Raw genomic sequence first — 72,089 nt, forward strand, 5'->3', positions numbered from 1 at the left:
TAAACGTGCATTTAAATGCGAGAGGTCTCGTTGTAAACAGCATAGAAACAACTTTGATATAGCGCATAGCGAATAAACAAGTGCAAGACATGTCAAGGGTATAAGGCTCTAATGATCAGGGCCGTAAATTGATTACTGCAATTTTCTTGTAAATGACGGAATTCGACTTTCTGTAAAAGAAAATACAATAATGCCTAATTAAAAGGCAGGCCAAAGAAAACTATACACAGACCAGTATTATAAACACGACAATGTAATATAAGGAGAGCACATTTAATAAAGTATTTACGAAATATATGAGTGAAAGTTCTGGCGGGCTAGGAATTGGACACTTGCAAATTCCTAGAACATGCTCTGATATGATATATGTATATATAATGTGAACAATTATTTTTATAACCCCTTACCGAAACACATTTTAGTAATCGTTTTACTTAATGGCGAAAAACAGATAAATAGTCTTCTTTTGGTATCTGTTTGAGACACTGTTAATGGCGCTGCCAAGGGAACTTCTGGACTACTTTTTCTTTCCAGAAAACATTTTCTTAAGCCTTAGAAATGAAACAAATTGTCACAGGGTCCCAGGTCAGGTGAATAAAGCGATGGATTACAACCTCCAACTTTTCAGAAGCCAAAAAAAAGAGACTTAACAACCTCGCGCTTGTGAAGAGAGGCCTTGTCGTGGATAAGATAGACTCCTGACCATCCTTTGCTTGGACATTTCTTATTGTACAACGTTTTCACTTTCTTCAGTACAGAGTTCTTGTAGCATTGTCCAGTGACTGTCTGACCAAACGGTCAAAGTACTTGACTGGCCTACTAGAATTAAAGAAAATTGCGTACAACATTTTTCGAACTTACGCGCTCTTGGCAATACAGGGGCGTTTTTTTTATCTTTTTGCTTCCATTGCTTATTGTGGCTAAAACATGTACACTCAGGTTTTTGTCACCTTTTAGCAAGTTAGAAATAACCCGATTATCACAGCTTTTGTATATTTTCTAAAGTTCCCGTGCACATTTTAGGCGTTGTTTCTTTTGCTCATCAACGGGCAAATGAGGTACCCGCCTAGCGCAAACCTTTCCCAGGTCCAGGCACTTTTTCAGAATTGTTTGCAAACGACCTTCTGATATGCCAGTATATCTGACTATATCTTCCACCGACAATCGCGCATTCTGTTCGACAATAGCTTTCACAGCAGCGATGTTTGCCTTGGAAACAGATGTTTTAGACCTACCATAACGGTTATCATCTTCAACAGATAATTTCCCAGCTTTAAAAGCTTTAAGTCGCCTAAAAACTGCGCACATTTAAATGGCCTAAGGTCCATATATACCACACAATTCATCAAATATCTGCTTTAAATCTACATCAAACCTAATGTGACATTTAATATAGCTACGAATTTCAGTTTTTTGACAAATAAATTAGTCAGTGTATATGACTGCATATATTTCAATTTAAAATAATTCGGTCATTCGAAAAGCGTATTGAAAAATACCTGAGATAAAACTACGGAAGCCCAATAGTGACAAAATTATTTGCTGGAACCTCTTGTATCATAATTTTAGATGTCTTCAGCTGAGTGAAATCGCACATTGACCACCAGATGCACATTTTCATATGCTATATGGCAATCTCTAAATGTTTAATGACTCTAAATCAAATACTTTTTTGAAATTCTTGCAACGCCAACTTGCATACCTTTTATGCATTTTTTTTACTTACTCAAGCGCCAAATTCTGTTCTAATCGAAAGAAATCCCAAACAAAACCTCAGATACACTATTCCACATGCTAAATAATATTCCTGTGATGTTTCATAATCCTAGGTCAAATGTTTTGTTTGTTTCTGTTTTATTTAGATACAAGCGACAGAAACTTTTAGGCCCTTTTTATGCATATTTTTGAATAAGCCAAGGGCCGTACCTTTGGCCTGGAGGTTTGAAATACCAATGAAAACACTAGCTGGACAACTTCATAGTATTACACTGAAATACAGCCCTTTGAGATTTGATGACTCTGGGTCAAATACTTTTTGAGATATGCATGACGGAAATTTGGATAGAGGGACAGACTGATGGACAAGGGCTTCTCTGAACGCCTCTCCTCCACCACCAGCTAGGAACTGTTGAACAGTAAAATGCAAAAACACCTGTTGAAAAATGTTTAAATCAAGCTGTAAGATTTTCATCACCAACATTTTAAAACAGAATTTCAGATCTAGACATAAAATTTAATTTAATTTTCATAAATTAATACTAGATTTACTATAATAGACGCTTATGGGTCATTTCCTTTTACGTTTTATACAGCTTTTTCTTTACACCTGGTTTCCAAGTTAACAGATAATGCAAGATTCAGGTTATTGTATGTTGGAAATGGAGCTTCATAAACAACCTGTTTCATATAACTTACATTCTGAACTGTGATCAGAGCCTTCGTTCCGTTTCAATTTGAATTTATTCCTCCAGAAGTTTGAATGAATACAATTATTATAGTAACATAAGGGGCCGAGCATTTGATATTCTTGTGCGGAGAGGGGTTTCGATTTGCTTGAAAAATATTTGTGACATTACGATATCAAAAACAACTTTGTCTTCGCAATAACTTAAATATTTTAAGTTATTAGATTTTTGAAATTTCCAACCCTTTCCCCAGAGTGCATCTTATACAGCCTAAAGCAAATTCCGGCCAAAAATAACGGTCCATTTTTTTACAAGTAGAACATCGCTTCCGTTGTGATATATGTGACAAATATAGTTTCCATTTAAAATGCTCTATTGGAAAAACCTGGTCACATGTAACACCACAAGCCTCTTAGTCCAGTAAAGCTAGAGAAAGGTTGGAACTAATTGCAAAAGTTTGGTTTTTGATGCTGCATGAAAGTACATACTTATAGCTATTTCCAGAAAAAGATCGCCGTCCGTAGGTGCTAAGGGATTTTCTCTAAGGCCGTTAAACTTTACGTAAAAATTTTCATTGTTACATAGAATTCGGAATTTTTAACGGCGCTAACTGTACACCTTAGTGACGTCATTGGGTACATGTCAACAAGTTACAGCCGCCATTTTTTTAAAACTCGGTGCAACCTTTGGTTTGAATTGCCATTTCCCAAAAGAATTATCGAGATGTGAACAAAGGTAAGTGTGTTTCTGACGTATTTATAAATAACTGACATGTGTGTAGCAGGATATCTGGCTCACTTTGTATTTTGTCCCGATTAGGCATTGTGTTTGCTGGCCGGCTCCCGGCAAATGATACGATGGTAAAATTGAATATGTGTCTCTTAAATCCTACCGGAATAAAGTTTTATTGAGTTGCTGACTAAAAATATACACCAGAAAGTTCAAATATAGCAGTTTTTCCGAAAAATGTTAAAAATATAAGTTGCTCCTCTGTTTGATTTTTTATTCTACGGAAGCGGATAGGGACCATGAATGCGCCAATTTCCCGATTTTTTTGTAACGTTATTTTTAAATCGAAACCAGAGCATTATTGTCAATTTAAACAGTTTTGTTTAGTTCTGTTAAATGTTTTTGATCAAAATAATATTTTATGATCACGTTGAGATGTCTATCATTCTAATTCGGTATACGTCTTTTTTTCAATTCAGATTCTAGTTTCATGGTATGTGCCTACAGGATGGATTGGTGGTTGGAAACAAGTACATTCATGTTGCTGAAGATCTTTTCAAGGTATGGATTAAGTTTGATATATCTCTTCATTCTGCTCAGACTAGACAAAACTATAACTATGATATTAAAACAAAAATGTAGGGAAAATTTATGTCCATGAAGTGGAGCTTGAATGATAGATCTACTATGTATAAAAAATGCAACCTAAGTACAAGATTTAGGAGAACAGTTTGTATAGATTTAATACTTTTATATAATTCCGTTATTTATTTTACAGTTTGATTACAATGTAGACCTATGGTGTGTGAATGAATTCCAGTTCACTGACAGTGTTTGTTTGGACCCTGCTATTTATATCATCTGGTAATTGGTCTTAAATAGATCACATTAAGCTTGATTTCACTTTTCAAATATTTCTATTTCATGTTATTCTTTATTGCATTATTTATACAGAACCTTAAATAAATCTTTTATCTTAGATCGAACCATTAGTCGGTTATTATTGAAAACAAAAGACAATATTGTGACAATAACAAGTCTTGTTGTATATCACACAGTATCAAATACGCTACTTGAAATAGAAACTCATAGTAACCCAAGGTATTGAGATTTATTAAACAGATGCTTGGGTCATAAGAAATGATGGGATGATAGACATAATCAAGCGTCTTTTATTTTATTATTAATGAATTATATATTAAAGTTGCTATACTTTATACTGGAATATATGAATTAATTTTACTGAAAAATGCATCAGCCAAGTAAGACCTATTTTCATTTTTTAAGGATAAAAGCTGTCCTATCTGCGACGAACTTTTAAAGAATGGATCGCCCACAGTTGTGATACGTGAAAAGGGAGCAATTAACATCAACAGAGCCAGTGCACTGAGAAATTCGAATATAACCGTGAAATCTGGTGATTCAGTTCACAGAGACTGTAGAAGGGATTTTATAGACTTGAGAAATGTAAAGACAGATAATAGTGGATATGCATGTGACTCTTTGACAACAAGATCCAGTTGTACAACTTTCGATTTTAAATCTAAGTGTTTCTTCTGCACTCACAAATGTAATAAAATATGTAGCGAAGTCCACAGAGTCGAACAATTTAATTTTACTGCAACTATAAAAGAGTTATGTAATATAAGAAATGACTCGTGGGGTAATGAGGTTCATGCTAGGTTGGTATCAGTCCTTGATTTGCAGGCTGCTGAAGCAATTTACCATCAAGTGTGCAATGTAAACTTTCGTACTTTTAAGCAGGTGCCTGACAGGTTTGCAAAAGATGAGAAAAGCAAGAAATCACCAGGAAGACCACAGTGTACAGAATTGCTGGAAGGATTTAAAGATGTCATTAACTATATCGAAAGCAATGAAGGGGCAGCACTATCAGTCAAAGAATTAGTTCAAGTCATGGAACAGACCTGTGGAGAGAGAGCCTACTCAAGTAAATATTTGAACATTTTGGTGATACAATTACATTTGTTTCTACGCAAGGCCAAGAAGATAAAATCATTATGAAACATACCGCATCTGATATCTTAAGCAAATTCACAAAAGAAAACTTTGGACTCTCAGAGGCAGAACAAAAACGTAAAATTATTTCAACAGCTGCAAAACTTATTAAGTCCGATATTGCTGCTGTAGATGCATCAAAAACATTTTATCCTTCTGTTGGTACTGTCCAGTCTGCAGAAAGGAACAGAAAGTTACTACCAGACACATTAGATTTTCTCCTGTGTTCAATGTTTTCAGGAAAGGACACTGAGATAAAGATTGCAGCGATTGGCCAGTCAATTATGCAAGCTTGTAGACCAAAGTCCTTAATCGCACCATTACAACTTGGTCTAGCAGTTCAGGTTCACCATTTATATTCTTCAAGATTTCTGGTAGATGAACTATACCAGATGGGATTTTCATCTTCCTATTCTGAGGTGCAACGTTTCCAATCCAATGCCGCTATGTCATTAAATGCTGTAGTCGCAGGATTTTTTCCAGATCAGTTTCTTCAATACGTTGCAGATAATGCAGACCACAATGTATGTACCTTAGATGGCCATGGAACATTCCACGGTATTGGTATGGTTGCTTGCTCGTCACCAGGATCAGATGTTGAGTTACCAATTCCGAGAGCAGATATGTCACTTACAGATTTATCTAGAATATCAAACATTAATATCAAATACTTCAAGGATCCAGATTATTAATGGTATGTCCGACGAATTTTATTTTCGGGACATAGGATTTGGACTTGAAATCTCAGATACATTGGTATGCAGTCAGAATCCATTTGACACATTCTTCAAATTGATTTGGCCTTTGAAAACATCTAGACCAAACTGGTCAGGATTTATGCAGCTTTATACAGAATCTCATGCTCATCCAGGTAAAGCAAATATCAAAATACTTCCCATGATAGACATGAATCCAAGTGATTTATCTTGTATCAATTCAACGCTCCACTTTGTAAATGACCAGTGTAAGAAGTACGGTGTCACTCCTGTATTGACATTTGATCAGCCATTATTCCAAAAGGCAACATTTATCATCAGATGTGATCCTCTGTTGAAAAACATAGTTTTACGGCTAGGAGGCTTTCATACAGAGATGAGTTTCCTGGCCAGCATAGGACACATCATGTCATCCACTGGACTGCAAGAGGTACTTGAGACGATTTATGCTTCAAACGCGGTAAGACATATGTTAGCAGGTAAGGCTGTTCACAGAGCTATACAAGGCCATTTTCTAGTCGATACCGCCCTGCACACTTTGCTGCTTTCAGATGCCCTTGAGGTACCATTGCCACTGAAGGAACCAAATACCTCTGAAAACGAATACAGAACCTCTACCAAAGAAGAGTCTAGTGTGGAACTTGAAGATGCGCCAGAGATGCTTAAGCAGTTAAAGGAAATGTACGAAAATCTAGAAAAGAACAAGGTTTCCGTCAGTGACGTTTGTAGCTCTGAACTTCTCCAAGAAGTGTCACAAGTCCTAAATTTGGAGAAAACAAAATTAAAAAATAACCGCACAGCAAGCCTATGGCTGCAATACATGGATATGGTTTCTGTTCTTCAGCAGTTTATACGAGCAGAGAGAGTAAGTGATTGGATTGGACATCTCCAGGCAACAAAACGCATGCTGCCATACTTTGCAGCTTCCGGTCATTATTTGTATCTAAAGTCTGCCTATATCTATCTCCAAAACATGATCAATCTCGAGAGAGAACATCCCGATGTCTTCCGCCAATTCATGGATGGAAAGCACACGGTCAGAAGAAGCGACAGATATTGGGCAGGCCTGTCTACTGATCTAGTTATAGAGCAGGTGCTAATGCGATCACTAAAAAGCAACGGTGGATTGAGAGAGGTAGGGGTATATCTGAACATCAGAGGGTGCTATGGTCATTGGCTATGCCTGCCACTGCAGAGATGAATGCTGCAATGCAGCTCTTTACAGGACAAGAATACCAAACCAGTGACCAGCATAAAGAAATTGGTCATTCCAGACGTGCAAGAGATGGTAGCGATACAAAGTTGCTGTTAAACTTCCTCAGAGATCACTCTCCGTTTGAAAAGACCGATGGATCATTGAGAAATATTGAGACAGGGGACACTGCAGACGAAAAGGTGAACGCAGATAAAGCTGTTGAAATTGGATGTAAAATTATACAAAATATGACGGACAAGTCAGTTGATCAATACGCATATAAGAAATCTGATCAAATTGTCGTCATGAATGAAAAGAATTCTATCAAAGTAACCGGTGAGACCTTGACAATTGATCCACAGCTACTGTTCCAAAGGCTGATAAGTACTGCAGACCGATATACTGATGATATAGCTTCCATTTTCAGCTATGAGCTTTGCAGTTTACCATCTTCCATGTTCGAAAACAGCGGGCTCCCAAGGATTTCACAGAAATCTGTATTAGCAGATGCCATATGGAAAGTAGGTGACTGTGGCGTTGCAGATACTGAAGAAGATATAGCTCTGCAAAGTTCATCTTTGTACGTCATCGACGGTGGGTCTTTAATACAAAAAATTCCATGGACTAGAAATATGACATTCAACACAATCTGTAGCCAGTACCTGTCTTACCTGAGGGGACGATATGACAATACAGTCGTTGTGTTCGATGGATATGACCAGGGGCCGTCTACGAAAGACATAACACACTACAGAAGAAGTAACGGAGGTGTTGGTACAAAAGTCAAATTTGAATATAGCACACCTTTTAGGTCTAAGAAAGAAATATTTTTGAGAAATCAAGAAACAAACAAGCGTTCGTGAAACTTCTGGGTGAATTCCTTAGGCAAGAAGGAATAACAGTTATGTATGCACCGGGAGATGCAGACGCATTGATTGCTGAAACAGTTATAACGTCAGCCGATACTAATGTTACATACGTGATTGGAGAAGACACTGATTTATTGGTTCTTCTTATAAACAGGGCAGCAGATCATCATACAATTTACTTCAAGTCTGATACAAGACAATCCGTAACACATTTAAGAAAAATATGGAACATTAAAAAAACAAGGAAGGTCTTGGGTAACAATACGTGTCGTCTATTACCTTTCCTGCATGCTCTGACAGGATGTGACACGACGTCTCGAATTTTTGGTATTAGGAAAGCTGTTGCACTACGTGTACTCAGAACAAACACCAAGTTTCAAGAGACCGGAATACAGTTCCTAAGCAGCAGTTCAAAAGATGATATCGTGGAGTTAGGCGAAAGAGCCCTTGCTATATTGATCGACGGTGATCCGTATGTCCGTTTAGACGCTTTGCGGTTTCGGAAGTTTGCTGCAAAAGTTATGACAAGCACAGCCTTTGTTCAAGTTCACATGTTACCACCAACATCAGCTGCTGCCGCGTATCACAGTCTGCGTGTTTATTTGCAATGCAGGCAATGGATGGGTGACTCTAGTCTTAGACCTGAAGATTTTGGATGGGAACTGAAGGATGGAACATACATACCAATAAAGACAGATCTTCCTCCAGCCCCGGAAAATTTGCTGAACATAATTCGGTGTAACTGCAAGGTCAATTGTGATACTAGAAGATGCACCTGTAGAAAACACGGTCTTGAATGTTCAGTTGGTTGTGGAGCATGCAGAGGTGTCAGTTGTTCGAACTCAATGACGCTTGCAGAGGTAGAAGCTGAAGAAAGTACTGAATAGAAGTTGATCTTACCTGTGATGTATCGCGTTCAATTTGGAGTCCATGTTTAACTTGGTGACACACATTATTTATGTAATGAGACAGACTGAAAATCATAACATAACACCATAAAATGAAATAATTTGCTTTGAATAATAATGCCTGTCTAAGCGGTAATAGTCTTGAATTACTTTGGTATATTCCCATTTAGTAGATGAATTAATAGTCTTAGAACACGACTAGATATATTATACTTTATAAAGTTCAGTATGTTACGCCTGATGTATTCTTACATATTATTTAAATTATTTGCACGTTATCATAGAATAACGAGTCGATGGCTTAATCAGGTGTCAAAGATAACTGCTTTTTAATTTTGTTACAAATGCATTTTGCATTTAAGAAGTAGTTAAAGTTCTAATGATTTATGCACTTGACTATTTGCTATTTTTTAATGCTCTGAAATTGAAAAATATGTCTTTATATATAATTATATTTAAATGTACTTCAGGTAGTTAGGTACAGTTCTAAATACTTGATGTAAGGTTTATCTTCAAGTAAATGTGTATCATTTTCTTTCATCAAATTGTTATATGTCATGATTTATTGTGACTACATTTCCATGGCAACATATACTTGAAATGATGTGTGCAACTATTTTATGTCCTAATAAAATAAAGATAAACTCACATAATAATAATGAATTACATTTGTTGTCATAAGTAAGAAAATAATGATTATTTTCAAAATATTAATGTATAGAAGTATAATTGTCAATTTGTCTTTATTTTTATTGATTGAAGAATGTTTTCAATGCAGTTTTGATACTTATAAAATTAAATCTAATTAATTTCATTTGAAAACAATTGTATTAAATGTTTAAATGTATTTTCTGGACATAATAAATACTAAGTCTTTATAATTTATGCGAGTTTTGTACTTTGTTCCGAAATATAACTATTTGTTCGAAAGTGGGTGGGGTAATTTTACCCCTAAAATACAACAATATGCAAAATTATATCTCAGAGTGACACAAAACTGTGCCAGTTACTGATTACAGGTAATGTTTTATGTAAAAGCAATCGTCCCGACACAAAATAAACAAGAAAACACCATCAAACTGGTAACAGTTACTATTTAATGTTATTATAGCGTATTTTCAATATTCTGACATACACTCTCATAAAGCCCCGCAAAATGTCATTTTCCATTGACCTGAGAGATGGAGATTTTTTACACAAGAAACTATAAATATTTCCCTACCATAATATGTAGAAAATGAGACTTTTGCAATTAGTTCTAGGTTAGGTGCATTTTCCAGCTAGATTTACTGGACTATCTTTGCATAGACTATGAAAGTCAGATTTTTTAACACAAACGAGTTTATTTACAATATAATAAAAATGAGAATCTGGTAAGGTATAAACACATCAGCTTTTTAAAAGATTTTGTCCAACTTTTAAGTAATTTATGATAGCCACAATTTCTATGATGCATAAACCTATCCACGCTACCAATTCCAAATCTTCTACAGTCTTTAAGGTAATTCTGCACGTTTGGATTGAAATCTTCAACGTAAAATTTGATTTCAACCTTTTCTTAATTTCATATTAGTATCATTTCGCAAATATAAAAGAAAGAGTCATTTGCTTTATTTTTTGCTAGACTGGTTTGAAAATTTTTGTCCTCACAAGAGTTTTCGTAATAAGCGTCTATGGTAAAATCACAATTTTGATAACATTTTCGTTAAATACATTTTTCCTTTGGAATTATTTCATGTGCATAAACGTTTTATCATCGGAAAGATAGTAAAGAAGCCGTTTTAAAAAAAAAATTATCAAGGGTTGCAATCAATTTTTCTGTATATCGAGTCTAGGTTTTGTTCTACGTTATTCGGATAAATGGCGTTACACCATTACTTCCGATTTATCAAACGTGCAGAACTACCTTAACTCTCCTACACCCTTTCTCTCTATCTCGATCTCTTTTTTTTTGTTCGGTGATGTTCCTATGACCTATACATTTTCCCTCTTCCCGCAAATCCTAATCTAAGTTTTCGATTATTCTCATCTCGCACAACTTTCTGTACTCCTCACGTTTTCCTCACTTCGCTCACCAGCACGTTTTTTTTTCTAAGCATTTTTCTGAGTAAGTATACCTTTTTCAAAACTACGTTGCAATATCATATTTAAATGTTTTGTTGTTGTTCTATTTTTCAAAATACTCACAGCAAAGTCAAAATCATGTCAAGCAAAATATCTATAAAGTACAAATATAAGCGTAAACAACAATTACAACAAATATAGTAGCAATATCTAGTTATTTTTTTTATTTTTGTTTTATGTTTTTTAAGGCTAAACGATCTACTGCGATTAATTTTGTTAAAAGTTGCTAACCAGATAAACAGTGTCACAGAAATAACACTTCTGAACAATTAATGAAAATCCAAAAAGAAGACTGATGAGATAATTGAGCCTCGCCATGAGAAAACCAACATAGTGGCTTTGCGACCAGCATGGATCCAGACCAGCCTGCGCATCCGCGCAGTCTGGTCAGGATCCATGTTGTTCGCTAACAGTTTCTCCAATTCCAATAGGCTTTAAAAGCGAACAGCATGGAGCCTGACCAGACTGCGCGGATGCGCAGGCTGGTCTGGATCCATGCTGGTCGCAAACCCACTATGTTGGTTTTCCCATGGCACGGCTCATATGTTTTTAAGATTGAACTTCCCAATGTCTAACCAGTTACAAAAGTAAACAAAGAAATTTAAGATTACTCCCAAAAAAAAATGACAGATAAAATGTAATGTAAATAAGCACACTGATTATCCAATAATTAAATGAAACTTAAGGCAGATTTGTGCGAAATGATTGTACAAAAGGTGTATGAATTGAAGAGACGGCCGAGTTTTAACATTAATTCATTACGTTTTAAAGTTGACTTAGATTCCATAGAGATAAATATTCTGAAAAAGGTTTATGCAGATAAAGTAGAAAATGTGGCCTCTATAATGTTAACAAAGATTTCATATTTTTTTACCTTAGGCTTGTGACCTACATGTGGTTTCTGCCCAAGGTGACCGAGTAACGAACTGGTGATTTTATTGAGATTCATATTTCGGCGAAGTTTTGTGAGACAAAATTATAACCTCTAGCATTTGCAAAGAAATGACAACGGACGATGCAAGATGGACGAAGATCACAGGTCGATTAAAATAGCTCACCCTGAGCACTTTGCGCTAAGTTGAGCCAACAGAGCAACTACACCAATTCTAGGTATTTTTACAACAATCTTAACAATGTAAGCGCTTCGATGCGCTTTCGTTATATTTCAAAAGATAAATAAACACTAACGAAATCTTATAATATACGCAAACAGACATATGTTTATATAATTACTGTGGGTTTATTTGTTCTTGTTGATAACTGCAAAATGGTCACTTGCAGGATAAAGTAATTCTTTGCTCTATCGCTCTTTATTTTAAAGCTGGTATATGATATAGCATTTGAAACTTTAAATGTTCAGTTATCATATTCGGGAAACATAACACTTTATCATAACGTAACTTGTACATTTTACCTTAACATTTTGAAATTTTCCATTTATTGCCCTTCCGTACATAAATCTCATTCAAAGTTTTAAAATATTTAGTTGATGTAATACACCTTTGATTAAAAGTTTTGAAATTTTCAATGGGTATGTAATGTATAGACACGTTCAATACCTCCAAACTGTTATCTCGACTAACTTGTGTTCATGTGGCTTTAAATAAGAAACATTTTGATTTGCAAATGTCTACTTTCAATCACTGCGAAATTAACATAAATGTAAAACTAAATTTGCTTAGTTATTATCATACTATTTTTCGAATCCTTTTATTTCAGGACTGACACAGTTCTGAAAATTGTAATTTTTACCTATCGCGTGTTATGCAATCCGCTTTTCAGGAGATGTTATTAACATTGATATCTTACAAAACTCAATAAATTTCCTTAATGCTTTTAAATATTGAATTTTATCATTAAATATGGTATTGACCGATTATAAAATTAAATTTGCTGAGTGCACAAACATGTATTCATAATACATCTGCTCATTTACTAAAACTCAAACATTATTACCCTTATATGTTATGTCATGAAACTCAAAGCAAAACAACAATATTCAGAAATAACATAAAATTTACATTCAATCAGTCAAAGCAACTTTTTAAGAAAAACACTAATTCGCAAAAAGGCAGTGGATCGCAGCTATACACATTTTTAAACTGAAATGAAATTAATCATTCTTTTCACATTCAGAAACACAATTTCCTCCATCAATGTATAAACCATAAAGCGAAAATATTCAGAAAAATAACAAATAAACAACGTCACTTAGTTACTAAAATCGATCACTTTCTTAATAAAACAATTTGTAAAGTCACACATTTTATAACTTCCTTGTCGACTCGTTATCATCTGTTTGGTCTATTGCAGATATACTCCTGCTACAGCAGACGACAATGCCGTCTTCCTTTAGCGCATTTCTTAGCGCCCTGAAAGCAAATTTTTGTTCTTTATTTTTTTGTTTCGCCAAAACACGTGAAACAAAACAATATATGTCTCAATGCTATATAAAGGCACAGGGTTAATAACTGTTGTATTTTTTAAAGAACTAAATGTTCCCTTATTCTTTATTTTTATGTTATTGCACTTAACAATGTAGTCACGTTTGTATAGAAAGCACAAAACAATATTTTATCTGCTGGTGGTTATATCGAGGATCGAACCCGAGGAGATATTCATTAGCTGAAGCATTTTTCAATGTGACTAAAATGTATAGTATGAAGTGCTTTCGACAAATATATAACATATACCCATTTTTCTTCCAAAAGTTGTTTTCTAACTTTATTTGCTAACTCGAATCCAGAAATATAAACCTTTTTAATTAAAATAATAATCATTTTATCATTTTACAATCGAGTATATCGTTGCACCATTACACTATTTATACCTTTTTCACAAATGCAAGGTCCAACGTCACCGATGCAGTTCCAGTGCGAATTCCATAACCAGCCACCTGCCTCAAGAAAATCCAAATAATCAACGCAGCCTTTCGATGTTCCCGGTTCTCCAGCAGGCCAACCATTGAACGATATTTCAGTGCCATCAATCCAGCGATGTTCCCCAGCTGATTCATTATAGCGTGCTCCGATCCAGGAGAACCCGCTTGAATAACCTTTCATAGAATGAAACACCTTTTACATAATTCAAAGTAAAAACATGTTTTACTTTTTCCGCTTGAATATACCATTTAGAAGACGCCCAGCGCAAAGAAATGGAAGTCACAAAACCATCATTAGTTTCATTTAAGACTGAAATATTTGAAATATATATTTAATTTCAACTTAATTAAAATATTCTACATTGATGACCACATTTTTGCTATCTCATGTGCGGGTCTTTGTCCTAAGGAATGCCTCAGAAGGTCGTAATTCTATGGAACGCCGCAGCTTTCTTATGTCGGCAAATTTCATATCAAATTATAATGTCAGAGTGTGGTGTTAACTTGTCAAGACAAAGTCTTCTTATGTTAAAACATTTTGTTATTATGTCAAAACAGTGTCTTCTGTGTTAACTAGTCATATTAGCTTTTCAATGCGTGGTGTTAACCGCACAGCAATAATGTAGCATTTCGAAGATCGAACTAAATGCATGAATTGCTTCAGCTTACAGCTCTACCCAGATAAGGCTTGATACTTACCTATTATTTGTAACTTGTGTCGAATAAACTGATGTTCGTCGTCACTTTCAACCTTTACCAGGCTAGTACCTAGGGACTCGCAGTATGACTGTTATAAAATACAGAGACATAGAGAATGAGAAAGATTTAGATTTAATTGAAAATAAAACTTGTCAGTGAAAAGAAAGCTATGGTTTTTTAAGCATGTCTTGAAAAGTGGCTTACCGTGTCTCACACTTTTACTCATTTTAAAGCAAATGTGGAATTATAATAAGGCGAGAATAAGAAACTGGGAAAAAAGACATTATTAAAAAAAGAAACCTCTGGCCTTCCATACAAGTAATGTTTACGCTATGGTACATAGGAGATCAAAACTTGGAGAGAAGGTTTTTATTGTTCAGAGATCGATTATTTCTAAATAGTTTGCAAAATGTATATAAAACTGATTTTTTTAAATAGGACCAAACCTTAGAAGATTCCCAAGTGAGCGACGTATATGAGAACAAATAGCACTTGCGTTTGTAAACGTCCCAACCTTCTTCGCATCCTGAAATTATATTCCAGCATAACATAATTTAATGGGATTATTGTGAATAGATCTAGACTTGATATTGTATAGACTTAAGGACAAAATGGCTACCCACACATGAATATAAAACGGCATTGAAATTATAATGTATGGAAACTGTGAACTAAAAGAGTAATGTAATTAAGGAGACGAGTTTTTTTCCTGGTTTATCTGTTTCCTTTGTCATCATAATTTTCGGAAATAATTAGAAATCGCAATTCATATAATTTAAAAACGTTTCCAATTTTTGTTATAAAGGAAACCTTAAACATTTTAAAGTGACCTTTAGATCAATCTTATTTGCATGTAAATTGTTTCAAAGTACACATAAAGGAAAAAGCAATAGTTCAAATGTAGTCAAATGTGTGCAAACTTCCAACAAAAATATAGATATGGCTTTTAAAAACAGTTTTATTTCTAATATGTCATGACAAAAGATTGCTTACCTTTAAGATGATACAAAGTGCTTCCATTACTTGCTACAACTTCCACTGGTGCCATCATTGGATCTTTATCACTCAACTGACATATTTCAGTTGCGTTATTATAACTAAACGAGACACATTCATCATTTTCTTCGCACACGACTCCACAAGACAATTTAGAGGGAACAGACATTGTTGCGACTGATGACAACATTTCTGACACTGCGATGTATTTTACATTTTGCATAGTTACGACATATTCGCGAATATGTACATATGTCATTAAAGTAAAACACACGTATAGCCACTTAGGCATTCCCATCATGATTTTATTTCATCATACAAGTGATGTTTCAGGTAAACCTCAAAGAATTTTTAGATTTACTATCACTAAATTTGTCAAGAATCATTCGTTATAAATTAAGCGACAATTGTCTTGATAAATGCGTAAAAGATTCAGAAAAAGACTTCACAAATGTTCTCAAAACTAGCATTTAAGTTCAGATAAATTTGTCTCTATGTATAAGATTTAAGCAATTTCACAGACAATTTTAATGACCAATTCAACATCACAGATACTTGCATAAATTATATTCTTTAATGAACTGCTTATATGTGACAAATGGAATTTCCGATTCAAAATAACAAATACTTGCACGAATAACTTAACACATACAAATCATCTAATTTAAAAATAAAATTCCTTTAGTTTCTGCTAACTAAGCCCACAAATAATTACTACATTCAGATCGAATATATTTAATTTCTACATTCCGCGCCCTTTACCCATGTCTTCTTTAATGCAACACTGGCACTTCTTCCACTTCAGCTTGATATTTATAAGTTTTGATATTGTAATTCTGAAACTAAAGTTTGCTTAACTAACCAATGATCTGTATATACGTCACGCGCACCTGCTGTGTGGATCATGTTTTCATCGATTTTATACCACTACGAACTCCAGTTGGTCGTTTATTGAGTTATTTGACCATCTTCTTTGAAATACTCTAGCTCACATTACACTAGAGCAATGTTTCAAGGAATGTCTGTTTGCCCTGCAATACGCATAAGTATCGAGGTTACCTCTGCACAGTAACTTTTCCTGCATAGGGCAGGTACTGTTTACATGCTACATGAAAATGTTAAAGAAATTATCAATTTCTTCTCTTTATCGCATTACTCAGCAAGTGATAAATGAAGGAAAAGAGAAGATCTTTGAAATAGAATTCTCATGCCTTATCGATACAATACAAAACTTAAGAAGACACAAAAAGTAAGATTTTTTAGGGAAATCATATTCCAAAGTCTTAAAATCGAAACCCTATATATTGATTTATTATTGTATGATACGTTTTCATAGACAAAATACATGTTATTCCTCTCTCACTTTATTAATTTTAAGCGATAAATGAAATAATAATGATTAAAGCACCTTATAACACCAAAATACATCCTAAAAATTGTTTATGCGTTTTGTTGGTACATTTATTTGTTTTACTTAATTTTCTTTCTGTTGTGAGATACAATACGACAACAGATAATTGTACTGATATCTGATCTGTTCTTGCTGTTGTTTTAAAAATTGTATTTATTGAAAACCTTACAAGTAGATGTGTATCAAAGCTTCCCTGTGGCCGAGAAGTTAACCCTTATCGTGCTGGACACGAATGACTCTGCCTTTGCGATCAGTGCAGATCAAGATCAGCCTGTATATCCGTGCAGTTTGATCATGATCTGCACTCTTAGCCATTCGGTCAGTATCTTTATGGTATGCACTCCTTTTACCAGTTAACGGTACTGTCCATATTGAAAGATGGACAAGTCCATTATAGAAATTTAGCAAGGTAAGGGTTAAGGTTTATTCTCAAGTTTCTAGGTTCCAACTTATCATTTAAATGATATTCAAAGTTTAATCGTTCAATTTATTAACAGACTCTTTCAAAGTGAGATATTATCTTGTTTGTCTGCGTTCTCTGTTTCCATCATAATAGTAGTCTTTACGTGCCGTGTGATTGTCGTAACAGCCCCCACCCCCACCCCTCCCCTACTTGGACACAGTGTTATTGCATTTTTGGTTCGTTGGGACCATATGTACTTTTAATATATATGCCATCGAACTATAGTTAGGTCAGTGCTAGGGGCTGAGGAATGTTGCACTTTTCATTACCTCTCATGAATAAACTCCGATTCTGTTTTTATTCGGTTTGTTTACGTTCTACAATGAAAACTCTGATAGATAAGAATAATAAATTCATGGATAAATATGTAAATATATAAGTCTTGACAAACCTATTGTGATTGCAGTGACTGCGTAAAAGTAAAACAAATATGACAACAAAATTGCGTACAACATTTGTTTAAAGCTTATTTTTCCAAATACAGATAAAATGTGCCGAAATATGAATGAGCAATATGCAAATGCGCCCTGTCAGAATTAAAATACGAGTTTATTTTAGGACCTTCATGAACAATTTTCAATTCGCTCAACATTCTTTTATAAATCAGACGATAAAGACATGGATGTAAAATTATCAATACGAGGGATGTTCAATAAATACCCGGAAAAGTGCTTTCATTTCCTCATGTACTTTCATCAATGATGTTGTGGCGACATGACGTATTGCGTACTGCGTAGTTTTGTCATTTATACTAAAAGAAAAAAAAACTCGAAACAATGAATAAATAGATCTGGCCATTTGGCAAAAAAAAAAGTTATTTTCAGTCGTAAGCATTCAGTTACGATATTACGCTGAAACAAACACTTTCCATTTAACTGTCTTTGATAAAATGACGCCGTGCCATGAGAAAACAACATACGAGGGTATGACCAGCATGATCAGACACCGGCATCCGCAGTTCTGGTCAGCTCCATGATGTTCGCTCTTTGTAGCCTATTTTGGAATAAGGAAAAAATCGAAAGCATGAAAACTGACCAGATCGGCGGACGCCTGGCTGGTCGTGATCATGCTGGTGAATACCCACTAATTGGTTTCCTGCAGTAAAATATGTACTGATTGTATGGCTATTTTGTGTAACAACATGTGCAGAAGCCCGAGTGATTGGTCGGTGCACGAGCTCGTCCACCAACATAGCCCGAGGAATTCTTCAGATATTATTTCACGAAACAAGCGTGTACTATCGCTTTTCTTATATATAACACCATTAAATTGCCGGAAATATAGAATAAAAAAATACAAGACTATTCACTGACAGTTGATATTAACCGACCGAAGTCGGCTGTTACACATGTTTTATTTATGCTTTCCGGGCCATACAGAATATATGGCCTACAGTAAAGTCCTACTATAAACTGATATTTTATACATGTCAAGCGGACATTGACAAGTGTATCATTTCTTGACATGTGGTAATTTTTAATATTGAATATTGTGTATAAGCGTAACTCGCCCATTCTTCGATATACATGTGCAATGAAAATTTAAGCCTTACACGGCACCCTGTCTTTACACAACATGCAAGTGTAGTGAGGTGCCGACAGAACACAATTCTGCCTGCTTCACTCAGTCTCTTACACTTTTTTTCTAAAATTGCGAACACTATGATCATGAAATCGATACCCGATATCCTTTATACAGATGAAATGTCAAGGCCTATTCATTTTGTAACGTGCTTTGCACCCCGTCTTACCGCGATCAATGTCTAGGACCTTTAAAACTGATTAAAATTAATTTTTTTATGCAAGGATGAAAGACTTAGTACAATAAGTCTGTACTATAACATGCTTATATAATCACTCGGTAATTAAGTCAGTTGAAACGTCAATATTTTTCCATATTGATTTTAAAATTTCATGTCGGGTATGTGACGACATTTGTAACGTCAGTTTCATGAGTTCTTTAACGACGATATATTCAATGTCACTGAGGCTAAGTAACACATTTGTATCATGTATATACCAATCTTAAGACTAGAGGCCTATGTAATAAAACATACTAGATTAACTTAGAGAAATATGTATGAGTTCTTTCGCGGAATAGTATTACTACACTAATGATGTGTAAAACATATCTAGAGGTGTGTTTACATGGATTCAATGTTGCCAAGTTTGGCATTTATAGTGGTCTGAATCAACAAAATCGTTACCTTGCGGCGGTTAGTGCAATAGTAAACGTTGCGACGTCATGTCAAAAAGAACACATCCCATGTGTAAAGTCTTGTACCAGACACGTGGGGTAAAATTTGTCAACAAACAGACAATATTTATAGAAAAGTTAAAGCCCTCAGAATTTCACATGGTAAAATATATTGAGAAAGCTATTGCTGGAAAGAGAACAATTCTGCTATCCATAAAAATCCATCAAAATGCTGGAAAATACGAGTATCTAGAAATACAAGAAAATCAAAGAACATAATTTCAGGACTGTTAGATGCATATCTCTGTTATCCTGTATAGCAAGAAAAAATAGATAGCTTGCTTTTGCATTGCATTGATATATCATGGACAGGATAAGGATTGGCGAACGGTGTTCATTCAACAACTTCCCTCTATAAACAGATTTTTCTCCTTTGGGAAAAGAGAGCTTAGGGTAGGTTTCTACATGAGATACAGATATGAACATCTAAGGAAGTTCTAGCTTTGTTGTTAATTACCAAGCCTAATCACTCATCTTGAACAGGAACTTCCGCTTCGAAAATAAACAGAAGTATAAAATATAAATTATCGTCTGTGACACTATAGATTACAAACCGGATGCAGCCTTTTGTCCATATCTCAGAACGGAAATAAGCAGCACCAATTATGTGCAATAAATGAAGCATCTCTCCGGGAAGATTGTTAAAATTTAATTGTCGTCAGATGCCATTTAAAGTCTGAACTTTAAATCGATATGATTCAATAACACGCTCGATTTTTGTCTTTTACATGAGACTGTTTTGTATTTTTCTTCTTCTTGTTAGTGTTTGTATTGTTATTTTTCTTTCCTTTATTTGAAAACAGTGTACAGATTATGATACAATAACCATTTGAATAATTTTAATAAATAAGTCCCAACGAAACATTTTGTCTGAAACTGTCAGCGATAAAGTAACAATGCGTTGCTCTACATAATCTTGATGTTTCATTACTCATTAATAAAGTAGTTAATAGAAGGAAATTTGGGTTTATACGTTGCTAAAATTTAAAATGCCAATGAACAATGACGTCATTAAATAATTTGTACTAGCTTTCATAGTTGACTGATTCGGCTATTTCATATCCAAACGTTACCTCCTGACTTTGTTCTTTAAGGAATAAAGTATCTTATGCCTTTACTAATTTTTGCAAGGTTTGACTACATTTTAAGACTTACATGCCAAGCGCAAAGGTTATTTAATATTTTTGCGAGCCTCAAGTTGATTGTCCTTTCAGTGTTTATCTGTGCATAACTTTGCTTTCTGTTTTTGCGCGATATTCATTTTACTTTAAATTTTATAGCCTTGAAGTTTCAATATCCAGCATAAGACTTTTGTACGATACTCACCGCACTGACAGCCAAATATTGATGTGCTACCACTGTATATATCTATAATTAAAACCAATATATGGTATGTTTGCTTTAAGTCTCTCATTTCCGTTCATAAAATGAAGATATATCTCGTCAACATAAAAATACGAGTTACGTTGCATTTAGTTATATAAACACATATCTAGCACATCATTTGCTAAAATGAGCATAAATTTGTTAATCTGAGTTTGAAATATAAATCTTTTGCTTCTGGCCGTTGGTTAGTAATCTATAGACAAATGTCATAAATAGTGATTGAACTCATTGAAGTTTGCATACGTATACAATATCACGAGGAGTAAAAACTTGCTCAGAGGTGAAGGTTGTTACTGTGTATTTTTTCAAAAATGAGTTTATTCAAATGGAAAGTTAAACTCGAAATACCGTATTATAAGTTTACAGAATACTGAAACGTTTAATTTAATTCAATAAATCGGGTATCTTATAAAATATACATGGCACACGTTGGTTGATGATGTATATCTTTCGGCGGACTGTTAAAACTGTTTGTTTATTTCAACCATGTACAAATGATGCTGCTTTTGAAAATGTATTTGTCATAGGAAAACTTTCCACCGAAACAAGATGACTCGAATGATGAAAGTATTCGATCTAATGTTCATACACAAAGTACTTCGAAAATTCTTGTAACTTACTAAGCTCAAAAGTTAATGTAGTTTTTAAATACTACACGAAAAAGGAAATATTATCAGAGACGACCATAATTGTCTTAAATTTGTCAATGTCTTTTTTTTCCGATACGAACTCAAAATATTGTTTAAATACAAAAAAATATTAAATGACTTGTCCACACAAAGGTAATCGGATATGTTCGGCGCAGGGTGATATGTTCGGCGCAAGATTGATATACTGATTTCAAAAAATTAGAGGGGCTAATATTCTCCCCATTTCGGAAAACAAATTACCAGTAAATTCACCTCACTAGACCTATCGCGTAAGAATATCCTTTGGAAACACAGTACGCAACAAAAGGAAATAATAGCCGTGGCGTAACAAAGAAACATCTTTGAAGAATTTGCAAGTAGCAAAAAAAGATAGATTCAAATATTGCCAAACGATAGTGGTATTGATGCTCATATCATTAATTCAAAATCAGCTTGGAACCGAAACCATCCACGCTGGAGCGAGATTATGCCTTCGGTCTATCATAATGTTATATTGTTAAAAAGGCAGCCCGGGGAATCACGTTATGCCAATTGACTTATTACATTATAACTTCAACATCTACAATTATGTCACATTATCACTTTTGTTTCAATATTTCTATTTCTAAACGTTCCGCGAGTATTTTCGTAAATATTTTGTGTGTTTCAGATTATATTGTTATATTTCGCTAGAAAAGTCCATAAGAAATTATAAGATTTAATCTTTTAAATGTGTGTCTCGGATATCAAATGTTTATAAACCAAACATGACGAAAGAAGCTATGAACATTTTATTTTGGACAACGCATTTTTAAATCTGTTATCAAATCAATATTTTCGTATTGAGGAAGGGGATTAAATTGCCCCAGAAATTGTACCGTTACACCTTTTATTGTTATTTATTGTTAAATTCATTGTCCTGTTCTTTTTTTGTTGTTTCTTTTTTTTTTTGTTTTTGTTTTTTTTTGTTATTTTTCTGTAAACGCACATTTTTTACGATTGATTTTTTGTATAAACTAATGACGTAGATTGTACGTATACAGATGTGTAAATGTATTTAAAAACTCCTCTGGCCAGTTAGAAATTTAGTGGAGAGCATATCTGTTTAACTGTTGCTGACAATGGCCTTCTTAAACATTGTGTGTAATGTGTATCTTTCATTTTCACCGTCTTTCTGAATATTTTTCAACAACTGTGAATGAAATCCGTGAGACATTCTCGACAGTAGATGTACGTATCCACGGACTGACTCAAAATTGTCTGTTTAGCTGTGCAACAACAGTGTTTTCGTTTCAAAAAATCAGTTAAAATGAGGACAACTAGGTAGTCATTTGTCTTTATTTGATGTCTCAGGTACCTCACAACAACCATGCAATCCAAAACTGTTTTATATTGTCAAGAGTTTATTCTATAACGTTAATATGAGTTTATAAAGTGATGGGTTAAAATATAGAACTGGTCATTTGTTGTACGAACCATTTAGAACAGATTGTGAGTTTAACAGATCAATATAGACATGTTGATTTATTTGAAACGGATGTACCAAAAAGACTGCTTGATAATTCTATCAGGTTATTTAACAGTGTTGAGAAAGCTACTGAGTTTGCCGACAACGCAGCACTTATAATCCAAATGCGGAAAAAATACTTCTGCGTACGAGTAATACTGAAGTCAATAGTATATTGCACACTATTTTATAGATATCAGATCATTAGGAAATACTGCAGTTGAGACAATAGTCACCTTCCAGTAGGGGAATTTGTATTGCATTGCAATACTTCATTCACTTGTTATATTTGGTCTACCAGAAAGGTTGTACTTATTATGAAAAGCCTTTCGAGTTAGATTACCAGCGTTTCACGAAACAACTTCATTTTAATGATACATCCTCCTTTCAAAATTATGTAACAGTTCTAAAGTTAGGGATAAAAGTATCCAAACACACTAATATAGGTTATATTTTCGGCAATTTTAATAAATAAATAAATCAGCAAACTATCTAGACTTACTATTATAGATATCATCAAACAAATGTTTTAAAAATCATAACCTTAAATCTTCTCATGAGGGACCATAATACTTGGCAATCACTTTAGATCATAGTTTTTAAACGTCATTGCCGATATTTACATAATCAACAGCATTAACAATTGACTGAAAAAAGATAGATAAGTATGACTTTCTTCAAAATCACTTTACTTAATCATTCTACTACCTCTTGGTTAAAAACCTACCATAGTTCTGGAGCAAAAATTACTTTCAGTTTCAAACTAAAGTCGCGTACAGGGCTTTGCCGAGCTAGCTACTGTAAAGTATTAAAACCCGTAGATTTTACACACAATATAACAGTTACTCGGCTGTATCAGATATTAACTATTCTTCTTCCTTCCCAGCAAGACTTTCTCCAGGCCCATCATTGGGGATTCAAATGCCAAGGACAGCACAAATGCTGCAGCAAAGGATACGCAGATATTTCCAAGGAAAAGATAAATCTGAAAGAGAGAAAAACATATTTGTTTTAGTTGCACTTTAAAAAGGGATAAGGTAGTTCTGCACGTTTGATAAGCCGGAACTAATGGTGTAACGTCATTTTTTTTCAGCTGCGTAGTATCAATGACATTTTCTTTCTTCTTTCCTTTTTATCTTAACCCTATTAACCCTTACCCTGCTACATTTCCATAATGAACTTGTTCATCTTTCAATTTGGACAGTACCATTAACTGTTAAAAGGGGTGTATACCTAAACGATTCTGACTGAATGGCGAATAGTGTATTTGTAGAAATATTATATGCTCGAATTTCACAAAAAATCTTAAGTATTTACTTAGTTAAGTGTTATTTTTTTTTTAAATCTTGAGTTGCTTAAGTTATTGTCATTTAATGTTTTTCCCCTAAAAGAATGTATTTAAAAGAATGTACTTATAGCTAACATTTACTATGGTTAGTATATATAGTATTTGTCTGCAGTACTTTTTTCAGTCACGCAAATATGATATTATTATTTAAGCACGATATAACGAACCTAAGTATAAGCTTTAGTTCGCATCTTATTTCTATACTTCGTTTTCTGTAAAATTCAGAATTGCTGTGTTTTGGTCTATGAAATAGTCATATACGGTTCTGATATGGATGAAAAAGTCAACACTGAAGACCAATAAAAGGCAAAAAAGACGCATTTGAAATAACAGACTTAGCTAGGAAATTACTTGTGTCTTCTTTTTTTGTGAAATTGGGAATTGGGACAAGGTTACAAAACTTAATCTGAGAGACGTACCATTTCCAGATCGTTCCAGTACATTAACGTCCTTAGACTCCTGTTGTAAGAGTACAACACAATTGGGTGAATCAGATAAGCACAGTATGTAAGTCGACTTAGCGGTATAATAGCACGCCATGACAATAACGCATTAACAGGACCTGAAACAGAAAGAAACTCTCTCCATAGTTGAGAAGAAAACCAACAGTTATTAACCATCATTACGTTATTTGGGAAATAGATTTTTGCGTGCTTTGTTGGCAAATAAAACACGGTTTTGAGTTCAGATACGTAATAATCTAATCATATAGGCCGAAGGCCTGTTGATTTATTATGACGCATCTGAACGAAAAAAGTGAGGTTTTCTTTGCCAACAAAGCACGCAAAACTAAAATCTATTTCTATTCTTACACGTTCGAATTACACCAGATAGGGATACAAATTTGGAATCTTTTTTAAGGCGTAAATGGACGGAGTAAACTGGAATAGCTAAATATAGGTCATTTTGGGAAACGTGTTTAAATCGACAAGACAATACACGGTAAAATCCTTTCTTTGATTATATAAAAGAAAATCTTAAAAGTGTTAGAATTCAAAATACATGTATTGGACGTAAACCTTTGATAATCATATGTTGTCCTTTGATTTTGATTTTTATATACATGTTTTGGCACAAAGTTGTGTAGAACAAATATTGAGGTGAATTTCTTTCAACTATAGGTTCTCTCCTTTGAAAATTAGTTGTTATGTTAAGTCAAAATAGAATAAGTTGCAATTCGCGCTATGTCTATTGTAAACTCCCATCATTACATCATCACTCTTGCTTTTAATCTGGAAACCATTTTAGCGGCCCACAAGGACTTCCTTTTTCTTTGTATATCCAGAGGCACAGACAATTATCACCTAGGCTACGTTCCGTCCTCAGACAGTTATAGATGAGGCGCGCCCTTACTTACCTCCATATCCAGTAGCACAGGCAAATATCACCCAGGCAACGCTCAGTCCCCATGCAGTTCTAGATGTGGCGTTGTACAAGGCAGATACCGCGTTTGAAAGGTCAGGAGGTGTGCCATCGGGTGTATATAGACCGTAAAGTACAGACATAGCTACCGCTGTTGCTACTGTCCACCCCATCATGTTCGTCAGCTGTTATAGGATACTTACAATATCTTTTTTTGTTATATTTTAAGTGCTTTTAATACTTAAACCTAAGTCGTGGCGTATTGTCATTTATCTAGGTAACATACAGTAAAGCTTAGATCTAGCTTACGCAAGCAGCTAGATCTGGGATTTTGTTTTCAACTCTCATGAATTTTGCAAGGTATTATAATAACCCTATTATATCATATCGAGATGATATCATAGAACATTTTATAACTGTATGATAATTTGCGATAAAAATAGACAAAAACAAAACATAAACTTCACACAACACATTGAAATCTACCAATTTATACTTGTACTCTCGGCAACCATATTAATAAGTGGCTGTTCAAGGGGAAAGCTTTATACGATGAAAAAGTAAATAATTTGAGCCGCGCCATGGGAAAACCAACATAGTGTATTTGCAAACAGCATGGATCCATCCCAGCCTGCGCGGATGTGCGCAGTCTGGACAGGATCCATGCTGTACGCTTTCAAAGCCTTTTGCAATTAGGAAAACCGTTAGCGAACAGCATGGATCCTGACTAGACTGCGCGTGTCTGCATCCAGACATGCTGGTCGCAAAGGCACTATGTTTGTTTTTTCATGGCGAGGCTCATTTTTATTAAAGCAAACCTTTGACATTTTCACTTTACACTCTGTTTTGTACAGTAGATATCCAGTGAAAATACCCACAACGTACGGTCCGATGCGTGTCCAAGGTGTAAAGTGCATCTTAGTCATGATACCCACACTGTCCTGCCTAATACATAACACATACAATTTTATCCCTTAGCCTGCTAAATTTCTAAAATGGACTGGCCCATCATTCAATTTGGTCAATACCATTTATTATTCGAAGCGATTAATGTCATAAACTCTGAAACTCTGGTACATAATACTGTAGCAATGACAAAGAAAATTAGAAAACAATCAACATTTTCAGAGGTCAAGCAAAATTAGCCACTGATACTTTATAACGCGATATGCAATGTTTCATGTTTTAGATAAAATTTGATAATTAAAAAGATGTCCGTAACGATATGATATTTTGACAGGGTACTTTTGCCTATGATACCAACATACTTTTCATTGACGATATGCACCAACGGTGCCTTGTTGTATTTTATTCGTGCCCGCGCCCGACAGATTTGCTAAGCATGCCTTTTTCATCAAACTACCAAAACTTTTTAGTCCTAAACAAGCGACCGAGTAAGATAATCCATCAATCCATATAAATGTTATGAGGCAAAAAAATTTTGCTTGACCTTCAAATGTGACCTTGTTGTTTGACTTACATCATAAATCATATATATTCATAATCTACATGTTGCTCTCTATACACATACAAAGTTTTATAAACCTAGCTTGAATACTTTTTGAGTTATCGCAGGATTCAGATTTGCAGACGGACAGAGGGTATTTCTATGAAATCCCCTCCGGTTTTTCACCGATAGAGAACTAAAAAGTACATGATGTTTTTGCAGTATGGGTTTAGAAGATACTTACTCAAACAAGACATTCGAGGCAAAGCCATAATGGCTTGATATCAAGCCACTGCCTATACAATTTACAAGTATCAGTATTAGACACACAGCTCCACCAGCCACAGAAGAACTGAAATATGCCAGGTCGGAATCAGAAAGAAGAAATAGAGAAACACAAATGCATTCTTATTTGTCCATATATATATCAGAAAAAAACATTGTTATTAAAATTTTGACAAATTAAATCAGAGTAACTAGTGAAAAATGAAAATTAATGTTTATTATAGAAGCTTAAACAGAAAAAACGAGGGAAATATTTTTAGGAAAATTCAGCAAACATTGACATAGACAGTTTTCACTTACTTCTGAAGCTAAACTAGCAAAATTGAAATAGATAGTTAATCAGCACAACTTCAAAAAAGCTAACTTATCGGAGATATCAGCCACAATATATCTAGGAAATGAGCCGCGCCATGAGAAAACCAACATAGTGCGTTTGCCACCAGCATGCATCCGCGCGGTCTGGTCAGAATCCATGCTGTTCCTAACGGTTTCTCTTATTGCAATAGGCTTTTAAAGCGAACAACATGAATCCAGACCAGACGTACTGTTCGCAAACGCACTCGGTTGGTTTTCTCATGATGCGGCTCATTTTACTTGCAAATAGTGAAATAGACAATTTTTTCTTACTAATATTAAGAACCAGTAGAACTAAAGTATTAACAACTTTTAATTTTCTAATAAAGAAGTTCCAGGAAAACGGAACCAGCAACAAAAATGAAAACGAAAGGTTTTTCGTGATAATAAATATGAATCAGCTAAAACAGAAACCGGAAGGTCTTACTTACTAATAAAGAGGGACCAGCATGATTGGACTGATGACATAAAACTGCATGTCGTTTGCTAGGTACCAGCCCCAAGCTAAACACTGGTTCTATAACGAATACAATAATGTTTATTTTTAATTTTAAATTACAGCAACGTTCAGTTCATTTCTATGTTCAATGTCACAATTCAGTTTACTAAATTACTGAATATTCCATGTAAAAATGTAAACGAAACAATCTGGAAGAAAATGATTTAACTGATGAAAAATGTTGATCATTTTGGTCAATTTGTTTATGTCAGAAGCTGAATCAAACAATTAAATAAAGTGACTTTTAAAAATCAATTGTTTCAGTAATGAGCGAAGATAAAGAAAATGTTATTGAATTAACCTTAACCCTGCTAAATTTCTAAAAGGGATTAGTCCATTCATTTTGGGCAGTACCACTTGTTTAGCAAACGGGTATTCAGATAGAATAGCGCACAGAACAGACCTTGAGGCTGACGTTGGTATGCATCTGAGCCGCGTCATGACAAAACCAACATAGTGGCTTTGCGACCAGCATGGATCCATACCAGCCTGCGCATCCGCACAGTCTGATCAGGATCTATGCTGTTCGCTAACAGTTTCTCTAATTACAATAGGCTTTGAAAGCGAACAGCATGGATCCTGACCAGACTGCGCGGATGCCCAGGCTGGTCTGGATCCATGCTGGTCGCAAACCCACTATGTTGGTTTTCTCATGGCACGGCTCATTTGTCGTAAAAGAAAAATCACTTGCCGCAAGCATCCTTGAGGTTAATAGATAACTTATAAAAATATGTTTATTAATCAGTTCATATATTGTTTTGCTTTCTAAATATAAATGAAAATTTAGATAAAAAATATTACTCGTTTTTCAAGGTATCTAATGCGAAACAAATATTTCATTTTTTTTTTCATTTGTTAACGTCTGCAGATGTCTGCAAGCGACAAAGTCATCTCGTCTTGAACTCTGTGTAAATTTATTTAGAAAAGGAAGAATTTAATCAAATACTCCTTACGTATCCACCTGCTTCATACACATTGTTAATATAGAGAATATTTTTCCACCATGTGTCTTCGCACTCATTTCTCTCTATCCCATTTTGTGGCCAGGCTGGTCCATCTCCCCAATACTTGTACGTTGGCACATAAAGCATGAGAAGTAACATGTACGGGGGCGTTAACCTGAAATAAAGGAAAAGAAAGATAATATAATAGTGAAATGGTATTGAAATAACATTAATATACGACGTGATATACTGCATTTTGTTGGAGGCGGCGACACAATTGTCGGTCATATGGCAATTTTTGTCCAAACCCTTACCCAAAAGCAACAGCTCCTATGATAAATCTAGAGTATATCAAAAGGTGGCAAATTGTACGATAATATCGAAGTAATGTCTTAACCCAAGAAAATGTTTTCAATTTGAAATCTGACATCACGTGACCTGTTTGGCCAATGAAGAGCTAGATTGCATAATGAGACTAAAGTTTTAACTCATTTTATGGTGATTACCTCCAGTATCTATGAAAATAGAACATAGGCCAGTTGAATTTTAAAGCTCCGCCTCTCTTCTTCATCTCACGCGACGATATATATGATACCAACAAGCCACTGAAATGATTGTTATAAAGACAATTGTAAGCAATTTTAAGTATCATAAATGCATTATTTTCTTTTATCTGCATCGTCATATTGGTGTGAATCATGCAAATACAAAAAGAATCAAGTGCTTAGTCACATTACTAAAACAATGGTAATCTTCTCTTACTGTTATTTTGTCTTTTCAAGCCTCCAGTTCTATGATAATAATTTGAAATTAAGAAACGGTTCCATATTTAAGTAGTAAAACAAAGTGATTCAAGTAACTATTGTCAAACAAGCGCTGCTGTAATCTATAAAACATGTCCAACACCTTCATAACGCGTTAGATATATCTTGCTTTAAAACTGTTGGAATTTGTATGTATTTAGATGTACATGTATCCATGAACTAGAACCTTCATTTAGACTGATTTAGTATCTTTGTGATTTATTTGAAATGTGAAAGTAAGTAAAATCCTTTTACTAATCAAAATCATCGTTACCTATATTTCACTTTCAGAAGTCGTAATATACAACTGTTCACCTATGATAAACTCTGTACATACACGTACCTGAGCACAAAGAACGTGTCAACAGAGACGGTGCCATTTAGAATTGCCTGGAAGGTGAATCGCTTGAACAATTTCGGTACGAGTGTCGACGCATTGCCTGAACATAGTAAGAGCTTTTTCGTTTACAAGTTGAAAATATCGAGAGAAAACAATGCATTCACAGAATCGAATGTAAGATATATCTCAAACATTCAGAATTAAAAAAAGAAAAAAACATTGCTGACTTTTATTTTCCTAAACAGTACTTTTTTCATCATATCATGGACAGAATGCTCGAAAAAAAGACGTTTAACAAAGGAAAAGTAATAAGGATTCACTTTTTTCACTTTCACTTTTATCTGAAACTTCATTCACAATTATTGTAACACAAAAGAACTTTAAACAAACAAATCAGTATAATTTTTATATAACTTTCATTACTGATTTCTTCATCTTATTTCATTTACCACAATAATTATCCTTTACCGTGCTAATTTCTAAAATTGACTAGTCCATCATTCAATTTGGGCAATACCGGGATATCACGGCAAAGGTATTGACTGAATAGCGACTAGTATAGCAAATTCGCAGATCTTGGTCTTTACTGGTTGCAAAGGTAGAATCGCTTGCCACCAGCAGGTTAATGTTTAACATGAATATAATCCCATACATTATTCTTGAAATTTGATTTAATGCGACGTCAAATTAAAATTTATGACAGCTGGCAGGAAAACTCGTGTGTTTGTTATGATATAGCTTGTAATAGCTTTCTGATAAAAGTTTTGCCCCAATCTGTGTTGTGTATTATTGTACTTATCAATCTAACACTAAAGCAAACTTTATCTCACCATATGATGGGAAGATGCCTCTATGGTGATTTTGATGATTGCAAATAGAACTTTTGAATACGATAAACTCAATGCAAGGTTTCCCTCACTTTATTTTGGTTAAATGCCTATATGCTGCTATTGATGATATCAAAGAGAATATTGAATTCATTAAGTTAAAACATCTTTAACTTCACTGTATTTTGTTTAAATTACTATATGCTGACATGAATAATTACAAACAAAGTCTTGAATACGAAACCTAAAGCACACTTAACGTCGCTATTAATGATGATACCAAAGGGAATGTTGAATTCGTTCAGATAACCCATGCTTAACTTCACTGTATTTTGGTTAAACGCCTAAATGCTGAAATGAACGACTACAAACAGAGTCTTGAATACGAAAACTAAAGCACGCTTAGCGGCACAATATATTGGTTAAATGCCTCTATGTTGATAATAAAGATTCCATCGAGAATCTTGAATACAATTAACTCAGCAAACTTTACTTCAAGATATGACGGTTAAATGCGTATATGCTGCTATACTAAGTGCTATTAAAGAGAATCTTGAATACGATATTACCTCAACATATTTTGCTTAAGTTATGCCTTCGTCTGTAAGTAATTCACTGGAAAAGGAATAGATTACTTATTCAGAAACTTCAAAAAATATAGTTCTTCTAAATGTATCCAACTTTACTACACATAACAAGACATTGTGACTACATTAACAACTAAATCACGTAAGTCATACTAAGGTTAAAGTCTGATAAATAGTGGCTAAGATTTAAAAATGATTGAAAGAAAAGTTAAAAGATGATGTAACATACTTGTATGAGGAATTCCAAATCCAATTGTGTGTCCTAAAATAACCCATGACATGCTAAGGAAACGTATCCCATTGACACTTGTCAGTGTTCCTTTAGGTTGGTTAGTGTTCAAGATCTTTGGGGCATTTGTGTATAGAGAGAATGAGAGCAGTAAGTTTCCAGGTATACCTGTAATTAGTAGTAAATGACACCTGTAATTAGTTATGAATGATTCCTGAAATTATTAATGGATGACATCTATAATTAGTAAGTGATGATACCTGTCATTTGTAATGGATAGCACCTGTAATTAGTAAGTGATGCTACCTGTCATTAATAATGGATGACGCCTGTAATTAGTAATTGAGGACACCTGTAATAAGTAACTGGATGATAATATTTAAGCAAATAATTCTTTGTATTTCAAAACCCATTTTCATCAAGACATTTTAAGTCAAAACGTTTTCCGCCATAACTGGTGGTAGAAGACCAAAGTTGCCAAAGACATGATTTCAGGCACAATAGTAGAACCATCCACCTCTTTATAGCTTTATAGCTACCACACGTAATGACCCGATCAGGGTTCGAATCCAAATATATTAGAGGTAACCTACTTGAAGTTCAGCTTAACTAACACTCATTCCACCTCTCTCCTCGCACCTTATCAATGTTTGTGTCTAATTTTGATGTTTCGATTACATATTATGTAGACTCAGGGGGACACATTTTCTTTTCGTCTTAATTCTCGTTGTCAGGCGCAAAATATGCCGACACTTCAGAATCCGACAGAGAAAACCCGAGTCGAAGTCAACCTTTTTTGCATATCATGTACATGTATTAAGTAAAGAGACATTGCAGGGTAGATTACGACCACTTTTTTAAAATTGTTTAAAACATGTTCAGAATAAATCCAAAACAATTATCTCCTTATGTCAAGAATTAAATATTCATACTACATGAAGGATCATATCGGAATTATTTATATAAATGCATTTGATACAATATGTCTTCATGCAAAAATGTGTCAGTAACAGTTAAATACACAGTTAGTAGTTCGCCTGTTCGGAATGAAACATTAAAAGTAGTTTTAAGTCACCTGGTTTATAAGGTTTTGGAGAATTCTGTCTGCCTATTGCGGTATTTTCTACATCCGTAAAACCATTTTTCTCTTTTTCAGTTTGAACCACTTCGGTTTGTTCATTTTCCATGCTCTCTTTTGCCTTCGGATGATCAAATGCACCATTTTCTATCCCTTTGAAAGACTTAAGGTAACACTTGTTCTATAAAAATAAGAATTAGTTCATTCCATACTAAAATTATTGTAAAGGGATATCAAGTGGTTATTGTTAAAGTACTAGATTTATTAAATAGAAATGTTAAGTTTCGATAAAAATATAGCAATGTTGATCAATGAAACCGAGTCGTTTATCATTTTGTTTCATTGTGTTCCTTGACACTTATAGAAAAATAATTACTATTACAAGAGTTGTTTTTGTTGCCGTGTGGCGGTCGTGACGTCTCTCTGTACCTGAATTCACGTTCCTATAATTTCCGGTCTAAATTTATTATTATTGGTTGCTTGGTTGTATTCTATTCAGTTGATCAAGCCATTTGGAAACGCCTGATGAAAAAATAATATTTTGTTCATTTTGAAAAAAAAATATTTTGTGTAATTACCGCATGACTATTTTCAGGTGCTTTCGACAGACAATGTTGAAAGATGATATCGTATGCAGTTGCTATTAATATCAAGGCTACAAATACTCCACCAACAATCCTGAAATAAACTTCTTTTTGATATTTTTATATAATAATTTTTACATCATTTTCATTGATTCATTGATACAACACATTGCATTACTTTTAGAATAAACGCTTGTAACAACTTAAACTTATTCAGCAATTTCAAGCGACTTCTCTTGCCATATTAACATACTCACGTGCAAGTTTCTAAGCCTCATATCTGTCAATGAAACCGATTAAAATTTAACGTACGAATCAGCAAAAGCCTTAACTGTCAATGTTGGCGACTTCTCTTGACATTTTAACGTAAGAGACAGCTAAAGCCTTTTCTGTCAATATAACCGATTTATCTTGGCATTTTAACATACGAGACAGCTAAAGCCTTAATTATCAATGTTAGCATGTTTGCATTTTAACATGCTACATTGTAACGAACCAGTTTTTAAGCCTTACCTGTCAATGTTAGCGATTGATCTTGGCATTGTAACATACGCAAAAGCTTAAGCCTTATCTGTCAATGTATGCGATTTATCTTGTAATTTCACGTATGGAGTGGCTAAGACCTTATCTATCAATTTTAGCGACTTGTCTTGTCGTTTTAACGTTCCAGATAGCTTAAGCCTTGTCTGTCAAATTGAGCGACTTGTCATGGCATTTTAACGTAGAAGACAGATAATGCCGTGTCTTGTCATTTACACGTGGGATACAGATAAGGCCATATCTTTCAATGTAAGCGATTTCTCTTCGCATTTTAACGTACATGGCAGCTGAAGCCTTATCTGTAAATTTTAACGGCTTGTCCAGACATTTTTACTTTAGACAGCTTAAGCCTTATCTGTCAATTTTATGGTTATTCTTGGCATTTTAACGTATGGGACAGCTGGAGCCTTAACTCTCAAATTTTGACTTGTCTAGGCATTTTAACATACGAGACAGCTACAGCTTTGTCTGTAAATTATAGCGATAAGGCCTTATCTGTCAATTTTAGTCAATTTTAGCGACTAGGCTTTTAACGCACCAGACAGCTTAAGCATTATCTGTCAAATAGCGACTTTGCTTTGCTTTTTAACGTAAGAGACAGTTTATGCCTTATATGTCAATGCAAGAGACTTCTTTCGGTATTCTAGTATACGAAACAGTTTAATACTTATCTGTCAATGTAAGCGATTTCTTTTGGCATTTTAACATACGAGACATCATACCTCAATTTTAGCCACTAGTCCTGGCTTAGTTTTAGCGAATTCGCTTCTTATTTTAACATACACACTAAGTTTTATCTGTCAATGTTAGCGACTTCTCTGTATTTCTAAAATACTCACGAGCCTGTTAAAGACTTTTCTGTTATTCTTGCCATTGTAACACAAGAGACAGCATAATCCTTATCTGTCAGTAAAAAAGAATTCTCCAGACATTTTAACATACGAGAAAGCTGTCAATGTAAGCGACTTGTCTTGTCATGTTAACGTATGTTAGCGACTTCCCTTGATATTTTGACATACTCACTTGACAGCTTCAGTTTTATTTGGCAATATTAGCGATTTCCCTTGATATTTTAACATACTCATGTGACAGCTGAAGTTTTATCTGTCAGTTTTTAAATTAGCGACTTCCCTTGATACTTTCACATATTCACATGGCAGCTAAAGTTTTATCTGTCAATGTAAGCGACTTTTCGTGACATTTTAACACACGAGATCTGTCAATGTAAGCGACTTATCTCGGCATTTTAACATCCGAGATAGCTTAAGATTTATCTGTTAACGTAAGCGACTTCTCTTAGCATTTTGACACCCGAGATAGCTTAACGTTTATCTGCCAATGTACGCGATTTCTCTTCGAATTCAAGCGTACGAGACAACATAAGTTTTATCTGTCAATGCAGGCGGCATCTCTTTGCATTTTAACATACGGGACAGCTAAAGCCTTATCTGTCAACGGAAGCGACTGCTCTTAATCATTTAACATACAAAATCGCTTAGATATTAGCTATCAACGTAACGACTTCTCAGGATATTTCATCATACTCACGTGACAGCTAAAGCCTTGTCTGTAAATTCTAGCGACTTCTCCTGACAATCGACGTTTGCCGTTGGTAATGGAATGTTCGTCATGTTCTGAGGAATCAAGTCTGTCACTAAAACAAGGAAACAGAAGCAATGAGAGTAGAGGTGTTTTTTCGGGGGGTGGGGGGGGGGGGGGGGGGGGGGGGGTGACAATACTTTAGAGGTTAATATACAGCTTGGCTATGCCTTCTGGTTACAACGGCACATATCTAGTACAGTAACTATAATTGCAAGAATGTCATTATGAAACTAGTACATTGTACTGATCTCTTAAATTGTATATCTATACGCTTCATATCCATTTTTATTGATTTTCTTTGATACAATTTTCAAGATATTGATATGTTTCAATTTCATTGCTCTTATGTATTTTTAATTGTCAATTTTGTCTCAAATCATTGGCTATATGACGTCGACGTCAGATTACAGTAGGCACTTCCCGGTTATCCGAAGTCATTGCAATAAAAACCGCTCGGCACAAAGCGCTGTTATCGGTATCTTGACGGCGGTCGTAATGACCGTTTCAAAAGGTACTTTTGTTTGGCCTATTCGGAAATGTCGACGTTAGAATTTCGGAAAAAAATCATATAAAATATCAATGTTACTCAACTGTGATACAAATTAAAGAATGTACATAAATGGAAGATTATTTCTGCACAATCAAACATGAAGAGATATATGATAACTTTTCTTTTTCAGAGTAAATATACCTGCGTTAACAATTCCAGTGATGTCTTTTTTTGAACAGGAGTCGGGAACACAAAGCCCAAGTTTTAATGCCAGCTGTCCCATACTTGTCTGGTAACAAAATAAAATACGTGTTACATGTAAGAAGGATAACATTAGTTTTAATTTGTTCTTTGAATAAAAAGTAAGCAAACCAGTAGCGGAGTAGACATTTCCGTGCTTTCTTAAAGTTGGGTATAGCGCTTTATGAAAATGTATTCGCTCTACTCTTTGAATTGTTAATCTTTCAATGTAACATTTTGAAAGCTTTTAAACCTTTGCATAGTTGCAACATATTTTTTCAATCGACACAGAAATAAAAGTATAGTTCTTATCATTACAAATAGATAAATGTCGCCACAGAAAACAGAATGTCTCACGCGTCATCAATATTTGAACAAGGTTTACCCTTATACTGTAAAAGTGGTTATTTGGAGAAAAGGAAATGTTTGCAATTTTTTGTGAATGGGAATTATTCCTGTTTTCAAAATGAAATGTACCAAGACACAGGTATGAAAAATGTGACAGATAAAAAATAAACCCCATTATGAAACAGATTTTTATTGTATTCCTTGAAAAGTATCGAATATTTTCTAAACAAAATAGGATATCCATACTTATTTTGTGGAAACACAGCAATAGAATAAGAAAATTATGTTTATGATGTCAACGTGACAGTTTGAAGACCATAGTTATACAACTTACCGGAGGGCCGAACGGGAATGATGCAGTGCAGTATTTTCCAGTGTACGGTGTACTTGGCCCTTCTTTTGCGACAGGGTTTTGGTAGGCAGTGGCTTGAATAGCAATACACTCATCATAGTTTCCAATCCAGTTTACGCTGTAGTCAAGGATTCCCGTTCCTGGTTTACCGAATGCGTCTACCACTGAAAATACTTATCTATATTTGATTTGATTACATCTCGTTGGTACATCTTTAATGGAGCAGGACCCTTAATTACTTGTTTACCTATTATCTATTTGTGCCAATTCTATTTTTTTTTTCTTCTTCCAATGAGTTGTGAATCTACCGTTTGACTCAATAGATCCGTAACAGTTTTCTCCGAAATTCGTCCATGCTTTGCCGTGTCAGACATTTCACATAAATCATTCCAGGGCGAAACTTTATGAATTTTGAGATATCTCTAATTCAGTCAAGAGGTTAATTATATTTTACTTTTGCATATATTCTTAATTTTGCTGAACTTAGGTCAATAAATATTATTTATTCACAAGGTAAGCCATCTGAAAATTTAAAATTTGTTTTCTAAATCCTACAATAAACGAGAGTGACATGTTCTTTAGATGTACAAAATGAATATACTTAACATCAAATGAGATCAAAATAGGTATTCAAAGCAAAATGTTGGTGTTAAAAAAGCCTGAAATATCTACAAAAGACGGTTCATGGTCATGAAAAACAAAACAAGAGAAAGAATCTACCATCAAACCTGGGGAGTTTATTAGTAAAATACATGTATCTATATCTTTATCTGTTCGAATACTTAGAAAGACCAATTTTGGTTTATTCTACGATGTATACACTGTTATATAAGTATTCTAACCTAGGATTTGAAAGCAACAGAAAAAAACTACTCTTTAAACATTTTTGAAGCATACATTAGATAACACCAGGTGAAACTTACTTCTCAGCGCCCAGTTCTCGCGGCGGAGTAGTGCTTTGATAAACAATTCCGTGTGATTTAGACAGAGGTTATTCGTGGTATTTGGGCTCACGGATTCTAATCCACTGGTCAACGTTTGTCCAACATAACCGATAATTTCATCCTGGTAGTTTCTAAAAAGAGATCCTGCGGCTGACAATATATTCCCGCTAGATGGCACTTGTGACTTAGAAAGTCCCTGAAGTAACATTTGAAAATAATTCCCTTGTCCATCGGCTCTGTTTGAACATAGACACAGGGAAACCATTAAGCATATTGTAATCCTGTTTACAATATACATGGTCGTCCCTTTGAATTATATATAAAACAATTATACATATAATCAGCTATGACTACTAAACTTTATTTGTTTCGGTGTCCAACTCAGATTTAATGCCCCGAGTAATCAGTAAAATTTAAGGGTTGAAAAATGGCACACCGTTCATTCCTGCATTGCTACGGACATCAAAATATTTTATCATTGTTGACACTGATTCATCCAAAATCGTGTCTTTCGTTTATCACACTGGATAAGACTGCACTATTAATAATTGAGATGCATGAACTTTCAAGTTATTTGATTCTCTGGCAATATTTTATCTGAAGACGGTTAAGACTTTATTTTGCTAACTTGCTAAAATGGCATTGATAAACTATTTATTCCTATTTTCATTTTTATTTTGATTTGTTCAAATGAACGACATTTAAGTTATCTCAATTATATGTTGTCAAGCGAAATTCGTTTCTTTCGCTTATTAATAAACGGACCATTCTCACTAAGGGGACTAACTACTAAAACGGTATAAAAAATAATAAACGCTCCATGTACAGGTGCCGACAATATTTCATACTTAGAAAATAAGTCCTCATGCAACCGTCTCATTCAAAAATAAAGCTTATGTTATTCTAAACATTTTAATGATGACCCCGGTATCAAACTACACAGTAGTAACCAACGAAACGGTCAAAGCTCACACTGGTCTAAGTTGAGTGTCTTTTTCGACGTAGAAAGTGAACCCGGTCGGGATTTTCCAACATACTTTTATCGGACGGTTAGTCCTCAAGTAGGTCTACTAAACGGTTAGCCTTGACCCGATCTCTAACCCTGACCTAAAAAATCAACCGCTAAAATTGAGGAAGTTGAAAATCCAACTTCTCAGGATAATGCACTTTTTTAGATTTTCACTTTTCACCATTTCATTTTTTCAGCTATTAGACTACCAAATATAATCATAGATGTTTTCTAAAGAGCCAAAATGATGGACACACCCAGGCAAAATCCCGCAGGGATTACGCAGTCGATATGCAAAAGATAAAGGTCAGGTTCGAACATTTTTCCTCTCACCCCTAGGGCCTGGGTGTCGGATAGGTCCCTGATATGGAATTTTTTAAATCGAAATTAAAGTGTCAAAACGTCCTGTATTTGTCTCGTATGGTTTGACATCTCTAGCTAGATATTATTAAATTCTGTTCGATAAAAGATATGTAGAACCTCCTGGTTGGGTCAGACCGGTCTCTAGAGGGGTTCGGGTCCCGTGCCTGATATCAGTTTTAAGAAAAGGTCATTTTCAATGAAATATTACGACAAAAGTACTAAAGATAGGTTGCGTGTATCTGTAGAACTTTCCAATACCTATTTCATCAAGGTAAATCACAAGGGTTAAGGTGAAGAAGGTGTAAATTAGCGACATCTGGCGGAACGCCAAACGTTTCGTTTCGCAACTTCGCGTCATTACGTTCTATTAAGCTGTTGGAAACAAAATGGCGTCGAGCGATGCAGGAGGGCGATACACCTGACTACTTTTTTTTTTATTCTGGGCTGGATAATCTTGCTGGTGAAGCACCATATATGCTGTGTATGTGCAAGTTATTCTATATGACAATAGGCACATTTGAGAAATGAGTGTGTGTTCTGTTATGTATAAAGGGTAGTAATGATATACTGACAATTTAACTGTAATTGTTTCCGAACTCCCTGTCGGTATTAACTTGCTTAACATTTGTTACTGACAACATCTCAACAAGTAGCAAAAGCGGGTACGTCCACTTGTCCGATGTTCAAATCTGACTGGTTGAAACTTTCTGTACATCTATTTGAGTTTGTTTAGATGCAGTGCATCCAAAAGATAAATTATAGCAAAAACAAGTATTTGGCGGTCGTTCAACCTCGAATATGTTAAAACTTCATATGCTGCATATTATTCCTACTTGGTTTCATGTCACTATTATTTTTAACATAGACGGACAGACGGACGGACTAATTGTCCCACCCAAATATAACGTGTACGGGGGTTGGGTGCACATAAAAAGAAATTATTATGCAAAATAAATCATTGCACCTTAGATATACTTGATAACACATCTTCTTGAAATATGTCCTAATATTTCATTCGAAAAAAAAATACGGCTTTCTTTTGCCGCGGAATACAATGAAAATTCAGACTATATCCGACTGAATATTTGCTTATGTACATGTACATGCACTGGCTTATTTGTGCAATTGTACAATCTCCTAAGTAGTTGAGTTGAAAAATACCACATATATTCACGTGATATAGACAACTATGAAATGTAATGACTTGTAAATACAAGAAAGAACGTATGTTTCAGAAAGTATTAGATTTTTTAAAACGGAATGGTTAAATATCTATTTGCAAATAGCATACATTTTAGCAATAAGACGTTTGCGTAACGTCAGAAAAAAGCGGGAAAATGTGAAACGTCAAACGCCGCCCATAGCACCATTTGAGACTTTATCACTTTTTGCCACTTCGTAGCTCGAAAACGAAGTCGGTAGTCAAGAACTTTGTTGTTATTTTGCTGAGAAATGCTTTTGAAATAATTGTGTATTTTTATAAAAAAAAAAAAATACGGGCCAGTAAATTTATGCTCCCAACTTAAAAGAAACGTCACTTCCGTTGTGGTCAGCTGTTGGAACAACACATGCTAAGATTTATGGGTACAATTTAATTAATCGGAATGGGTCAGACTCAAACTTATCACTTAACAAACTCTTGTGCAATCAGTGCCGCTGTGGGCTAACAATTATATTGAAGAAGTGTATTTCATTGATTTATCTTATGATTTTGTTATGATTTTGTGGACCAGCTTTTGCGTTTGGTTCATATCTATTATTTCTATGGAAATAAATAGTTTCAGGTAAAATTTGTCAATCTGTACGATCTATAGACTTGCTACAGTGACCGTATATTGGTAACTTTTGTCACAACTTTTCGAAAATTTCATCAATTACATTTTAATATAAAAGCGTTAGGAATAAAATATCAAATTGAAATTTCTTTTAATAAATAGTTGGAACTATCATGCAAACTAATATGAATATCATGTTTCGCAACGGACATGCCGTCGGAAACATTTGCCGAGCTTTGACATTATTTTCGCTTGTAAAATATTAGCCGTAAAATATGGAAAACGTGTTTATATGATTTTTTTAGTTTGCATGAATAACTGCAAATAAAAACTTAAAACTTATTTTGATAAAAATATAATATCTGAAAGGATGTAACAAAACAATCTGTTCGTCCGTCTGTACGTAATTTAAGATAAATTTCCGTACTTTTCCGTATGGAAGAATTCTGTGTTTTTCATTAACTTCAAATTATGGTAGAATGTTCCAAACACAAAAGTTTTTAATGAACTAACTTTTATAAATAAAATCTAAACATAGTTGAGAAAGATATGTAATTTGTATATATCTACCAACGACGGTTTTGTCGGGGAACCATCTCAAAATGTACAAGTTTTCGTGAAAAAAAAATGCATACTTCGTATATTAAATTTAAGGATGGACCTTGTCAGAAGAGTTATATCTTCATAAACTTATCTTCGATTTTAATAAATGATACCTTGTTGCAAAGGGCAAGCCAGTAACTACATGAATCAGGCCAATCGTGTTCGAACCTGGTCGACTAGGGGTCAAGGTCATAGATCAAATTCCGATAATATTTTCAAAATATGAACTTTTCCGTGCAGTTAAGACAGTCCAGTGAACCGTTTTAACAATTCTCACGGCTCTCCGGTTCGGGCCAGCTTAGTCTTTGGCCAGCGGCCTATCGCGTAAAACAAGCTTGGTCACACTGTTACCTGTCCTGAGCCCTATTAGCATCAAATTGACTTGTTAGTAGTTTGAATGTAAAGCTTGGACGTCTACCAACGTATCCATATATGGTATAGGTAGGTACCCGGAATGTAGAGACTCGAACAAAAGTCAAAATCTAACAAAGTGTCAACATCAACTAAAATTCTGTCCTCTCCTGACACCCATGGCCAACTCGGGTACTCGAACATCGTGTTACTTTATAGCCAGGACCCATACCTAGTCGACGGTGCATAAAACTGGTACATTTTTTTGGCCAAACGAGATTCAGCTGGGTCTAAAAGCCTTCCAGAAATGGTAAAAAGCCGTATTTTCTATGTTGGAGTCATATTTTTAGTCATGTATTACATGCACTGACCTCTAGGGCTATCCTAGGTGCTATGACATGGTCTCAGTCGAGAGCTAGGACTTACGCCTATACAACTATATCGGATATATGTATATTTCTATGGCATAAACGTTTGAATCCAGTCGAAAATCTCTTAGTAATGGTCATAATACGAAGCTAGAAGACAAAAGTGTCCTTATTCGACCCTACATACCTACAAGACAATGTATGATAATGTATATACCATGATCATAGGGGTTCGGACCAGGTTTAAAGCCTGTCAGACATGGTCAAAATTGACATATTTTCTAAATTTGAACACTTTCCGGTGACCTTAAAGCAGCATGCCCCCAGATCGTTCGACAACAAAACAAATATATTTTTAGATACATATTATCTTGAAATAAATGCTTTATTTCTTAAGAAACTTATGTAAACTGATTTTCTTGAAAGTTATCATCTGAAACCTACTGCTTGGCTCCGTTTCTTAGATGACATTTTCATGATATGGGATCATTCTCTCGCAGACTTAAAGGATTTCATAAAAAAGCTGAATGCATATCATCAAACAATAAAGTTTACTTACAACGTATCTGAAAACAAGGTGTCATTCCTAGACGTAACAGTGCTGAAAAATGAAAGCAATACCATATCTACGGACATTCACATCAAGTCTACAGATGTTCATCAATACCTGGAATACAGTTCATGTCATCCAAATAAATGTAAAGAAGGCATACCATTCAGTCAGGCGAGGCGATATCGACGCATCATATCAGACGACGGTAAATTTCAAGAATCTCTTGACAACTTAGAACAGTATTTCAAGAACCGGAATTATCCCGACAACGTTATTAAGACCACATTTGAAAAAGTATCGAGTTCTACACAAGATGAGGCTCTAATCAACAAAAATACAGACATAAACAGTAGCCAATTAATCCCATTTGTGATCCCATATAACCCGTCCCTTCCGCATCTTGGACTTACAATAAACAAATACTGGGATCTTTTGAAACTGTCCAACAATAACAGTGTACAACAATTAAACAACTATAAACCTGTTCTAGCTTACAAACGACCCAAAAACCTACAGGATTATCTTACTTATTCGTCGCTAAACAAAAAATCTTTGGATTGTAAAACAAGTAGATGTAACAGACGCTGATGTACACATTGTGACAGTATTATTGAAAGTGATACATTTACGAGTACAAATACAGGGAAAACTTTTAAAATATTTTTCGGTGGAAACTTCACGTCTAGTGACGTTATTTATTTAATCACATGTAAAAGGTGTAAAGTACAATATGTCGGTCAAACGCATCAACTTGTGCCGAAACGGATGAACAGTCATAAATTTGATATCAGAAGTATATGTGACCAAAGTTTTTCATCAAATGTTGCTCTCCATTTCAATTCTACTGAACATTCTATGGAAGACTTTACTTTTATGCCGATTGACTTAGTGCGTGATAACATGGATAGACTCCTCAAGGAGACGTATTGGATTCATAAATTAGATACGTTAATATCCGAACGTTATGAATGCAAAGTCTTTGTACAAATTCTCACAGTAACTTTTAAGAGAACTGAAATGTCTCGTATTATGAGTATGATGTTGAAGTTAAGTTTTGCACTTTTATATACTACCTGTTTTATATAGTTACGTAACCTTTCTGTATAATCTTAACACTTCCAAAATTGTTCAGTTTTAATTTTTAACATGTTTGTATTCTAATTTATTGTAAATATAAATATTTTTATGACAACGTTTTACGAAAACAACAAACTGCATCTTAATTATTACCTTTATTATATATAAAATTTTGATAAAGACAGTACCGTCTGCAAGTTTTGTTTGGAACGTAATTTGATTAATTCTGGCATATATATTGTATTTGCTAAATAAATTAGTGCATAATATTATAAACAATTAGATTATTTTTTTTAAATGTTCAGTTATCTTGTTAATAATTTAATGTCTTTCCTTCATATATATATAACAAAGTGTGCCTTTATCGTGGCTTTATGAATTTTAAAATGAATCTCTGCTGGATTCCACCTTTAAAACTTTTGTATTTGAATCTTCAATAATTAACTGTTATTTCCACTTTTTTGAATATTATTTACTGGCCGGGTCTCTGTGGAAATTCATGTATCATTTGATCCAGTTAATTAATGATGAGTTTATGTGTATTATCTAAATTATAACGTCTACAACTATTACATTGAAAAATAGAATAATAATGTATATTATTTAACATTCATAGACGTATTATTTCATGATGCACTTTTATCAGCCATTTATGGCGTCTAAACGTCGACGTCCATTTGGAGCGTCAACGTCATTTCCGTATTTCACGTATCATTGTGTATGTTATTGTCAACTGAAGAAGCTTATTAAAGCGAAACATGTTTTGACAAAACTGTGTTGGTTTATGAATTTTCAACATTAAGAAGGCTTTAAAATTTATTACTGACAAACTTTATGTTACGGAAACACTTGAGAATTTGCTGCTTTTACCAGTTTTTACGATGAAAGTTGAAAAGCGTTCGCCACGTTTTTACTCCAGGTCGATTATAAATATCCATATTTTGAGTCATTATTCACTACTTAGCTATAACGCTATTGGTTACGACGACGGGAAAATGTCTTTATTGCGGCGGCGGTCCGGGGTTCGATTCCCGACACGGTCATCTTTTTTTTTTTCTTGATTTGGAACTTTTTTAAGTATGTTAGAAACAAAAATTCGTATTCTAATGTTTATAATAATTATGATCAAACTTCATTTTGAAAAAAAAAAAGATTACTTTTTAGCCAAATTTGAAGGCATGCTGCTTTAAATCTCATGCCTTGACCCTTGTGGATACGTCATATACTCAAACTTGATCTCATTCAATAGCCAGGACTCATACGTTTATGACCATGTATAATATATGTATATCTCTTTGGCATAGGGGGTCGAACCCGGTCGATAACCTTTTATACATGGTCAAATACGAAGTTAGAACACCAAATAGTCTTCTCATACGATGCGCCCCGACCCCTGGGGTGTCCAATGTACTCGAACATGGTGTCGATAGCCAGGATCAATAAATACACAACAATGTATGATACGGGTATATGATTTGGTGATACAGGGTCGAACTTCATTGAAATGTTTTCGAAGTGGTCAAAATAGGCAGACTTTCTAAGTTCAAACACTTCCTTGTAACCTTGTACGACCTGTACCGACCCCTTGGGCTATCCTAGGAACCCGAACAGAGTCACAATCTTTAGCTAAGACATATGCCTACAAGACCATGTACGGTATGATACCTGTATATATCGTGGTCATAGGGTTTCGAGCCGGGTCTAAACCTTTTCAGACATAGTCAATATTGACATATTTCGCAAGTTTGAACACTTCGTCACTGTGTTTTTACAAAGTGAAAATGGACGTTGCACCGACGAGGGAGCAGTTAATTATCATAAGGTGACCTCTGTCGTATTAATGAGGACTGGTTCTCGGCTTCATTTTATAACGTCAAAATTATTATGAAAACAGTCTTACTTTGTTGCAGTCATTATTATTTCATGTCTGATATAACCAACATTTCGTTGTACGAATGATGTACGTTTTTTTCGGACACATAGACAAGATCTTATCTCTGCCTCTGTTTTTTAAAGTACATTGATGTATCTAAATATAAATAATGTTTTGAAAACAACAAACTTTAAGATGGAAAAAGATATTGAATTTTGAAATAGTAAAACAATTAACTCAACTTCAATTAAAATATTTGTATTTGAAGTTATTTTATTAATTTATAACTGAAATATTTCAATAAAAACATAGATTAGTGTCATTACTGAAATTATATCAAATGAAAAATATCAACGCTTTTAGTGAAAATGTAACATCTATGTACATTTTGAAGTAGCATAAACCTACGGATCGCCGGAAGTTTGCACTGGAGTAGTACTTGCAATTGTGCTGCTTCTATGTTTTAATAGCAGTAACAACATTTTTTATTCTATTACTGTTGCAACAACAAACATTAAATTAACAGAATCCATGTTACTACTGTATTCCCAATTTTGAGGGCGAATCATATGTAGCTACGTTTATTCTGGAAAAAAGATCTAGCATAAGCATATTTTAACATAAAAATTATATAAACAATATGCAGAGTATACGGCCTACACCTGCTAAAGAATTTCACGAGTCTTGTCCGAGTGAATTATCCACGCAGCGTGTAACTGACTAGTATTGTTTGGATAATTAAAACATGGTTCTGCTGTTTATTATTTCGATCGATTGTAATATGTTTTTCCTTATATAAAAACGTAGACGGAAGAATGGGGAAGTACTAGTTCACGTCTCATTTAAGGCACCAAATATTGTAGGTGGACGCGTCACCGTGCAACGTGTAATTGTGCTAACAACGCTGAACAAGAAATATCTTTAAAAATGATGGTCGGCGTGATGTAACTGAAGCACAAGTTATATATGGACAGAAACCTGTATTTTAATTTTTTTGGCAATGTTGAAAGGGGCCTCTGTGAAGTTTTGTATAAATGAGGACAGTAGTTCTGAGGAAGACTGTGTTTAGAAATTGTGGAGGGACACACGACGGACACCAAACAATCACAAAAGCTCACTTTGAGCCTTTGGTGCTTTAAAAGATGGTAACAGTAAGCAAACAATATTGAAATACGTTCTATACTTTATTTCTGGAATTGTTGGAAGCAACATGAACCCTTACCCAACTTAAGCTTATTATCAAATTTGTTTATCATTCAGAATATGTACAGTACTGTTTTCACCGGAAAGATTAATTTCAAATTTAGAGTCTAAAATTTACCAGTATCGGACATGTTGTTGCAAGTAAGTAATGATTTGCACTGGTTAGAAATTGTTGCTGTAATGTAGGGTAAGAGTTAATGACTGTATAAAACAAATAACCCTTTTTGTAAAAACAAAACTTGAGGAAATGAAACTTAACAAAACAGAAATACCTTAACAAGAAAACTTAACAGAACACAAATATGCACACCTTTTCAAGTGGTACGCATACAACCCGATGGGGCTGTACTTATAGAGGTTATAGATGACGAACGCGTTGTCATTTTACTCAATGTCACACATGACTCAGAGTGAAGCATTTTCAGCCATTCCTCCAATCAGCGCCACTCTTACTAAATCTCTCATTATGGCTGAAAATACCGAGCATACCTTACCAAGCATCTGTCAATATGACAAAAGATTCTGCACATCTGTCTAACTGACATTTGTAACGTTCGTATCAAACTTTGCTGCCGATTTACTATCGTTATCTGCATTCAAATGCCAAATGTAATATACTGGTGGAAAGATCGTCACTATAGGTTTACAATGACATCCTGATCATAAAACTGATTTGTTTGTAGACGTCGTAAGGGCCTGTTGTCCTTACACTGTTCAGGAGCCCAGTTAACACAGTTTTTCGACTTACCTTACGTACATTGATATTAAATATGGAACAGCATTGCCCAGTAGACTTAAAAAATTCAAATCATGACCCCCGGGGTCAAATTGACACCACCCCAGGGGTCACTTGATTTTATTTAGAAAAATCTTCAAAATTTTCTAAAAATAAACCAGAAGGCCTAGAATTTAGATATTTGATATGTAGCATAGCCTAGTTGACCTCTACAAACTTTGTTCAAATCATGATCCCCGGTGTCAAAATTTACACCCACCCCAGGATTTACTTCATTTTATATAGGAAAATCTTGAAAAATGTTCTTTAAATCAACCAGAAGGCCAAGATTTTAGCTATCTACGTTTTAGTACGTTACTGCTATGGAAAGGATATGCTATGACAATGTGTCTAGAATCTAAAACATGTGGTAAATAGAAATAGTGGAGCTTCTGTTCAGTCACAATTTTTAGAGTAGACAAGTATTTTGCAAGTTACTTGCTTAGATATTCAAGCATCTGTCAATATGACAAAAGATACTTGCACATCTGTCTAACTAACATTAGTCACGTTCGTAACAAACTTTGCTGCCGTTTTACTATCGTTATCTGCATTCAAATGCCAAATGTAATATATTGGTGGAAAGGTCGTCACTCTAGGTTTAGAATTACATCCTGATCATAAAACTGATTTGTTTGTAGACGTCGTAAGGGCCTGTTGTCCTTACACAGTTCACGAGCCCGGTTAACACAGTTTTTCGACTTACCTTGCGTACATTGATATTAAATATGGAACAGTACATTTTAGTCTGTGAAGAACAATGACCGATGTTTCTCTGCCTAATCGCTTGGTAGTCAAAGGTGCTGATAACGTTTTCAATTTGGAATACAATTAATCCCTTACATTATTTATTATTGTTTAATGCGTCAAAAACTCATCCTTGAAAGCTCACGCAAGCGAAAACTGGATCGTATTACAAGCTTTAGTAAATTTAGCATTTGTTCCTAATTGGCCCAGAAAATTTTTCGTGTATTAAGATTGATAATTTGACCCCCCATCCCCACCCGAAAAGAACACAATTCCCACAGGGGTCTGTAAACGGGTATAAATGTATGGATTTCTTTGAACTTCGTCAAATGTTCATAGAGACCTTTTTGACGTTGTCTAAAAATGCCTAGTATATGCCTCGATGTCACATATTTTCGTACATGGATTTGGGAGCTGCAAACCTACGTATTTAAGAAATATTCTTCAAAATGTGTTTGGTGTTGAAATTTGATTGTCGGAAACGTGCAAGGCCGCCAGTAGCCTATCCGTTTCAGTACGTTACGGCTATGGAAAGGATATGCTATAACAATGTGTCTAGAATCTAAAACATGCGGTAAATAGAAATAGTGGAGCTTATGTTCAGTCACAATGTTTATAGTAGGCAAGTATTTTGCAAGTTACTTGCTTAGATATTCAAGCATCTGTCAATATGACAAAAGATTCTTGCACATCTGTCTAACTAACATTTGTCACGTTCGTACCAAACTTTGCTGCCGTTTTACTATCGTTATCTGCATTCAAATGCCAAATGTAATATACTGGTGGAAAGGTCGTCACTATAGGTTTACAATGACATCCTGATCATAAAACTAATTTGTTTGTAGACGTCGTAAGGGCCTGTTGTCCTTACACTGTTCACGAGCCCAGTTAACACAGTTTTTCCATTTACCTTTCGTAGATTGATTTTAAATATGGAACAGTACATTTTAGTCTGTGAAGAACAATGACCGTGTTTTTCTGCCTCATCGCTTTGGTGTCAAAGGGCTGGATAACGTTATCAATTTGGAATACAATTAATCCCTTACATTATTTATTATTGTTTTATTGCGTCACAAAACTCATCCTTAAAAAGCTCAACGCAAGCGAAAACTGGATACGGTATTACAAGCCTTAGTAAATTTAGCATTTGTTCCTATATTGCCCAGAAAATGTATCTGTGTATTAAGATTATAATTTGCCCCCCACCCCGAAAAGAACACAATTCCCACAGGGGTCTGTAACGGGTATACAATGTATGGGGATTTCTTGGAACTTCGTCAAATCGTTCATAAAGTCCTTTTTGACGTTGTCTAAAAATGCCAGTATATGCCTCGTATGTCACATTTTTTCGTACATGGATTTGGGAGCTGCAAACCTACGTATTTAAGAAATATCTTCAAAATGTGTTTGGTGTTGTAAATGTTGATTGTACGGAAACGTGAAAGGGCCGCCAGTACCTAATACGTTTTAGTACGTTACTGCTATGGAAAGGATATGCTATGACAATGTGTCTAGAATCTAAAACATGTGGTAAATAGAAATAGTGGAGCTTATGGTCAGTCACAATGTTCAGAGTAGACAAGTATTTTGCAAGTTACTTGCTTAGATATTCAAGCATCTGTCAATATGACAAAAGATTCTTGCACATCCCTCTAACTAACATTTGTCACGTTCGTAACAAATTTTGCTGCCGTTTTACTATCGTTATCTGTATTCAAATGCCAAATGTAATATACTGGTGGAAAGGTCGTCACTATAGGTTCACAATGACATCCTGATCATAAATCTGATTTGTTTGTAGACGTCGTAAGGGCCTGTTGTCCTTACACTGTTCACGAGCCCAGTTAACACAGTTTTTCGACTTACCTTACGTACATTGATATTAAATATGGAACAGTACATTTTAGTCTGTGAAGAACAATGACCGATGTTTCTCTGCCCAATCGCTTTGGCGTCAGAGGGTTGGATAACGTTATCAATTTGGAATACAGTTAATCCTTTACATTATTTATTATTGTTTTATTGCGTCACAAAACTCATCCTTAAAAGGCTCAACGCAAGCGAAAACTGGATACGGTATTACAAGCCTTAGTAATTTTAGCATTTGTTCCTATATTGCCCAGACAATATATCTGTGTATTAAGGTTATTATTTGCACCCCACCCCGAAAAGAACACAATTCCCACAGGGGTCTGTAACGGGTATACAATGTAGAGGGATTGCTTGGAACTTCGTTAAATCGTTCATAGAGTCCTTTTTGACGTTATCTAAAAATGCCAGTATATGCCTCGGATGTCACATATTTTCGTACATGGATTTGGGAGCTGCAAACCTACGCATTTAAGAGATATCTTCAAAATGTGTTTGGTGTTGTAAATGTTGATTGTACGGAAACGTGAAAGGGCCACCAGAGCCTAATACGTTTTAGTACGTTACTGCTATGGAAAGGATATGCTATGAAAATGTATCTAGAATCTAAAACATGTGGTAAATAGAAATAGTGGAGCTTATGTTCAGTCACAATGTTCAGAGTAGACAAGTATTTTGCAAGTAACTTGCTTAGATATTCAAGCATCTGTCAATATGACAAAAGATTCTTGCACACCTATCTAACTGACATTTGTCACGTTCGTATCAAACTTTGCTGCCGTTTTCCTATCGTTATCTGTATTCAAATGCCAAATGTAATATATTAGTGGAAAGGTCGTCAGTACAGGTTCAAAATAAGACCCTGATCATGAAACTGATTTGTTTGTAGACGTCGTATGGGCCTGTTGTCTTTACACATTTCAGGAGCCCAGTTAACACAATTTTTCGACTTACCTTACGTACAGTGATATTAAATATGAAACAGTACATTTTAGTCTGTGAAGAACAATGACCGATCTTTCTCTGCCTAATCGCTTTGGTGTCAAAGGGCTGGATAACGTTATCAATTTGGAATACAATTAATCCCTCACATTATTTATTATTGTTTTATCGCGTCACAAGACTCATCCTTAAAAGGCTCAACGCAAGCGAAAACTGGATACGGTATTACAAACCTTAGTAATTTTAGCATTTGTTCCTATATTGTCCAGAAAATATATCTGTGTATTAAGATTATTATTTGCCCCCCCCCCCCCCCCATCCCCCCCTCCACCACCCCGAAAAGAACACAATTCCCACAGGGATCTGTAACGGGTATACAATGTATGGGGATTGCTTGGAACTTCGTCAAATCGTTCGTAGAGTCCTTTTTGACGTTGTCTAAAAATGCCAGTATATGCCTCGGATGTCACATGTTTTCGTACATGGATTTGGGAGCTGCAAACCTACGCATTTAAGAAATATCTTCAAAATGTGTTTGGTGTTGTAAATGTTGATTGTACGGAAACGTGAAAGGGCCGCCAGAGCCTAATACGTTTTAGTACGTTACGGCTATGGAAAGGACATGCTATGAAAATGTGTCTAGAATCTAAAACATGTGGTAAATAGAAATAGTGGAGCTTATGTTCAGTCACAATGTTCAGAGTAGACAAGTATTTTGCAAGTTACTTGCTTAGATATTCAAGCATCTGTCAATATGACAAATGATTCTTGCACATCTGTCTAACTGACATTTGTCACGTTCGTAACAAACTTTGCTGCCGTTTTACTATCGTTATCTGTATTCAAATGCCAAATGTAATATATTGGTGTAATGGTCGTCACTTTAGGTTCAGAATTACATCCTGATCATGAAACTGCTTTGTTTGTAGACGTCGTAAGGGCCTGTTGTCCTTACACTGTTCACGAGCCCAGTTAACACAGTTTTTCGACTTACCTTACGTACATTGATATTAAATATGGAACAGTACGTTTTATTCTGTGAAGAACAATGACCGATGTTTCTCTGCCTAATCGCTTTGGTGTCAAAGGGCTGGATAACGTTATCAATTTGGAATACAATTAATCCTTTACATTATTTATTATTGTTTTATTGCTTCACAAGACTCATCCTTAAAAGGCTCAACGCAAGCGAAAACTGGAAACGGTATTACAGGCTTTAGTAAATTTAGCATTTGTTCCTATATTGCCCAGACAATATATCTGTGTATTAAGATTATAATTTGCCCTCCACCCCGAAAAGAACACAATTCCCACAGGGGTCTGTAACGGGTATACAATGTATGGGGATTTCTTGGAACTTCGTCAAATCGTTCATAGAGTTCTTTTTTGACGTTGTCTAAAAATGCCAGTATATGCCTCGGATTTAACATAGTTTCGTACATGGATTTGGGAGCTGCAAACCTACGTATTTAAGAAATATCTTCAAAATGTGTTTGGTGTTGTAAATGTTGATTGTACGGAAACGTGAAAGGGCCGCCAGAGCCTAATACGTTTCAGTACGTTACGGCTATGGAAAGGATATGCTATGACAATGTGTCTAGAATCTAAAACATGTGGTAAATAGAAATAGTGGAGCTTATGTTCAGTCACAATGTTCAGAGTAGACAAGTATTTTGCAAGTTACTTACTTAGATATTCAAGCATCTGTCCATATGACAAAAGATTCTTGCACATCCCTCTAACTAACATTTGTCACGTTCGTAACAAATTTTGCTGCCGTTTTACTATCGTTATCTGCATTCAAATGCCAAATGTAATATACTGGTTGAAAGGTCGTCACTATAGGTTTACAATGACATCCCGATCATAAATCTGATTTGTTTGTAGACGTCGTGAGGGCCTGTTGTCCTTTCACTCTTCAGTAGCACAGTTAACACAGTGTTTCGACTTACCTTACGTACATTGATATTAAATATGGAACAGTATATTTTAGTCTGTGAAGAACAATGACTGATCTTTCTCTGCCTAATCGCTTTGGTGTCAAGGGGCTGGACAACGTTATCAATTTGGAATACAATTAATCCCTTGCATTATTTATTTATTTTTTTTTTTTGTTGCGTCACCAAATTCATCCTTAAAAGGCTCAACGCAAGCGAAAACTGGATACGGTATTACAGGCCTTAGTAATTTTAGAATTTGTTCCTTTATTATCCAGAAAATATATCTGTGTATTAAGATTATTGTTTGCCCCCACCCCGAAACCAACACAATTACCACAGGGGCCTGTAACGGGATGACAATGTATGGGGATTTCTTGGAACTTCGTCAAATCGTTCATAGAGTCCTTTTAGACGTTGTCAAAAAATGCCAGTATATGCCTCAGATGTCACATATTTTCGTACATGGATTTGGGAGCTGCAAACCTACGTATTTAAGAAATATCTTCAAAATGTGTTTGGTATTGTAAATGTTGATTGTACGGAAACGTGAAAGGGCCGCCAGAGCCTAATACGTTTTAGTACGTTACGGCTATGGAAAGGATATGCTGTGACAATGTGTCTAGAATCTATAACATGTGGTAAATAGAAATATTGGAGCTTATGTTCAGTCACAATGTTCAGAGTAGACAAGTATTTTGCAAGTTACTTGCTTAGATATTCAAGCATCTGTCAATATGACAAAAGATTCTTGCACATCTGTCTAACTGACATTTGTCACGTTCGTATCAAACTTTGCTGCCGTTTTACTATCGTTATCTGTATTCAAATGCCAAATGTAATATACTGGTGGAAAGGTCGTCACTATAGGTTTACAATGACATCCTGATCATAAAAGTGTTTTGTTTGTAGACGTCATAAGGGCCTGTTGTCCTTACACTGTTCAGGAGCCCAGTTAACACAGTTTTTCAACTTACCTTACGTACATTGGTATTAAATATGGAACAGTACATTTTAGTCTGTGAAGAACAATGACCGATGTTTTTCTGCCTTATCGCTTTGGTGTCAAAGGGCTGGATAACGTTATCAATCTGGAATACAATTAATCCCTTACATTATTTATTATTATTTTATTGTGTCACAAAACTCATTCTTAAAAGGCTCAACGCAAGCGATAACTGGATACGGTATTACAAGCCTTAGTAATATTAGCATTTGTTCCTATATTGCCCAGAAAATATATCTGTGTATTAAGATTATTATTTGCCCCCTACCCCGAAAAGAACACAAATCCCACAGGGGCCTGTTACGGGTATACAATATATGGGGATTTCTTGGAACTTGGTCAAATCGTTCATAGAGTCCTTTTTGACGTTGTCTAAAAATACCAGTATATGCCTCGGATGTCACATATTTTCGTACATGGATTTGGGAGCTGCAAACCTACGCATTTAAGAAATATCTTCAAAATGTGTTTGGTGTGGTAAATGTTGATTGTACGGAAACGTGAAAGGGCCGCCAGAGCCTAATACGTTTTAGTATGTTACGGCTATGGAAAGGATATGCTATGACAATGTGTCTAGAATCTAAAACATATGGCAAATAGATATAGTGGAGCTTATGTTCAGTGACAATGTTCAGAGTAGACAAATATTTTGCAAATTACTTGCTTAGATATTCAAGCATCTGTCAATATGACAAAAGATTCTTGCACATCTGTCTAACTGACATTTGTCACGTTCGTATCAAACTTTGCTGCCGTTTTACTATCTTTATCTGTATTCAAATGCCAAATGTAATATACTGGTGGAAAGGTCGTCACTATAGGTTTACAATGACATCCTGATCATAAAACTGATTTGTTTGTAGACGTCGTAAGGGCCTGTTGTCCTTACACTGTTCAGGAGCCCAGTTAACACAGTTTGTAACTTCGTCAAATCGTTCACAGGGTCCTTTTTTGACGTTGCCTAAAAATGTTCCTTTCCGCAGCCTTAACGTACTAAATCGTATTAGTGTCTGATGGCCCTTTCAAGCTTCCGTTACATCTGAGGCATACACTGGCATTCTCAGACATCATCGAAAATGGTATTTTGAGCGATTTGATGAAGTGCCAAAATTATCAATGTACCCTTGGTCGTGTGGGATTTGTGTCAAATATTGTTTTCATAGAGTAAAAGCTGACACGCTGTACTAAAGCCCAGGTAATTTCAAATTGTAATAAAATGCTGCAAATTGGCTCCCCAATAGCAAAAAAAAAAAAACAGAAGCCCACGCGCATACATTTAGACCGGGTGACCCATGCGCGTGACCCCTGCCTTTCTACGAATCAAAATGCGGCTTTCTTTTTTAAGTTTGGCTTTTCTACTTCCGCAAATAGCTGTAGGTCGAGTGACGTCATTTTCTGTGTTGTCAAAAACATACATATCCTATGCCCGGCGAGATTGCATGAATATGTGCTGGCCGTCCGTTATGCCTAGGATGTCACATATTTTTGTATTTGAGAGCTGTAGACCTAGGCTTTGAAGAAATATTCTCAAAATGAGTTTCATATTATAAATATTAATTGTACGAAAGAGTGACAGTGCCACCAGAGGTTATTACATTTTAGTACGTTACGGCTATGGAAAGATTATGCTATGACCTAAAACATGTTGTAAATGGAAATGGTGGAGCTTATGTTCAGTCGCAATGTTCAGCGTAGACATGTATTTTGCAAGTTGCTTGCTTAGATATTCAAGCATCTGTCAATATGACAGAAGTTCTTGCACATCTGTCTAACTGACATTTTACACGTTCTTATCAAACTTTGTTTCTGTTTTACTATCGCTTATTTGTGTTCAAATGCCAAATGTAATATACTGGTGGAAAGGACGTTACTATAGGTTTACAATGACATTATGATCATAAAACTGGTTTGTTTGTAAACGTTGTAGTTGTTGTCCTTACACTGTTCAGGAGCCCAGTTAACAGAGTTTTTCGACTTACCTTACGTAGTACATTGATATCTAATATGGAACAGTATATTCCACTTGCGGTCATACAGTTAGTCGACATTATTGGTAATGAGCAAATTACAATATCTTGCATCTAATGATACTATCTTGATTATATGGGTGATATATGCCCACATATATAAGCGTAGCATTTAAACAGAGGGTTGGGTTACTTTCCAGATTTTCATTGATATTTAGATTTTTATTGCACAAGATCTATATACCCCTTTCAGAAACATGACACTGACGGAGAATCAATTTATCATGCAGAGAAACAAAAGACAAACTTTATGATGTGGTAACGTGAATTAAATATACATCCATCTCTCTGCCACTCACAAAGTTCTGGTTTGTTTACAAATATACTGTCTAGAAAAGATGCACTAAAGTGATCGGTGTGAAGTGAGCAGTTCGCAGTTGCAGAAGTTACAGCAGTTAACTGCTACAACTGCTGGGAGTTGCAGCAGTTTACAGCTACCTGTATTACCAGTTGTGAAGTGACAGGGACCAGCTGCGCATTTGGCCCGGGTACGTTTTTTTTAAATAAAATAGACATATGTATTTTACAGGCATGTATAATTCAACTGGTTATTTATGATGTTTATACAACTAAGGAGTCCTGCGTACGAGTGATTATTGTGTAAAATAAATATGTGCATGTATCGATTTTCCTAGCTCCATGGAGACGGCCGGGTCTAAAACTTTACCTGAGGTAACGGAAGTCAGACGAATTGGAAACGGTCATCCATCCGTCCAGCTTAAGCTCACATTTGCGGAAAAAGTAAACGGTTATGAGACACTTTTCTACCGACCATTATTTTCGTCTGGCCACATGCTTTAAAAATATGCAAATGTTTTTGGTCAGTCATTTGTGTCACAAATTGACATACGGGCCTTATTTTATCTGTAGTGTAAATGAAAGTATTGCATCATCTTTTTGTAAATTTTTGAGTTATTGAGGTAAATGTCAGATTTCACGCATAAAATACCTCTGATGTTTTTCTGTATTTCATAACTTAAATTTCCATGTAAATTTCATTAAATTCGGTTCAGTAATAAGAAAGTTGATATTTTATAAACTTCAGTAATTTATGTTTTTAACCCCAAAACCACTATAATGGGCCTCAAATTGTCAATTTCAATCCGCGCCAAAGTAGTTAGATTTCTCGGCTATATCGTGAATCCCGTGGAAATACAGATAGTCAGAGTCCACGGCTTAGCCGTGAATCCCATGAAATTTAGTATTTGGCGGGACATTACCCTTTAAATAGACTGGACTAGATGTGCCTTGCGCACACCACCTTCCGACATTATAGACGAATCTATGTCTGATTAATTTTTCTTGCTAGAAATTTATGCTCGATCGAGGTAAGAAATTTATTTGTTAGATTTTTGTATGATTTTTGCATTTACGATTTTTATTTGGTAAATTTTTGTTCATTCTATAGAATTCTGTAACATTTACTTTTCGGCATGTGAGTTGAGCCAGTTTCGGTATGTCAGGACAATTTATTAAATTTTTCAGACTTTTGTAAATTATTTCGAAAGAGGAATCTGAAATGTTCCGTTTATATAAGATGTTAAATTTGTACTGAAATTTGTAACATAACATTTGTAAAGTACTCTGTTTCAAAAACTTATGTCAAACATTTCGTTGTTATGGAACGCCATTACTGCATTGTATTTTTATGTCTAAATCTATATGGCAAGTCTAGTAACATGTAGGTAATATATTATTGTAATTTGAAATATTGTGCCAGTCTATTGCATATACATACAATGTCCGTTTTGTTGTATGGCATTAGATATTATATGGATGCCAACTATGATATAACGTTTGATTTACATTGAATTTTGTTAATTTTTAGTTGTATCATTTCCGTATCTATAATGTTTCATCATAAACTTTTCATATCTTTTTCATACTTTGACTTTAGTCTTTTAAGTAAGTAATTTTTGTAATAATGGAAGTAATTAGTGACGTATTTTAATCACGTGACGTCTGAACTTAGTAGCACTTATATGTTGTATAAGTAGCACGTATTATTTATGGGAGCCTACAGAGGTATGGTGTACCCAAAGGAGCAATTTTATGCCCTGACTTATTTGTTTTGCTATGGTGCTTACCATATGTTATATATTTTAGCTTCTTCCGCCAGACGATTTTACCTGGTGATGTCATAACCCGGAAGTACAATGCCCGAGGTTCACTTGTCCTCACTCGCCTGGATGTGATTTTCCCAGCGCAGAGCTTTCGTCCCATGGTTGTGCCGTAAACCACAAAGACGATGATTTTTGTTATCCTCTGAATTCAGCTCAGGGATGCAATCACCTACCACCATAGGGAGCCAAAACGGAATCAACGTATTCAAGGTTTAAAGGGACTTGTTTTAAAGATACGTCATATATTGTTTGTGCTACTTAAAGTTTGCAATTAAAAGAAAGAACTGTGTCACGTCACTTTAAAATGGAACTGTAAAAACTTTTGTATCTGGAGATACTGAACGTTTTTTTTCTCTACTTTCTTTCTTATAATCAGTATATTTTTTTTAAATCATCTATTCATTGTTAATAATCATCTTATGTAAATAAATTTGTAAATATTGTAAAGGGTGTTGATTTGTTCTGATGGTTACTGTCGCCGATACGGCCTTTCCTGTCACAATTTGCAGATAATACGGTACAAGTCGCGCAAGGTGTGCATTTTGGGCCATTTTTGTCTAAACTTTAGTGTCCTGAGACCTGCGTTTTACTCGTTTTTATCACAGAAGCAAAAGAATCGCAGACTGAAAATGTCACATAATGAAGTGCTATGTCTATGCAAGACATTCGTTTAATAATTGCTTTCAATTTGTCGAAATTGGATTTTTATGAGTTGTTTCGCACTAGTGTCAGCGCAGAGTTGTGGAGTTTTCAAATTTACTGTCCCTTGCCTCCATAAGTTATTGTTCATCAAAGGGAAATAATTATCATTCACTAAAACGAAAGTAGGGAATTCCAAATACTAAAGCGGAAACTGAAAAGATTTGACAGTTTCGCTTGTGTCCCGGGCACTAAATTTATTTATAAGACGTAATACCAAGATTTATTGTTGGTAAAGATATTTTGGAAGTTTGTATCAAATAAAACCATAAATGAAGTCTCTATATGGCTGCAAAAGCCAACATAGCCAATTTTCGACCTTTAAGGGGCCATAACTCTGGAACCCATGATGGAATCTGGCCAGTTGAAGAAAAGGAAGCAAGATCTTGTGGTGATACAAGTTGTGTGCAAGTTTGGTTAAAATCAAATCATAAATGAAGCTGCTATTGTGCAGACAAGGTCAAAATAGCTAATTCTGGCCCTTTCAGGGGCCATAACTCTGGAACCCATAATGGAATCTCGCCAGTTCATGAAAGGAACCAAGATCTTACGGTGATACAAGTTGTTTGCCAGTTTGGTTAAAATCAAATCATAAATAAAGCTGCTATTGTTCAGACAAGGTCAAAACAGCTAATTTTGGCCCTTTCAGGGGCCATAACCCTGGAACCCATAATGGGATCTGGCCAGTTCAAGAAAGGAACCGAGATCTTATGGTGATACAAGTTGTGTGCAAGTTTGGTTAAAATAAAATCATAAATGAAACCACTATCGTGCAGACAAAAAATTGTTGACGGACAGACGCACGCACGCACGGACTGACGACGGACGAAGGGTGATCACAAAAGCTCACCTTGTCACTATGTGACAGGTGAGCTAAAAAAAGGATCTGCCAAAGATAAACAAGAGCACCGCAATGCAGGGCAATATACACAAGAAACAAAGTCATATGACCTTTGACCCCTAAGTGTGACCTTGACCTTAAAGCGAGCCATCTGAAGAGAAAAGTATTTCAAGGTATTTCTATTTTCAGCCCCTAAAAGGGGCCAAGTGCCCCCATTTGAACAAACTTGAGAAAGGACCTTATAGTGATTCTACAGATCAAGTTTGATGAAAATCCACCGAACAGTTGATGAGAAGTTGTTTGAAGGTACTTCTATGTTTAGCTCTAGCAGCCCCTAAAAGGGGCTAAATGCCCCCATTTGAAAAAAAATTGGCAAGGACCATATAATGATGATGCTACAGATCAAGTTTGATGAAAATCAATCAAGCAGTTTGTGATAAGAAGTCATTTAAACATATTTCTATTTTTAGCTCTAGCAGCCCCTAAAAGGGGCCAAGTGCCCCCGTTCGAACAAACTTGATAGAGGACCATATAATGATGCTAAAGACTAAGTTTGATGAAGATCTATCCAGCGGTTCATGTTAAGAAGTCATTTAAATGTATTTTTCTTTTGATGAAGATCCATTTGGCAGTTCATGAGTTGTTTAAAGGTATTTCTATTTTTAGCTCTAGCGACCTCTAAAAGGGGCCAAATGACCCCATTTGAACAAACTTGATAGAGGACCTCACCAGGATGCTACAGACCAAATTTGGTATTAGTTTGACACGTAGTTTCAGAGATGTTTCAGTAAAAATGTGGACGACGGACAATGGACGACACATGGCCATCCGCCCTATACTAATAGCTCACCCTGAAAAAGCAACCAATGTCCATACTTCCCATATTTATGAAGAAGCTAAAAACACAAACTAGCTCATAAATTAAAGAACAAAATATAAATTTTATATTCAAAAATGATGTGGAGGGTGACAGAAATTACTAAATACACAACATCAACACACTAGATGTAAAAAATTCTCACCCTTGGAGCCTATGCGGGGTGAAACAGTTTGGCTGGATGGTGCATCTGAATTCGGTTAACAGTCTGCGGCAGACATTGGCCAGGAGTGTCAATGTCTTGAATAAGAGGGAAAGTGTGTAGCGGTTCTCATATCGGTCGCCTCGATAGCTCAATTAATAGCGTTGGCACGTAAGCGGAAGGTCCGTGGTTCGAATCCCGGTCGAGGCTGCCACATTTTTCCTGAGACTGTTACACTAGAAACCTTAATTTCCTCATACCCCAGTCTCAAACACAGCACCACTCGACTCTTTTCTTCCCTACTACTGCTATCCGCTACTGGAATACTCTTCCAAAGTCACATCCGAGCTAGTCCCAGCCTAAATATCTTTATCCTGTTTTCTCATATTCTTGGGGGCCTAAGGGTTGTTTTTTATTCCCGTAACAGATTCACCATTCATAAAAGCATTTGGGTGTTGTTTTGTAGAAAATTTACTTGTCTTTCAGATGGAGTCATAAAATGTTACTGAAATTATCCCATTTAATTATTTTGTTTCTGTATTTGATATCCTCACCCGCAGAAATGGACCAAGAGTTTCTCGTATTCCCATGGACAAATAATTAAGTTGTAGAAATTAAAACATTAAAATTACCATTGTGTTATAAAAATATATATTCTGTAAGAAATATTACAATTAATTGCATAATCAATAATTTATGGCAAATTTGCTAACACCACCAGAAAAAAATAAGGATTTTTTTGAAAACTGAGTAAAATGCTGATAGTTTCGTCAATATGCATTCAAATCACTTGAACAGGCTGGTAACATTGCCCGATCGGGCTTATGACACAAAAAGTAGTATTTCTTGAAAAATAATGAAGCTATTTCTTTCAAACTTGGTCCATTTATTAAGCATACCATATAATGCTTAACAAGATAGAAATAACTTTGTTGCCTTCAGTTTTGTTAGAATTACTTCCCTTTTTCAGTATTTTATGATGCATAATCTTTGAAGTCCAAACAATATATGTTTTAATGCAATGTTTAAAACAGAAAAGGTTCAGTGGCTTTCTATTGCTCCAAACTTGTGCGCCAATACCTTTATTCTATGTATTTAGAGTAAATACTCTGTTTCTAGTGCAGATGTATGAGCAATGTTTTTAGAACTAACATTTCTCAATAATGTTGTAAGTGAAAGCAGAGTAAAATGTATACATTCATTTACTAGCGCAATAATTTAGAGCATTAGAAAGCCATTGAACCCTTCTTTGTTTTAAACTTAGGATTAGAACATATTTTTTTGGACTTCAAAGATTATGCGACATAAATATCTGAAAAGGGGAAATAATTCTACTAAACCTGAAAGCAACCAAGTTATTTTTATTCTAATTTGTATTATTTGTTATGCTTGATAAATGGACCAAGTTTGAAAGAAATATCTTCATTATTTTTCAAGAAATACTACTTTTTGTGTCGTAAGCCCGATCGGGCAATGTTACCAGCCTGTTGAAATTTTCAGTTTGTCAGTTTTGTACCATTCCTGTCTAGAACACAGGCACGGGTCCAGCGTATATTTTTTTTTGTTTAAGAATACGAGAAACAGGGATACACTATGATTTAAATTTATATATTTATGATAAATGCTTTTTCTTACCAAGCTGCCTCTAGGTAAAACAATCCTTTCCATCAACACCAGAGACTGTATATTCTGCAGCCGTAGTCGGTTATACACACTACACAAAAACCTCGCGTTTTGAATTGGATGCTTTCATTATTTGTACACGGGGTGGCGGGTGATCAGTCGCTACATTCTTAAATATTGTAGTATCTACCGACTATTAAAATGAATGGATTGATAAAACTTGTTATCACTTGTATAAATCTTACGAAATGTTTGTTATTATAAACGCCTACAACCGCTGATTAGAACTTAAATAAGAAATGATGCATTAACCAAGCTGACACCCCTAATCTTAGCGTATTATGAAATGGACGCGTCGATTCAATTACACACGACTGGTTCACGGCTTCTGAGACTTACGTTTATGATTCGAAGAGTGAAAACGGATACCAGTCGACTGCATACACGCGTTTGTTTATTCCTTTGTGTGTTGGAAATTATTGATGGTCCTTCTGTCACTGTCCGTAATTTAGCGGTAAGTTTATTTATATATATGTAATAATAGTAGCATAACTAAATACGTTCTTTTATATATAAATAATAAATTCTAATGCAAATTATCATTGTTATTGACTTTAAAGACCTTCGACTAAAGAAAATGGGACATCGGTTTTTTGAAAATCTTCTATCGATCTATGATTGTGGATAATTTGTCACAACTCCTTGACCATGGCAGTTTTCAGTTCAGTTTGTGGATTTCGCTAAAGGCCTGCTTTATTGCGCTAGATTCATAATGACTAAATGAGGCATCATTCTAATATTTGTCCACCTCTGGAGACATACAATATTGAGCCTGTAGAATTTATATATCGTCTTCAGCTGTTCAGGGGTTGATAAATAATTTAATTTTTTGCTTGGTTAGAGGTTATGTATAACCTCTGAATGGTCACTGTTTGACTTAGCATGCATACTGGTACTGATCATGATAAACCCGGACAGAAAATGAGGTTTTTTACCTGTCACTTTTTTATTTCTGCAAATTGTAATCAATGGTTGGTATCAAAATAAAGCCTAACATTTTCTGAAAACTTTATTTTATTCAAATTTATACTTAGTAAGCAAACTCACACAGAGTGAGGCCGTGAAAGGGGTTTGTAAAACGGGGACTGTACAACGTTGACTGATGATACATTCGACCACTTTCTCATTTACAAACTTTTCATTGTAGAATTATATTGAAACTTTCCCCAAAAAGCTGCAACAGTCATTCCTGATCAAATAATGAAAAGTGACCCAATGTCAGGCCTTCATGTGTCAACAAGTGAGCATCATCAAAAAACGCCCTCTTCCCCATATGCAGTAATTTTCGATAAACATTTTTATATAGCAAAATGTAAGTCATTTATTTATACAGAATATTTACCAATTTTGTTTTTGTGTACACCAGTTTGGTGTTGTAAGTGGAACTATTAGACGGTGTGTTCAATTTTATAAATAACTGATTGCAATCAAATATTTCCAAGGTGGTCGACTTTATCATCAGTCCGGGTTTATCATCAGTACCAGTATAGAATCTAGACAGAAAATCCCAGTTTGACTGGGCATTTTTGGTCTTGATATCATAGCAACTTCCGATGAAATTTTCACTGCTGCCGATGCATTACATGCTATAGATTTAAATACCGATTGTGATATTTTAAAAAATTGGAATGTAGCTGAAGATTATGTCACTGTACGAACTTGGTCACGTAATTAGGGAAGAATATGTGTTAGGCAGACGGTAAGCTCAGTCGGTAGAGCACTCGCCCATGTAAGCGTGGAGTCCTGGGTTCGAGCCCCGGGCTGACTGAACATTTTTCTCACCCTGTGGCATTTTGCACCCAATGTGGGATTGTTTGCTTTGTCAGTCTTACCACCCTTGCAATATTATGTACCATGGTCTCCGGAATTCGAGGACAGACTTCCAATTGTGGGGGGGGGGGGGTGTATACACATAAGGGAAGAATATTGTGTCAGGCAGCCGATTAGCCAAGTTGGTAGAGCAAACGCCCTGTAAGCAAGGGGTCTCTGGTTTGAGCACCGGACTGACGGCACATTTTTCTCACCCTGTGACAATAAGATAGAAAAGATAAATTTTATTTTGAGTCGGCAAGACAAGTAACAATTCATATCTTTATAAGACATCACCGTACATTAGGGGTTCTAACTGACCAATCAGAGACTCAGAGCTGCATTTTCGAGTATCTGCCAGTTTCTGCTTTGGTATAACAAAGTATATTTACAATGAACATAATTATAGTGACTTTAGAAATAAATATCACACTATTTAAAAAAATCAAATTAGATTTAAGATTTTTCACTGCATATGCCCCAGATGATGCTACAAACAACAAAACTCTGAAGTTTCATTGAAATATTATATGGATTTAATTATACCTTTATTTTAGTTTAAAGTTTGAGATTTTACACAGGGAGTCTATGATAAAGTCCGAGTAAAATGTAATCATTACCCAAGTGAAATTAGCAGGGTTGGCAAAAACCTGGGTTTTAAGCATATTGCCCAGTCCAGTGGTTAATACTGGGAAAACCCGGGTGTTACTGGGCAATATAATATTTCAGTTGACAATTACTTCAATATACATATTTCAACACTTTAGTTGACATACAACCCATATAGTGATAGCAGTGACACCTGACAATTGGTATTATTCAGACAAACTCAGAAACACTGACTTGGGATTAAAAAGACTACAAAACTTGTGTTCATTTACAGAATGTTTTGTGATTTATAAAGAAGAACTAGACTACCATATGTTAAGCAAATTTAAATCTATAGTTGTGACCTAGAGAGATTGTTCAATATGTGATGGGTGGCAGTGTGTAGATTATAATACGTCAATTTCAAAGTAATACCGTACTGTGTCCTTTATAAATTCATAGATCTGTAACTATAAATGTTGAAGGGTGTTTACTTTAAAAATTCACATGGAAAATATTTTGTTGGGTAAATAAATGATAATTTTGTTAATGAAACTGTTGTTGTTTACCTGTCACTTACCAATGGTTTCAAAGTAAGTAAAACTTAATGTAAGAATTAGCTCACATTTTATAACATAGAAACTCAACTTTTGGTAAAAAAAAAAATAGAAAAACTTTTTATTGCCCAGTATTGCCAACTTCATGCATTTTTAGGAGTATTGCCCAACCCGGATTTTCCCAGGCGGGTTTACCCACCCTGGGCTGGTAGTCAACAACCCTGGAAATGAGCATCATTCCGCAATCATGGCAATGTTTTGGACGTGTTAAAATTATGAATACAACATAAGCATTCCAGGAAATGAGGGAAGCTTACCCTACAGTACTTTGTAATTAAATAGAGAGAAAAAATTGCACCAGAGGCCACCATTTCATGTATGATTATGACACAGTATAATTATATCAAAAACTTTCAGGGAGGAGACTCCACTCTTACCCCAAATATAGACAGAGGCCCCCCTCCCATACCAGGTATCTCCTCTTGATGCTATGCACCTCGATGGTGACAATAAAATATTTCTAGATCCGAACCTCACAGGTTAAACGCTGTACACCTATTCTACTGTATTCTTCAGGAGTTTTAAATATTGCACCATTTGGTATATATATATTATTAATAAAGCACATCAAACATTTTTCTATTCATTTTAAATTCTCATTTATTTACAGATTCGCCAAGCAAGCAGCAGAGGGAGTAGAACAGACCTCTTTTCTCGACTGCAGTGGCTTGGCATTGGATGCCCTAGCTAATAAGAAGATTGACTCGACTTTTTAATGCGATTCTGTGTATCACACAACTTACAAGACAATATGTTTCTTATATATCTATGATCATATTTAGGATACATGTTAATGACCATTGTAAGATTGTGTGTAACATACAAGACTTGGGCCACTTGCATCAAGGTCAAGTTCAGATATAGAATTCAGCTGCATACAGTCTACCACATAGCTACTAAACCCTATGAAAGGAGCTGTCGGTATTTCCATGGTGCAGCTATCACCAGTTTCAAAATGGAAACACCTGGTGAGTAAATTTATATTTTACATTATATTTTCATTGATAAAACCACAGGCCCAGATTTGTGACAATATCTGTATGAAACTTGGTTAGAATGTTGATCTTGATGATCTATAGATCAAGTTTAAATCTGGGTCATGTTAGGTCAAAAATTAGGTCATTGGGTAAAAAGACTCAAAGGAAAAACTTGTTAACACTCTAGAGACCGCATTTATGACCATATCTTAATGAAACTTGGTAGGAATATTAATCTTGATGTTCTTTAGGTTAAGTTCAAATCTGTGTCAGTAGGGGTCAAAAACTAGCTCACCAGGTCAATTCAGAGGAAAGGCTTACTAGTTAACACTCTAGAGGCCACATTTATGACCATATCTTAATGAAACTTTGTCAGAATGTTAATCTTGATGATCTTTAGGCCAAGTTCAAATTTGGGTCAAGTGGGTTCAAAAACAAGATCACCAGGTCAAAAAATCAAAGGAAACATTTGTTAACACTTTAGAGGCCACATTTATGACTGTATCTTCATGAAACGTGGTCAGAATATTAACCTTGATGATCTTTAGGTCAAATTCAAATCTAGGTCAGGTGGAGTAAAAAACTAGGTCAGCAGGTAAATTCAAAAGTAAAATTTTTAAAGTTTGAAACTCATGAGAATTAGTCAGAATGTTTGTCTTGATGACCTCTAACTCAAGTTTGAATTTGGGTCGCATAGGATCATAAACTAGGTCACCAGGTCAAATCAACGGAAAAGCTTGTTAGCACTCTAGAGGTCGCATTTATGACTGTATCTTCTTGAAACTTGGTCTGAATTTTATTATTGATGATCTTTAAATCAAGTTGGAATCTGGGTCATGTGGGTTCAAAATCTAGGTCACCAGATCAGATCAAAGGAGAAGCTATATAACACTGTAGAGACCACATTAATGACCATATCTTAATGAAACTTGACCAGAATGTTTATCTTTAAGCCCTGCTCCGCGGCTGTTCAAGCTCTGTTAACCCACGATTACAATAGGTAACAGTTAACGGCCACACACCAAACATTAGCATACAAATCCACAGGTGTTTTATAAAGAATTTTATATAAAATAGACCCTATTTTGACAGGAGCTGTTCATAGTCAGGACTTTCATGATTTTCAGTGACAAGTTAAGGTTAAAAGGTTGGACTGGAGCAGGTCTTTAATGATCTTAAAGGTCCAATACTAAGGAAAGTGAACATTTTAATTTCTTTTAAAAAGCACAGAAACTATTTCATTTTATTGGAAAATGAAAGTTGGTATGTAAAAATTCGAAATAAATCGCAGTATATGTACAATTATTTTTCTATGAAGTATGAAGAAAGTTAAAAAGACCTGGGGGGTCATTCTGTCGATTCATTGAAATTTCAACATAATACACATACATTTCTTTGAGTTTCAAAGACCTTCTGTAAATTTTGACCTGCCAATCTTCATTATTTAGTGTCTTGCAGAAGTCTATGCACTGGCTATGAAAAAAATTGCCAACTCACTTTCCCTTAGTAATGGACCTTTAAGGTCAAGATCATCTGGGTCAGGTGGGGTCAAAAAACAAGGTCGCCAGGTCAAATCAGAGATAAAGCTTGTTAACAATCTAGAGGCCACATTATGACCAAATCTTGAATTATCTTCATGAAACTTGGTCAGAATGTTAATCTTTATGATCTTTAGTTCGAATCTGGGTCACTGAATAAAATTAAAGGAAAAGCTAGTTAACACTCTAGAGGCCATATTTATGACCATAATATATCATAATAAAACTTGTTAATCTTGATAATTTTTAGGCCTGTCTATTTTAAATCTTGGTCAGGTGTGGTCAGAAACTAGGTCATCAGGTCAAATCAAAGATAAATCTTGTTAACATTCTAGAGGCCACATTAATGACTGTATCTTCATGAAACTTGGTCAGAATGTAAATCTTTATGATCATTAGGTCAGCTTCGAATCTGGGTCATGTGGGGTCACAAACTAGGTCACCAGTTCAAATCAAATGAAATGCTTGTTAACACTCTAGAGGTCACATTTATGACCATATCTTCACGTAATATGGTCAGAATGTTATACTTGGTGTTTTGGGGTCCTTAGGTCAAAGGTCAAGGTCACATGAATCTGAAAATTGAAAATGGTTTCCGCTCAGTCAATAAATGGAGAAGGGTTTCACAGACCTATACATTGGTCTTGATGAGTAGATAGCCCCTATTGATTTTGGAGTCACTGGGTAAAAGGTCAAGGCCACAGGGACATGAACTTTAAAAATGATTTTCTCTCATTAAATAGAGAAGCGTTCCACCTAGTACCTTGGAACTTCACAGGTTTATTGGTCTTGATGTGTAGATGACTTCTAGTCCTATTGATTTTGTGGTCACTGGGTCCTGAACTTTAAAAATGGTTTCTGCTCAATAACTGGTGAAGGGTTTAACCTAGGACCTTGAAACTTAATAGGTTTATTGGTCTTAATGTGTACATGACCCTATTTGATTTTGAGGTCACTGGATCAAAGGTCAAGATCACAGGGACCTGAAACCTAAAAACGGTTGTTGCTTCATTATACTTCTATGAATTCAAGAATATGCAGACACTGTTTATCTATTGCAGATGGTGAGTCTCGAGCGAAAAAGAAAAGTGGACCTCTCCTAACAACTTCAAAGGAGAACATTGTCTTGCATAGCATTTTTCTCCGAAGGGATTGATTCAAACAAGCACATTGTGACAAGTATCCCACTGAAGGCAAGTTCTACAACAAGGAAACGGACTCCACCAATATATCGACGTTCAAAAAGGGCTTAAATTTGTTTACCGGTACCGATCAAAACTATGCCATAAGTCATGAATCACCCTCCAATTAAAACAAAACATATGGAGAAGTCAGTCACTTTCAAATCAAGAAACAATTTAAGATATGAGACGATTCTAATGACGACAATGAATATGGAGAAGTATAATGTACTTGAAAATGTTTAATGGAAATAGAGGAATGTGAAACTTTTTTGTATTTATTTGGAGCTCATGAAAAAAGAAAAGCATTTTAGGAGTACTAAAAGATATTATAGAAATATTTGAGATAGAATGTAAAAACTGGCCCTTCTTAGGGTCTGCTAATTTAGGGCTAAAATAAAATAAAAACATATAATCGACTTCTTTTTCGTGAATCGATTGATGGATTTTTTTCTGTAGCATTATTAAAAGGTCCTCGCATTAAACACGGTTGGGGTTATAGGAATGGTCTCCTTCTGACATTTATGAGCCATATAACTCAAACCTAGACTGAAAGATTTTTAGCTAACCTTAGCACAGAGTGCTCAAAGGTGAGCTTTTGTGATCGCCCTGTGTCTGTCGTCGTCAACAATTTGACTGTTAACACTCTAGAAGTCACAATTTTGGTCTAATCTTAATGAAACTTGGTCAGAATGTTACCCTCAATAAAATCTTGGACGTGTTTGATAATGGGTCATCTGGGGTCAAAAGCTAGGTCACCAGGTCAAATCAAAGGAAAAGCTTGTTAACACTCTAGAGGTTACAATTTTGGCCCAGTCATAATGAAACTTGGTAGAAATGTTACCCCAAATAAAATCTTGGACGAGTTTGATTTTGTATAATCTGGTTTCAAAAACTAGGTCACAAGGTCAAATATAAAAGCAGGAGTGGACTTCATTCATGAGGGATTTTGATGAAAGTGGCAAAATTGTTCATCATCATGAGACGGAGTGTCTGGCGCAAGAACCAGGTCCCTAGGTCTAAGGTCAAGTCACACTTAGAGGTCAAAGGATACAAGAATGAAAACTTTGTCCAGAGCATTTCTTCTTCATGCATAGAGGGATTTTGATATAACTTGTCACAAATGTTCACCACCATGAGGCGGAGTGTCATGCGCAAGAAACAGGCCACTAGGTCTAAGGTCAAGGTCACACTTAGAGGTCAAAAGATACAAGAATGAAAACTTTGTCCGGAGCATTTCTCTTCATGCATAGAGGGATTTTGATATAACTTGTCACAAATGTCACCACCATGAGCCGAGTGTCATGAGCAAGAACCAGGTCTCTAGGTCTAAGGTCAAGGTCACACTTAGAGGTCAAAGGATACAAATGAAAACCTTGTCCGGAGCATTTCTTCTCATGCATAGAGGGATTTTTATATAACTTGGCACAAATGATTCACCACCACGAGACGAAGTGTCTTGCGCAAGAACCAGGTCCCTAGGTCTAAGGTCAAGGTCACACTTAGAGGCCAAAGGTCAGATACCAAGAATGACTTTGTCCGGAGCATTTCTTCTTCATGCATGGAGGGATTTGATGTAACTGGCACAATTATACACCATCATGAGAGGAAGTGTCATGCGCAGTTCCTTTCTTTACAATTACTTCCCTTTGTTGTTACTATAAATAGCTTATATTGTAACTTCTTCATTACTAGTCGTAAGGAAAAATCGAGACCACTTTTCTGTAGTACAACATGCATGCTACATCCAATTTTGAGGTGTATTTTGACCAATCTCTACCTGGTAAAAAATTTTGTGTGGACTTACAATTTTTTTTTGGATTTTTTTTTTTTTTTTTTTTGGATTTTTTTTTCAAAGATTAACTTCCCTTAGTTGTTACTATAAATAACTTATATTTTAACTTTTTTATAATTGACTGTAGGGAAAAACCAAGACCACTTTTCTGTGGTGCAACATAGATGCTACTTTCAAATTTTAGGTGTATTTTAAGGTATCTCTACCTGGTAAGGAGTTTTGATGTTGATTTAGAAAAACAAAAGAATTACAATACTCACTACCAAAAAATTAAAATTCCATTTGCAAATACAGGTGCTAGTGTAAAGAAATTTGCAGTGACGGGCGTATATTGTGACATTCTGGCAC

The 72,089-nt window shown here is 35.1% G+C and overlaps 2 protein-coding genes and 1 long non-coding RNA gene across 3 annotated transcripts; 1 reads left to right on the forward strand and 2 right to left on the reverse strand.

The window, feature by feature from the left end:
• Positions 1-13,228: 13,228 nt before the first annotated feature.
• Positions 13,229-17,523, reverse strand: LOC123555581 (low affinity immunoglobulin epsilon Fc receptor-like). Its single transcript, XM_053524259.1, has 5 exons — positions 15,536-17,523; positions 14,989-15,068; positions 14,543-14,630; positions 13,756-14,017; positions 13,229-13,334 (listed from the first exon to the last, which is right to left on the reverse strand). Exons 1-5 carry the CDS (start codon positions 15,837-15,839, stop codon positions 13,229-13,231), a joined length of 840 nt encoding a protein of 279 aa, XP_053380234.1. The 5' UTR covers positions 15,840-17,523.
• A 5,662-nt stretch (positions 17,524-23,185) lies between these two features.
• LOC123555547 (nose resistant to fluoxetine protein 6-like) lies at positions 23,186-38,807 on the reverse strand. Its single transcript, XM_045346159.2, has 16 exons — positions 38,373-38,807; positions 37,432-37,613; positions 36,711-36,798; positions 35,966-36,071; positions 33,872-33,971; positions 33,291-33,474; positions 32,216-32,383; positions 30,576-30,672; positions 29,936-30,034; positions 29,439-29,604; positions 28,418-28,503; positions 27,592-27,699; positions 26,719-26,845; positions 25,896-26,085; positions 24,958-25,100; positions 23,186-24,175 (listed from the first exon to the last, which is right to left on the reverse strand). Exons 1-16 carry the CDS (start codon positions 38,689-38,691, stop codon positions 24,053-24,055), a joined length of 2,286 nt encoding a protein of 761 aa, XP_045202094.2. The 5' UTR covers positions 38,692-38,807; the 3' UTR covers positions 23,186-24,052.
• A 24,342-nt stretch (positions 38,808-63,149) lies between these two features.
• Positions 63,150-70,470, forward strand: LOC123528135 (uncharacterized). The gene is made up of 3 exons (XR_006681899.2): positions 63,150-63,690; positions 66,861-67,218; positions 69,827-70,470. It is a non-coding gene; the product is annotated as an uncharacterized LOC123528135 (long non-coding RNA).
• Positions 70,471-72,089: the final 1,619 nt, after the last annotated feature.

Source organism: Mercenaria mercenaria, chromosome 15 (genome assembly GCF_021730395.1).
Source record: "Mercenaria mercenaria strain notata chromosome 15, MADL_Memer_1, whole genome shotgun sequence".
NCBI lineage: Eukaryota > Metazoa > Mollusca > Bivalvia > Venerida > Veneridae > Mercenaria > Mercenaria mercenaria.

Bases quoted from the DNA above. Each gene is read 5' to 3' on its own strand.
- LOC123555581 (XM_053524259.1), bottom strand. From the start codon at position 15,839: ATGATGGGAATGCCTAAGTGGCTATACGTGTGTTTTACTTTAATGACA. The intron at 14,631-14,988 runs GTTTGGTCCTAT...ATTTTATAACAG, and splicing joins TCACTTGGGAATCTTCTAAG to TCATACTGCGAGTCCCTAGG. The intron at 13,335-13,755 runs GTAAAATGATAA...ATTTGCTTTCAG, and splicing joins GTGCAACGATATACTCGATT to GGCGCTAAGAAATGCGCTAA.
- LOC123555547 (XM_045346159.2), bottom strand. From the start codon at position 38,691: ATGTATATTGTAAACAGGATTACAATATGCTTAATGGTTTCCCTGTGT. The intron at 30,035-30,575 runs GTACGTGTATGT...CAATCATTTCAG, and splicing joins GACACGTTCTTTGTGCTCAG to TGGCTTGTTGGTATCATATA. The intron at 27,700-28,417 runs GTAAGTAAGACC...GGCATATTTCAG, and splicing joins ATGCTGGTCCCTCTTTATTA to TTCTTCTGTGGCTGGTGGAG.